This window comes from Zingiber officinale, chromosome 4A, assembly GCF_018446385.1.
Source record: "Zingiber officinale cultivar Zhangliang chromosome 4A, Zo_v1.1, whole genome shotgun sequence".
Taxonomy (NCBI): domain Eukaryota; kingdom Viridiplantae; phylum Streptophyta; class Magnoliopsida; order Zingiberales; family Zingiberaceae; genus Zingiber; species Zingiber officinale.
The window spans coordinates 13,624,138-13,695,994 of record NC_055992.1 but is presented as its reverse complement, the minus strand read 5'-3'; the positions used below and the strand labels follow the sequence as shown (position 1 = coordinate 13,695,994).

General features: G+C 39.1%; 5 protein-coding genes across 6 annotated transcripts in view; 2 read left to right on the top strand and 3 right to left on the bottom strand.

Annotated features, from left to right (window-relative positions):
• Positions 1-147, bottom strand: part of LOC121969581 (FT-interacting protein 7-like) — a 4,446-nt gene extending 4,299 nt beyond the window's left edge. Inside the window, exon 1 of the mRNA XM_042519749.1 lies at positions 1-147. This exon is cut by the window's left edge and continues 103 nt beyond it. The gene's annotated coding sequence lies outside the window, so the exon portion shown is untranslated.
• Positions 148-40,467: 40,320 nt separating this feature from the next.
• On the top strand, positions 40,468-42,659 carry LOC121969579 (probable CoA ligase CCL9). Its single transcript, XM_042519746.1, has 4 exons — positions 40,468-40,774; positions 40,888-41,947; positions 42,036-42,139; positions 42,226-42,659. Exons 1-4 carry the CDS (start codon positions 40,565-40,567, stop codon positions 42,433-42,435), a joined length of 1,584 nt encoding a protein of 527 aa, XP_042375680.1. The 5' UTR covers positions 40,468-40,564; the 3' UTR covers positions 42,436-42,659.
• Positions 42,660-43,412: 753 nt separating this feature from the next.
• On the top strand, positions 43,413-56,315 carry LOC121969580. 2 transcript variants are annotated; one of them, XM_042519747.1, is made up of 7 exons: positions 43,413-43,624; positions 44,329-44,481; positions 44,573-44,671; positions 45,085-45,234; positions 45,351-45,458; positions 47,583-47,729; positions 55,959-56,315. In XM_042519747.1, the coding sequence occupies exons 1-7, from the start codon at positions 43,538-43,540 to the stop codon at positions 56,001-56,003; spliced, it is 789 nt and encodes a 262-aa protein (XP_042375681.1). In that variant the 5' UTR covers positions 43,413-43,537; the 3' UTR covers positions 56,004-56,315. The 2 variants fall into 2 exon arrangements, with proteins under 2 accessions (XP_042375681.1, XP_042375682.1); XM_042519748.1 differs by lacking the exon at positions 44,329-44,481.
• Positions 56,316-56,579: 264 nt separating this feature from the next.
• LOC121969577 (pyruvate kinase, cytosolic isozyme) lies at positions 56,580-60,692 on the bottom strand. The gene is made up of 4 exons (XM_042519743.1): positions 60,532-60,692; positions 60,001-60,258; positions 58,365-58,826; positions 56,580-57,648 (listed from the first exon to the last, which is right to left on the bottom strand). Exons 2-4 carry the CDS (start codon positions 60,256-60,258, stop codon positions 56,836-56,838), a joined length of 1,533 nt encoding a protein of 510 aa, XP_042375677.1. The 5' UTR covers positions 60,532-60,692; the 3' UTR covers positions 56,580-56,835.
• A 303-nt stretch (positions 60,693-60,995) lies between these two features.
• LOC121969578 lies at positions 60,996-62,321 on the bottom strand. The gene is made up of 2 exons (XM_042519745.1): positions 61,363-62,321; positions 60,996-61,156 (listed from the first exon to the last, which is right to left on the bottom strand). Exon 1 carries the CDS (start codon positions 62,177-62,179, stop codon positions 61,412-61,414), a length of 768 nt encoding a protein of 255 aa, XP_042375679.1. The 5' UTR covers positions 62,180-62,321; the 3' UTR covers positions 60,996-61,156; positions 61,363-61,411.
• Between the last annotated feature and the right edge of the window lie 9,536 nt (positions 62,322-71,857).

Here is a 71,857-nt window from a genome sequence, read left to right as displayed (position 1 = left end):
AGGGGAGCACGTCGTCGTTTCTGGAGGCTTCTTCTCGTCCGACGCCGTCGTCCTCCTATGCTTCTCTCTCTCTCTCTCTCTTTCTCTCTCTCTCTCTCTCTCTCTCTCTCTCTCTCTCTTCCCGTTGTTTGATTGTTTCAAAGTGGGACGGTCAAAACACTCGTTTTCAAACCATGAACGGTTAAAGGAAATTAACTGATTCTTAACCTTGAAGTTATCGCATAAGAAATAAAATATAATTTAATATTATTTTATTCAATATTTATCATCTTAAATAAATAATTAAGATTACCAATAATAGTCCTAAATAATATGCTATATAAATTTGCATGGAAGAATTATTTGTATATTTGATTTATTTTTTTTAAAAAAATAAGAGAATGTTTTATTTTGCTTTTATAATGTATTGTCTTTTCAAAATATGTTAAAGAGTTTTATAATTCCTATTTCAGTCTCATTAATTTTAATTATTTTTTATTTTTTTATAATAGACAGAAAAATTAAAATGAAGTGCTCGAGTAAACGGTTGCGTGCGGGGCGACGGAGTTGTTGAACCAACTATTATGACTAATATCATTAGCAAGTTTTTTCACGTTATTAGAATATTTTAGTTTTAAATAGTACAATTAATTATTGATTTAATTTTTTAATTATTATTTAATATTTTGAATATATATATATATATAAAAGCAGAGAATATGTCAAACTATGGATGTGGCTGGAAGTTTGACTGGACGAAGACTCCACGTGATCCTATAAAATAAAAGCGCCAGTGCTGGGTCGGTCGGAAAGAGATACCCGACATTGACCCTCAGACGCTCAAGTCAGTTTCCGACAATGTGGAGAATAACAAAAATGCTATAGCAAAGAACGTGTAGAATCACAAAGTTACGCATACCTTCGCCTATACATGGGAACCCATTTTATAATGTCATTGTAGTGTATGTGCACGTCTCTCAAAGCATGCACACATTTTTCCAAGTGTCCTATGAAAATACAAGTTAAAAATTGTCCCTAACACTTTTCCTTAAACGAGCATACATATCTCTAATATAACAGGGCTGGAAGCTTCCAAAGTATGATTTACATGTGGAACATATACTATTGTTAGTAGCACAAACCTTCAAAAGGATTCCACGAAATACGTAGGTGGGTCTTGCTGAAGGACGAATGGCAGTCGCTCGGCCACGCCCCCCAATTGGATATGTTGGCATCTCTCTTTCCTTGCTTCATATATATATATATATATATATATAAACAAATTAAAATATGAAAATGCTGTAGAATACACAAAATAGTTCTCTACAACAAAAGAAGATATATATTATCATATTGACTTTCTTGGAAAAGGAGATCAAATTCAGATATAATAAAATAATACTATTATAGCACTTCTTACTTCTCTCCATTATAGATTAACTTTAGTTGAAGCAAAATTTCTCAAATTAGAAACACATCTGTTTGGAAACGTTGGTTCCAGTGAATTAAAAGAAACTTTTGCTAAATTTAATAAAGATTTTAGTCAATTATCATTAGGAAAAGCCCTTCATACAAAAACAAGAACACATTTTCCAGTTTCCTTTAAGAGCACGGTTAGATATTATCCAATAATGCCTCATTGATAATGTTTGGAATATTTCTACTTCCTTAGGAATAGTCAGCTACAAAATAGCCATTAGTAATGCTCTTTCCAATTATTTTCTAACCATGACACAAAAGCCTCGGGAAAGAAGTTCTCTTGCTATGCTATTCTTGCAGGCCCTTATGTTGGACTGTACGCCACTTGGGATGAAGCCAATCCTCTCTTATCTGATGAAGCAAAGGTTTCATATAAAGGTTTTTATTCTCTTAACGAAGCATATGACTTATTAATTACACTTTGGGCCAAATTTTATCATCAGCTCACTTTTACAAACAAACATCCTAGTCCAAGAAGACAAAACTTACTTAATAGCTGCAATGATAGATATGACTCGAAAAGAAATAGACTTACTTTTTGTTCCTATGAGACCCATGAACTATCAGTCTTTAGAAATACTTCAAACTACTATGGGCAAAAACAACAATTTAGTATCAGTCAAAGCACTTCCAACAGATATTCAGACTTATATAACTTCTTTTGGGGAAAGTTCTTCTTATAAACACTTTTTAGAACTGGAAGAAACTAAATTGGTTCCATCAGAACTCTACTCCCGGTATAATAATTACTTATGGGGAAGAATATACTTATAAAATTCCTTGCAACAAAACATTTACTCAATATTCTGAAAAGAATGATTTGGATTGTAGATGTCAACTCTTATACTCTTTCAGAAGAACAAATATTCATTATGAAAAATTTAAATACAAAAATTACAGAGGAAGACTTATCACTCCTCTTACTTTAATGAACTTCGGCTTACTTCAACATCTAAAGAAGTCAGTCGACATTTTTCTTTATATTTTCCTGAAGCATACCGACATATATATAAAATTTAGAATTTAGATATAGATTTTGTCTAAATTTGATTTTTAATTCTCATGCAAAGAAGTGAGATTTTTTTTTTAAAAAAAAAAACTTAATAGCATATGTCCATGGATTGTTCATATATGAGTGAATAGGAAAATATAATTATGCTGCTCGACGCTTCCTGCACGATGTCTCCTATGCGGCCGTGGGTGATATGCTTATGTGGCATTGCCAACTTAATTTTTTTATATTATTAAATTCTTTTTATTTTCTCTCCCCTTCCGTCCTCTATTTAAAACCTGTGGCTCTACTTTTTCCTAAATCTAAATTTTCCTCGCTCTTGCTCTCACTCCTTCCTTTGCTCCTTTCTTCGCTGTAGTCTTCCACATCTACTGGCAAGCAAAGCAAAGATGTTGCAAACTAAGCATAACTTACAACTGCAAGCTTGTTCTCGAGCTCGTTGGAAGTTCCCCAAACTACCACCGAAAATAAAGTTGACGCTACTTTAATTTGTTTAGCACCTTTTTCCATTCTCGATCGTCAACCTTTTCACTCCACTGTCTATTTTTCATCTCTGTACAATATTTTTTTATTGAGATTTATGCTATAATGTACAAGTCATAGCTACTACAACATGTAGCAGCTACTTGGACAGTTAGCTGCTTCAACTTATAGCAGCTACAACGTATGAGCCCTAGCTACTATAATGTGTAGCAGCTACTTGGAAAGTCTAAAAAAACCTTTTCTTACAATGAAGTAAGAATCTTTTTTGATAAATCTTAAATTTTTTAGTTATAAAATTTATAGGAAACTTGGTAAATATCATTTCTCACATTTCATAACCAATGGTAAGTCATTTTATTTTAAGTTGTAATTCCCTCTAATCCTAATATATTCATTATATGTGATTCTAAATGATCTATTTAATAAGAAAAAAATATATGTTGTCTTTATTGGACGTTAGTCAGGTGTTTATGACACTTGGATAGAAACGTCTACACAAGTTAATCGTTTTAAGGGTGCTATTCACCAGTCCTTCGAGAGTAAACAAGATGCAATAAGAGCTTTTAAAGCCTACAATATATAATCTTACAATCTTAATAATATTTTTTGATAAAATTAAATTTTTGGTTATATAATTTATAGGGGCATTGTCAAACATCATTTCCCACAATTGATTCGATGGTAAGTTATTTCAATTTAAGTTATAATTCCCTCTAATTTTAATATATTATTATGATTTATGCTATAATGTAAAAGCCCTAGCCGCTACAACATTTAGCAGCTACTTGGAGAGTTAGCTGCTACATGTTGTAGTAGCTACTTGTACATTTAACTGCTACACGTTATAGTAGCTACTTGGACAATTAGCTGCTAAATGTATAAGTAACTGTTACAACGTGTAGCAACTACTTGGACAATTAGTTATTACAACATGCAGCAGCTATATGGACAATTAGCTATTACATATTATAGAAGCTACCTGAACAGTTAGCTGTTACACGTTATAGCAGTTACTTGGACATTTTACTACTACAGCGGGTAGCAACTACTTGGACAGTTAGCTGTTATAACGTGTAGTAGCTATTTGGATATTTCAAAACAATTTTACTTATAATTTTTTGGTTATGTAATTTGTAGGAAACTTGCCAAATATCATTTCTCACAATTGATTCGATGGTAAGTTATTTCAATTTAAGTTGTAATTCTCTCTAATCCTAATATATTTTTATACGTGATTCTAAATGATCTATTTAATAGAGGAAAAAATATATGTTGTCTTTATTGGGTGTCATTCGGAAGTTTATGACACTTGGATAGAAGGATCTACACAAATTAATCGTTTTAACCAGACCTTCGAAAGTAAACAGGATATAAATATAAGAACTGGTTTATACATGATTCTAAATGATCTATTTACGAGTTAAGGAAAACATGTTGGTGCAACATCCCTCAGGTCAAGGTTGACCTGGTTGACCCAACTTGAGTCTTGGTTTGGGTTTCGATGTTTGACAATGCAAGGTTGATTGAAGAAAAGTCGAGTAGGTCAAGGTTGACCAGTACTTGACTGGGAAGTCCTAACTGGGATGTTAGGCAGGAGGAAGTCCTGGTGAGTGAAGCCAGGTGAAAGACCTAGTGAGTGAAGCTAGGCAATTGGAAAGTTCTAGTGAGTGAAGCTAGGCAGGAGGAAAATCCTGGTGAGTGAAGCCAGGTGAAAGACCTAGTGAGTGAAGCTAGGCAGGAGGAAAATCCTGGTGAGTGAAGCCAGGTGAAAGACTTAGTGAGTGAAGCTAGGCAATTGGGAAAGTCCTGGTGAGTGAAGCCAGACAAGAGAAATCCAGATGGGTCAAGGTTGACCAGACATCTGGTGAGAGTCCAAGTAGGTCAAAGGGATTGACCGGATACTTGGCACGAGGAAGAAAAGTCCAAGTAGGTCTTAGGGAGTGACCGGATACTTGGCACGAAGAGAAAAGTCCAAGTGGGTCAAAGGGATTGACCGGACACTTGGTGGGGAGTCCTGGCAGGTCAAGGGAGTGACCAGATGCTAGACATGATATACCAATAGGTCAAGGTTGACCGAATGTTGGATTGAGAGGCTTGGGACTTGGTTTTGGGTAAAAACCAAGAGCTGGATCAATCAGTGGATCGATCCAGGAGCTGGATCGATCAGTGGATCGATCCAGGAGCTGGATCGATCAGTGGATCGATCCAGGCCTTTCCCAGCGAACAGAGAGCCTCTGGATCGATCCATGGATCGATCCAGAGGTCCCAATCGATCAGCCGATCGATTGGGACGCTGCTGGTTCGCGTGATAAGCGCTGGATCGATCCAGGCGTTTTCTCCAGAGTACAGAGGCGCTCTGGATCGATCCGTGGATCGATCCAAAGCCTCCCCGATCGATTGGGAGTTTTCGAATCGATCGGGATCCGACCGTTGTGTCGTATTTGAGCTGCAGGCGTGCGATGGCTGCGGTATCTCTTCACCGATTCATTTCAGATCTTCACCAGCTTCTCACAGCTCTTCTCAAGCTCGAGATTGCCAGTTCTTGAAGGCTCTTGGAGGTTCGTCCAAGTCAAGAGGCGGATCAAAGCAAGAAGAAGAAACTAGGGTTAGGGTTTTTGCTCTCATTGTAAGCTTGTAAGCTTGTATTTCATTACCTTTCCCTTTCTTCTTGTATTGAGTCTTGTAGGGCTTCTCCGCCCTTGGTAGTTACCATAAAGGAGAGTTTTATTAGTGGAAGGTGTGTGTGTAGGTGTGGATCCTTGGACTAGTCACCTCTTGTGAGGTGGATACCAAGTAAACCAACCTTGTTAGCGTTGTGTGGTTTGTTTCTGTATTTTCCGCTGCGCATCTTTGAAGAAACAAGCAACGCCGAGCAAGGAGCACGCGACGAGCTATTCACCCCCCTCCCCCCCCCCCTCTAGCTACTTTTCGGTCCCAACAAAACATATATATATTGGGTCAAAATAATATTTGAGGATATTTATATAATCAGGAGAATTAGACGAACACATATATGTTGGCCCCTTGGCGACCGGCTAAAGGGGGTGAATAGTCTGCACAATAAAAACAAACTAAATCCCTTCTCAAACTTTACAGCTTTAATAAAACAAACACTTGCATAATAAGAAATTAATTAATTAAAGAAAGAAAAGAAGTACAAAAGAAGTTACTTGGCTTGCAATTAGGGGATTGCTAATCTAAGAAAATTGAAACTCACTAAACAATTTTCTTCAGGCGGAGAAGCATCTTACAGCAATTGAAGCACTCAATTACAGAACAAAACTAATGAGGATTCAATTACAAATGTTGTTTCGACCTTTTGGAGTCAGGGTTGTATTTATAACCCTGGTCAAGGCGCCTGAGAGGGGTCTAGGTGCCTGGAGGGGGATAAACTTTTATCTCCGATGCAACAGGACGCGTCATGTCGCGTTTGAATAGTTTTTCTGGTCCAAGCGCCTGGACCAATTTCGGGAGCCCGGACCTTGTTGAACCCACATCCGCGTCGATGCTGAAACAAGGTGCCCCCAAGTTGTCCTGGTGGTCAGGGTGCTCGAATGAGGTCCGGGCGCACGGACCAAAAAGTCAACATTTTGTTGACTTTTTGGTTCTTGTCTTCTGCTTCGGTTCCGCTCGCATTTGTCTGGGTCTTCTGCTCTGATTCTACTTGCTTGAGTGATTTCGGCTATCCAGAATAAGGCTCACCCAAATTTATTTTTTGGCCTTCTTGAGCAACCTTCCGCTCCAGCTTTTCGTCCATTAGAAACGCCACGCGCCTCCTTCTTGTCTACCCGCGTACTCTTCAACAACACCTCATACCTCGACCGCACCAAGCCTATCGGCTCTCTCCTGTGTCGTCCTTCTCGCTAGCTGCGTCTTTTGCTTGACTTCCTGTACTCCTAAGTTCCTGAATACTTAGACACAGAGGTTAAATACCAACAGGACCTAACCTGACTTGGTTGATCACATCAAAACTACCTTAGGATACTAACAATCTCCCCCTTTTGATGTGAACAACTCAAGTTAAGTTAGAAAAAAAAATTACAAACAAATAACAGTTACAAATATTTACAAGTTCAAAAATTATAAAAAAAATTTGCACTACCCTCCCCCTAGACTTAATATTCACTACTCCCCCATTTATCACATTAAAAATGGAGTACTTTAAATACTTGGAAAGTCTAAGGGAACACTCCAAAAAAAAAATTTGATCTATAAAGTTTTTTTCGAAAAAAACTTTGAAAAATTTGCTTAAAAAAATTGGATAGAGAGAAATGACTCTCGAGATAATTTCTAAATTTAAAAATATAAAAAAAATAGAGTAATAATGAGGTAAGGACAATTTCCTTTAACAAATATGATATACTTTCAGAGAAAAATAAATTTTGCTGAATAATTAAAAATTTAACATTTAGAAAAATTTGAAAATTTCCCTACAGATAAGTGATAAAGTTATCTTTCTTGGAAAAAAATTTATCTTTTAATTAATTTCTAATAGACATTTTGACAAACAATTGAAAGTATTAGTTAACAATTAAATGCTTCACAATTAGTAATTAAATATTTATTTTAGTAATTGACTTCCAAGCTGTGGCGAGACACTAGGTCTTCTTGGTTATTGGAATAACAACCACTTTTAGACAAAGCCTTTTAATGAAAGTAAATATTTAATTTTCTCTTTGAAAGTCCTCGAAAACATAATTAATCTAAATATAATTTTGGAACCCAAAATAGATTCCTTCCTACAGGATTAATAAAAAATTTCTTAGGAATATATTTATGTGATATGTTCCTAATTTGACCCTTATGGTATTTAAAATGTCAATTTAAACCATTATATCTTTTAACATTTTGATATGTGAGCATGCACGATCTTTCAAATATTCTATTTCTATTTCTAATTTTTTATTTTTTATTTTTTATTTTTTATTTTTATTTTATCGAGATCTTCTAATCGACAAGATATAGCTAAGGTTGATTTTAACTCTTTATTTTCTTTTTCTAACTTACAGTAATTTTTCGCTAATATTTTTACGAACTAAAATAACTTGTCAAGAGGAAGATACTGTACCTGACTTACCTTATTGATCCCGTAATCTGAAGCTCCCCCTGAAGTGTTGCTTTCTTTTGATGTCGCTTACCCTCATCGATGCTCTCATTGCTTATTTCGAGTGAGCTTGCTTCATCTTCGTCTTCTTGGTGACTTGCTACTAGCGTAAGTCCGGCGAGGGCTTCTATCTCCGATTCAGATGACATTTCGTCCTATGTCGCCTTTAGATTTCTATACTTGTCGGTTTGAGCTGGCTTCTTTTTTTTTCCTTGTCCTTGCCCTTACTCTTCAATTTTGGACAGTTATCTTTCACATGTCCTTCTTCATTGCAGTGGTAGTTGTTACTGCAATATCCCTTGGGTTAGGTTGACTAGGTTGACTATGTTTGAGTTGGCTCAAGCTTGAGTTTTGATGTTTAAGTTTCGATGTTTGACAACATATGGAGATTGTAGGAGCAATCATCTGATTGGGTAGATTGTTGGAGCAATTTCCCTCTGATTAAGGTTTGACCAGTCTGATGTGAAGAAGAGTCAAGTAGGTCAAAGGGTTGACCGAAAACTTGACTGGGAAAGTCCTAACTGGATGTTAGGAAAGGGGAAGTCCTGGTGAGTGAAGCTAGGCAGTTGGGAAATCCTGGTGAGTAAAGCCAGGTGAAAGACCTAGTGAGTGAAGCTAGACAGTTGAGAAATCCTAGTGAGTGAAGCTAGGTAAAAAACCTAGTGAGTGAAGATAGACAGTTGGAAAATCCTGGTGAGTGATGCCATGTGAAAGACCTAGTGAGTGAAACTAGGCAGGTGAAAGTCCCATTGAGTGAAGTCGGGCAGTGGAAAAATCCTAGTGAGTGAAGCTAGGTGAAAGTCTTGGTGAGTGAAGTCAGACAGATGAAAAGTCCTAGTGAGTGAAGCTAGACAGATGGAAAGACTTTGTGAGTAAAGCCAGGCACATGGAGATCTAGGTGGGTCAAGGTTGATCAGACACCTGGTGTTCGGAAGCCCAAGTAGGTCAAAGGATTGACCAAATACTTGTCACGAGGAAATCCAGATGGGTCAAGGGTGACCGGACATCTGGTGAAAGTCCAAGTGGGTCATGGAGGACCGGACACTTGGCACGAGACGGTAAGTCCAAGTGGGTCAAGGTTGACCAGACACTTGGCACGAAGAGAAAAGTCCAAGTGGGTTAAAGGATTGACCGAACACTTCCCAGTAGGTCAAGGTTGACCGGATGCTAGGTATGAGGAGTTCCAATAGGTCAGGGTTGACTAGATGTTGGATTTAGGGACCCTTGAGCTTGAGTTAAGCAAGTCAATGGTGGTCAATCAATCAACCGATCGATTGGACCAAAGCCCAATCAATCAACCGATTGATTGGGAGAATGCTGCGATAAACAACAACCCAATTGGGAGACGATTTTAAACTTGACGCTTCCTTCACAACGGTCACATCCCAATCGATTGACCAATCGATTGAGGAGGCTTGAATCGATCAGCTGATCAATTCAGGCCTTTTCCAGTATAGCACAGAGGCGCTCTGAATTGATCGACCAATCGAGATTGGGATGTGGCCGTTGCGAAGGAAGCGTCGAGTTTAAAGTCGTCTTCCTCGCAGCGACTCGATAGATCTCCACGTTGTCGTCTCTCATGATTCTCATAGGTTTACGCCTGTTCTTGAAGCTTCTTAGAGAAAGGTGTAGCTGCACTTCCAAGGTCAAGAGGCGTTTCACATAAGAAGGAGAAGCAAGCTAGGGTTTCCTCATTGTAAATCTTATAAGATTTGTTACTGTATAAGCTTGTTTTTCTTTCTACTTGTATTGAAAGGTTGTGTTGAATCCTGTGGTTATTTTGATGTGATCAACCAAGTTAAGTTGGTGTTGGTGCAACATCCCTCAGGTCAAGGTTGACCTGTTTGACCAAGCTGAGTCTTGGTTTGAGTTTAGATGTTTGACAATAAGATGTTAATTGAAGAAGAGTCAAGTAGGTCAAGGTTGACCGGATATTTGACTGGGAAGTCCTAACTGGGATGTTAGGCAGAATGAAAGTCCTGGTGAGTGAAGCCAGGCAGAAGGAAAGTCCTAGTGAGTGAAGCTAGGCAGAATGAAAGTCCTGGTGAGTGAAGCCAGGCAGAAGGAAAATCCTGGTGAGTGAAGCCAGGTGAAAGTCCTAGTGAGTGAAGCTAGGCAGTATGAAAGTCCTAGTGAGTGAAGCTAGGCAAAATGAAAGTCCTGGTGAGTGAAGCCAGGCAGAAGGAAAATCCTGGTGAGTGAAGCCAGGTGAAAGTCCTAGTGAGTGAAGCTAGGCAGTTGAAAGTCTGGTGAGTGAAGCCAGGCAGAAGGAAAATCGGTGAGTGAAGCGGTGAAAGTCCTAGTGAGTGAAGCTAGGCAGTGAGAAAGTCCCGGTGAGTGAAGCCAGGCGGATGGAAAACCCTAGTGAATGAAGCTGGGTGGAAGCCACGTGAGTGAAGCCGAGGAAAATCCAGATGGATCGGGATTGACGGACATCAGTGGAAGTCCAAGTAGGTCAAGAAGTGACCGGATACTTGGCACGACGAGAAAAGTCCAAGTCGGTCAAAGGTTGACCGGACACTGGTGGAAGTCTGGCAGGTCAAGGGTGACCGATGCTGGCATGATGTACCAACAGGTCAAGGTTGACCGGATGTTGGTTTGGGAGTCTTGGAACTTGGTTTTGGGCAAAAACCAAGTCTGGATCGATCGGGGATCGATCCAGGAGCTGAATCGATCTCGATCGATCCAGTTGTTAGGACCAAAAGTAGCTAGAGGGGTGAATAGCTCGTCGCGTTCTCGTTGCTCGTTGTTGCTTGTTTCTTCTTGGATGTGCAGTGGAAATACGAAAACAAACACAAAACGCTAACACTAGGTTTACTTGGTATCCACCTCACAAGAGGTGACTAATCCAAGGATCCACACCGCAGCACCCTCCACTATGAATAACACTCCTTTATGGTAACTACCAAAGGCGGAGAAGCCCTACAACACTCTCAATACAAGAAGAAGAAAGGAAATACAAGAGAAAGCTTACAAGATGTGCGGAAGAAACCCTAACCCTAACTTCTTCCTCTTGCAATAGATCCGCCTCTTGACTTGGAAAAGCCTCCAAGAACCTTCAAGAACTGGCGATCACGTGCTTGTAGAGAGTGTGGAGGAGCTGGAATGAATCGAGAAGAGCTCGTAAAGAGATGCCGAAGACCACGCTCGCTTGCGGCTTTACGCCAGCGGTCGGATCCCGATCGATTCGAATGTTCCGAATCGATCGGGAGGCTGAATCGATCACGGATCGATTGAGCGCCTCGTGCTCGAAGCGCGCTGGATCGATCCACGGATCGATCCGGCGCTTATCACGCGGGATCGTCCGATCGATCGGCCGATCGATCGGGACCTGAATCGATCCACGGATCGATCTAGAAGCTTTCTGTTCGGAAGAATGGATCGATCCACGATCGATCCAGCGCTGAATCGATCCACGGATCGATCCGACTCAATTTTGCCCAAAACCAAGTCCCAAACCTCTAACCAACAACCGGTCAACCTTGACTGTTGGTACATCATGCCTCGCATCTGGTCACTCCCTGACCTGCCAGACTCCCCACCAAGTGTCCGGTCAATCCTGACCCACTTGGACTTTTACTCGTCGTGCCAAGTATCCGGTCACTCCATTGACCTACTTGGACTTCCACCAGATGTCCGGTCAACCTTGACCCATCTGGACTTCCTCCTGCCAAGTATCCGATCAATCCTTTGACCTACTTGGACTTCCCAACACCAGATGTCCGATCATCCTTGATCCATCTGGATTTCCTTCCTTGCCAAGTATCCAGTCAATCCTTTGACCTACTTGGACTTCCCAACACCAGATGTCCGATCATCCTTGATCCATCTGGATTTCCTTCCTTGCCTGGCTTCACTCACCAGGACTTTCACCTAGCTTCACTCACTAGGGTTTTCCATCTGCCTAGCTTCACTCACTAGGACTTTCCATCTGCCTAGCTTCACTCACTAGGACTTTCACCTGGCTTCACTCACCAGGATTTCCATCTGCCTAGCTTCACTCACTAGGACTTCCTTCTGCCTGGCTTCACTCACCAGGACTTTTCTTCTGCCTGGCTTCACTCACCAGGACTTTCCTTCTGCCTGGCTTCACTCACCAGGACTTTCATTTTGCCTAACATCCCAGTTAGGACTTCCCAGTCAACCTTGACCTACTTGACTCTTCTTCAATCAATATCTTATTGTCAAACATCTAAACCCAAACCAAGACTCAGCTTGGTTACCCAGGTCAACCTTGACCTGAGGGATATTGCACCAACAATCTCCCCCTTTTTGATGTTTGACAATACCACAATAACACTTACAATCCCATATGTAAGTTAGGCTAATCCCATAGCCTCCTTCTTCATGCCACTAGGTAATGAAAGTATAAATTAAGCTCTTCATTCTCCTCCTAAGAGGGCAAACTCCCTCTAGGTAATGAAAGCCTAACTTACTCCCTTTCATGAGTCCTTTCATTCTCCCCTTATGACCTTCCCATAGGTAATGAAGGACTAAGCTTAACCATACATTCTCCCCCTATTGGCACACATCAACCCATCGTTGGACACACATCAACCTATGCTCCAATTCTGGGCACACTTCAACAAATCCATTTGTTGAAGACTCTCCCCCTGAAGAGTTGCTCATCGTTGTTCACAACATCACTCGTTGTGATCAACACGATAATGAAGGTCCCATACCCTTCATTTATCCTTAACTTCTCCCTCAATGTAGACAACTACCCAACCTTGAGCATTATCTACCACTTGAGTGTCCACTTGAAATAATGAGGATATCCACTCCCCATTTCTCCCCATTTCAAGTTTAAATGCTCAACCTTGAGCAAGTCCACAACAGAAGGTTAACCACCTTCCAAGGTTCATGAAAAGTAATTTTATGTCTTTAAAGAGTCCCTCCCCCTAAAGACATGGTGGTAACTTCTGTCATTGCACCAACAATGACTTGGAATCCCTAAACCTTTAGGAAACCCAAATATAGAAGTTTTGAGGTTCAAATATTCAAAATTTGAAACAACCTCAACCTAAACTTCTACTTAGTCTTCGTTAACCAATCCATCCTTGTTTTCAACATGAAAACACCCTTTGTATGTATACAAATATATTTAAGGGGTTTGGAATGGTTACCTAGACTCGAAGAGGTTCAAAGATGCTGAAATCAGGCCTTCCCAGCCAAAATCAGCAACTTGGATCGATTGAAGTTGGGTTCCAATCGATTGAACCTTTCTGAATCGATCCACGGATCGATTCAGACTCCCTGGATCGATCGGCTGATCGATCCAGCGAACGGGAATTTCCGTTTGAATCGATCCATGGATCGATTCATGGAACTCCAATCGATCCATGGATCGATCGGAGCTCTGATAGTTGCTGAAATTCCTTTTCAGTCAACTTCAGAAACCCCTAGAAAATTCTACAAAAATCCAAAAATTATGAAATTTCGTGTAGACATTATTTAGGGCATACTTAATCATGGAAAAATAGTTTTCTATGAAAATACATCATATTTTCAAAGATTGACACAAACTTGAAAACTTGCAAAAACTTTAGTGTTTTTCTTCAAGTTTGTGTCTAACTATTCAATGGTGATTACTATCAAAAGATAGCCTTCACCAAGGTTTTCCAAAATCATTTTAAAAACATTTTCAAAACCAATATCCCATCATGTTCCTTGGGCATAATGCACATGACTTGTACATTAGCTTTCCCAATGATGGGAAAACACATAACTATGTGTTTTGCTGAACTTAAAACTCAAAAGAATGCACTAAATCAACATCTTGAGTTTTGTTCATCATCCTAACATCTCACTTGTATCTAATGTGCACTGAAACACATACAAGTCATCTTATAGGTCTTTGTGAGATGTAAGATTTTGGTTTTGCCCTATTCTAGGGATCATGCATATCTATCTAGGCATTTTGAGAGGTAGACATCCACAAAGGATGTTACTTGTTGATTTACTTGTTTAACAAATGTCACTTATTTAACTAATGCCATATGTCCTTAATTTTTAAGGAAATAAACATAATGCATGATAATGTTATGGCATACATCAAAATAAAATAGCTTTCAAAAGAAAGATTTCTATAACTACATGATGTATGTATGGCATGACATGGTATTTTTGTATTTTTCATGATAAGTCATGAATGCAAAATACAAATAAGATAAAATATGATGTCATGGCATATTATGAGCAAACAATCATGGCAAGATTTAGCATAAATAAAATATACCTAGATTACCTATCTAAGTATCGTTAATCTTAGCTAATCCTAAAACTTAAACCCTAGATTGCCCAAAGTGCTTCAAGAGAGTGCCAAAACCTAAATGGGCATTTCTAATTCTCTTGATTAATTTATGCTAATTGAAATTAAGCTTATCCTCAAATGTTGGCATATTCCATTTTTCCACAAGAGTAGCACTTTAAAGTTAAGGCCCGGATTGCCTTAAATTTCCTAAGAACATACTAAAATCCCAACTTGGTAGCTCTTATGAATTTCCCAATATGTGCCTTTTAAGATTAAAATCAAATTTTCACCACTAGGCACATTTTACTCTTTCAAGGAGTAAATAATAGTTCCATTTCATTTTCAAAGGTTAACCAAACCTTGAAAATGCTCCTTGAGTGTCAATTTCCTCAAAGTTGGGTTAACTACCCTTCTAATTGGAGTTGACACTCTCTACCCATTTATGGGGTAGAGAAGATGCTCCTAGGAACTCAACACCTATTGGTGCTCCTTGGATGCTCTAGGTACTCACTAGGGATAACTTCCTAGATACCTTCCTAGTGACCTTGTTGGGCTTCTTAGAAGCCTTGGTCACATTTTCTAGGTCAACCCTAGGGATAGCCTCCTTGTGACCTTGTTAGTGACTTTCTTAGACTTCTTAGAAGTCTTAGTCACTTTGGTTGCAAAAATACTCTTAGGGATGACTTCCCTAGTATTCTTGACTTGACCATTAAACCTAGGGTTTGTTCCATAACTATATGGAACCCTATGATAACTAGGCACATCCTTCTTAGCCTTTGGTTTGTATCCCAAACCTCTACGGCTATTTGATGGCTTTGACTTTCCTAGCCCTAGGTTTTGCTCATTTTGCCCTTTTAGGATATTTTCCATCCTTTTTAGGGTCTTTTCCATTTTATCAAGTCTTGATCTCAAGACTTGATTTTCTATCATTAAGTCCTTAGTTTTTGGTTTTCCATTAAGTTCATGAGCATTTTTGTTTCTAGGCTTGTAGCTACAATCCTTAGAGTTCTTGCCTAGACTTTTACCTACATTCCTAGCCTTAGGGATAGTAGTTTTGGCATGTAGGGCCACATGCTTTTCCTTAAAGCCCTCATGCTTCCTATTCTTATGGTAAATCGCATTAAAATGATAAAAATTTGACCTAGCATGCTTTTTACCATTTTGCAAGGGAATAGGCTCAATGAAAGTTACCTTCCTTTTTACCTTGGAGGCTCCCCCTTGACTAGTGCCTCCTTGAGCCTTGACCACCTTTTTCCCCTTGGGGCATTGACTTCGGTAATGCCCTTTTTGTTGACACAAGAAGCACACAATGTGCTCCTTGCTCTTCTTTGTCCCGGGGGTGGTCACCTTGGGCTTCTCCTTGCCCTTTTGTGCCACTTGGCCCTTCTTCTTGGCCAAGTTGGGACACTTGCTCTTATAGTGCCCATGTTCCCTACACTCAAAACATATTATGTGATTTTTATTATTAATTGAAACATTTATACCTTTGCTTGTAGGAGTGGCATCTTTTTCTTTGGATCCGGAGGTAGAAGCTTCCTCTTGATCGGACCTTGATTCTCCTCCATTTGATTTTTCTTGACTTGTGGAGGTAGAAGCTTCTTCCTCCTCTTCTTCTCTTGACCCGGATGTAGAAGCTTCTTCTTCTTCTTGATCCGGTGTCACCAAGGATTGCTCCCCCTCAATCCTAGAGGTGGAGGTTTCATCATCTTGAATGTGAAACAAGGAGTATGCTCCCTCCTTGTTCCCTTCGTTGCATTCCCTTGAGGATGAAGCTTCTTGGATTTCCTCTTCTTCGGAGGTTGAGTATCTCTCAACCTCGGAGTCCTCCTCTTGGTCTTGCTCCAAAGAGTCACCCTCTTTGGATTCTTCATGATCTTGTACAGTGGAGGGGATCTCTTCATGAAGCTTGGCCAATTTGCTCCAAAGCTCCTTGGCATCTTCGAACTCTCCAACTCGAGCCAAGATGTGGCTAGGCAATAAGTTGACCAGAAGTTTGGTCACTTTGTCATTTGCCTCGCCCCTTTGAATTTGCTCTGAGCTCCATCTGCTTTTCTTTAGAAGCTTGCCCTTGGAGTTTGTTGGAGCTTTGAAGCCTTCCATTAGAGCAAACCATTGCTCTATCTCCATCATAAGAAAATTTTCGATTCTTGATTTCCAAGAATCGAAACTTGTAGAAGTGTATGGTGGAGCCACCCTTGTATCAAATCCAAGTCCATCTTGGAATTGCATCTTGAAGTTGAGCTTCTTGAATTCTTTGACTTTGATGAATTTGCTCCAACTTCTTCACCCTCTAGCTTTTCTTGATATGCTTGACCCTTCCGGCGATGATTCCGGTGAAGAGCAACCTTGCTCTGATACCACTTGTTAGGACCAAAAGTAGCTAGAGGGGGGGTGAATAGCTCGTCGCGTGCTCGTTGCTCGGTGTTGCTTGTTTCTTCTTGGATGTGCAGCGGAAAATACAGAAACAAACACAAAACGCTAACACTAGGATTTTACTTGGTATCCACCTCACAAGAGGTGACTAATCCAAGGATCCACACCAACGCACACACCCTCCACTATGAATAACACTCCTTTATGGTAACTACCAAAGGCGGAGAAGCCCTACAACACTCTCAATACAAGAAGAAGAAAGGGAAATACAAGTTAAGCAAAAGCTTACAAGATGTGCAGTAAAAACCCTAACCCTAACTTCTTCCTCTTGCAATAGATCCGCCTCTTGACTTGGAAAGCCTCCAAGAACCTTCAAGAACTGGCGATCACGTGCTTGTAGAGAGCTGTGGAGGAGCTGGAATGAATCTGAGAAGAGCTCGTAAAGAGATGCCGAAGACCACGCTCGCCTGCGGCTTTAAACCCGACGCAACGGTCGGATCCCGATCGATTCGAATGTTCCGAATCGAGGCTTTGAATCGATCCACGGATCGATTCAGAGCGCCTCTGTGCTCAGGAAACGCGCCTGGATCGATCCACGGATCGATCCAGCGCTTATCACGCGAAGCAGCATCGTCCCGATCGATCGGCTGATCGATCGGGACCTCTGGATCGATCCACGGATCGATCTAGAAGCTTTCTGTTCGCTGGGAAGAATCTGGATCGATCCACTGATCGATCCACAGACTGGATCGATCCACGGATCGATCCAGCACTTGGTTTTTGCCCAAAACCAAGTCCCAAACCTCCCTAACCAACAACCGGTCAACCTTGACCTGTTGGTACATCATGCCTCGCATCTGGTCACTCCCTTGACCTGCCAGGACTCCCCACCAAGTGTCCGGTCAATCCCTTTGACCCACTTGGACTTTTACTCGTCGTGCCAAGTATCCGGTCACTCCATTGACCTACTTGGACTTCCACCAGATGTCTGGTCAACCTTGACCCATCTGGACTTCCTTCCTTGCCAAGTATCCAGTCAATCCTTTGACCTACTTGGACTTCCCAACACAAGATGTCCGATCATCCTTGATCCATCTGGATTTCCTTCCTTGCCAAGTATCCAGTCAATCCTTTGACCTACTTGGACTTCCCAACACCAGATGTCCGATCATCCTTGATCCATCTGGATTTCCTTCCTTGCCTGGCTTCACTCACCAGGACTTTCACCTAGCTTCACTCACTAGGATTTTCCATCTGCCTAGCTTCACTCACTAGGACTTTCCATCTGCCTAGCTTCACTCACTAGGACTTTCACCTGGCTTCACTCACCAGGATTTCCATCTGCCTAGCTTCACTCACTAGGACTTCCTTCTGCCTGGCTTCACTCACCAGGACTTTTCTTCTGCCTGGCTTCACTCACCAGGACTTTTCTTCTGCCTGGCTTCACTTACCAGGACTTTCATTTTGCCTAACATCCCAGTTAGGACTTCCCAGTCAAGTATCCAGTCAACCTTGACCTACTTGACTTTTCTTCAATCAATATCTTATTGTCAAACATCTAAACCCAAACCAAGACTCAGCTTGGTTACCCAGGTCAACCTTGACCTGAGGGATATTGCACCAACAGCTGGATCGATCAGTGGATCGATCCAGGCTTCTCTCAGCGAACAGAAAGCCTCTGGATCGATCCGTGGATCGATCCAGATGGCCCAATCGATCAGTGGATCGATTGGGACGCGGCTGCTTCGTGCGATAAGCGCTGGATCGATCCGTGGATCGATCTAGGCGTTTTTCCCATAGCACAGAGGCGCTCTGGATCGATCCATGGATCGATCCAAAGCCTCCCCGATAGATTGGGAACATTCGAATCGATCGGGATCCGACCGTTGGCGTCGTTTATAGCTGCAGGCGTGCGATGGCTGCGGCATCACTTCTCCGATTCACTCCAGATTTCTCGCCAGCTCCTCCACAGCACTTACAAAGCTCAGATCGCCAGTTCTTGAAGGATCTTGGAAGTTTTCCAAGTCAAGAGGCGGATCAAAGCCAAGAAGAGAAGCTAGGGTTAGGGTTTATACTCATTGTAAGCTTGTAAGCTTGTATTTCTTGTATCCTTTCCCTCTCTTCTTGTATTGAGTCTTGTAGGGCTTCTCCGCCCTTGGTAGTTACCATAAAGGAGAGTTTTATTTAGTGGAGGGTGTGTGTGTTGGTGTGGATCCTTGGATTAGTCACCTCTTGTGAGGTGGATACCAAGTAAACCAACCGTGTTAGCGTTGTGTGATTGTTTCGTTGTATTTCCGCTGCACATCTTTGAAGGAACAAGCAACGCCGAGCACCGAGCGAACGCGACGAGCTATTCACCTCCCCTCTAGATACTTTTGGTCCTAACAAGTGGTATCAGAGCGAGACCGCTCTTCAACGGAATCATCGCCGGAAGGGTCAAGCATAACAAGAAAAGCTAGAGGGTGAAGAAGTTGAAGCAAATTCTTCAAGTTCAAGACTTTATCAAGCTCAACTTCAAGATGCAATTCCAAGATGGACTTGGATTTGACACAAGGGTGGCTCCACCATACACATCGGCAAGCTTCGATTCTTGGAGATCAAGAATCGAAAACTTTCTTATGATGGAGATAGAGCAATGGTTTGCTCTAATGGAAGGCTTCAAAGCTCCAACGAACTCTAAGGGCAAGCTTCTAAAGAAAAGCAGATGGAGCTCGGAGCAAATTCAAAGGGGCGAGGCCAATGACAAAGTGACCAAGCTTTTGGTCAATTTATTGCCAAGCACCATCCTTTGCAAAATTGGAGAATTTGAAGATGCCAAGGAGCTTTGGAGCAAATTGGCCAAGCTTCATGAAGAGATCCCCTCCACTGTACAAGATCATGAAGAATCCGGAGAGGGTGACTCTTTGGAGCAAGATCAAGAGGAGGACTCCAAGGTTGAGAGATGCTCAACCTCCGAAGAAGAAGAAATCCAAGAAGCTTCATCCTCAAGGGAATGCAACGAAGGGAACAAGGAGGGAGCATACTCCTTGTTTCATATTCAAGATGATGAAGCCTCCACCTCTAGGATTGAGGGGGAGCAATCCTTGGTGACGCCGGATCAAGAAGAAGGAGAAGCTTCTACATCCGGGTCAAGAGATGAAGAGATTGAAGAAGCTTCTACCTCCACGAGTCAAGAAAAATCAAATGGAGGAGAATCAAGATCGGATCAAGAGGAAGCTTCTACTTCCGGATCCAAAGGGAAAGATGCCACCCCTACAAGCAAAGGTATAAATATTTCAATTAAAAATAAAAATCATATTATATGCTTTGAGTGTAGGGAACATGGGCACTACAAGAGCAAGTGCCCTAAATTGGTCAAGAAGAAGGGCCAAGTGGCACAAAAGGGCAAGGCGAAGCCCAAGGAGACCATCCCCGGAATAAAAAGGAGCAAGGAGCACATTGTGTGCTTTTCTTGCAACCAAAAAGGGCATTACCGAAGTCAATGCCTCAAGGGGAAGAAGGTGGTCACGGCTCAAGGAGGCACCAGTCAAGGGGGAGCCTCTAAGGTAAAAAGGAAGGTAACTTTCATTGAGCCTACTCCTTTAAATTATGGTAAAAAGCATGATAGTTCTAAGTTTTATCATTTTAATGCAATTTACCATAAGAATAGAAAGCATGAGGGCTTTAAGAAAAAGCATGTGGCCCTACATGCCAAAACTACACCTAAGGCTAGGAATGTAAGTAAAAGTCTAGGCAAGAACTCTAAGGATTGTATCTACAAGCCTAGGCACAAAAATGCTCATGAACTTAATGGAAAACCAAAAACTAAGGACTTAGTGATGGAAAATCAAGTCTTGAGGTCAAGACTTGATAAAATGGAAAAGACCCTAAAAAGGATGGAAAATATCCTATTAGGGCAAAATGAGCATAACCTAGGTTTAGGGGTACAAAAGCCATCCAATGGCCATAGAGGTTTGGGATACAAACCAAAGGCTAAGAAGGATGTGCTCTCTTACCATAGAGTTCCATATAGTTATGGAACAAACCCTAGGTCTAGTGGTCAAGCCAAAAATACTAGGGAAGTCATCCCTAAGAGTATTTTTGCAACAAATGTGACTAAGACTTCTAAGAAGTCTAAGAAAGTCACAAACAAGGTCACAAGGGAGGTTATCCCTAGAGTTGACCTAGAAAATGTGACCAAGGCTTCTAAGAAGCCCAACAAGGTCAATAGGAAGGTATCTAGGGAAGTTATCCCTAGTGAATACCTAGAGCATCCAAGGAACACCAATAGGTGTTGGGTTCCTAGGAGCATCTTCTCTACCCCATAGATGGGTTAGAGAGTGTCAACTCCGATTAGAAGGGTAGTTAACCCAACTTTGAGGAAATTGACACTCAAGGAGCATTTTCAAGGTTTTAGTTAACCTTTGAAAATGAAATGGACCTATTGATTCCTCCTTGAAAGAGTAAAATGTGTCAAATGGTGAAAAATTGATTTTATCTTAAAATGACACAAATTGGGAAAATCTTGAGAAATACCAAGTTGGGATTTTGGTATTCTCTTGGAAATTTAAGGCAATCCGGGCCTTGATTTATGAAATCACTCTTGAGGAAAAATGGAATATGCCAACATTTGAGGACATGTTTATTTTCAATTGGCATACATTAAATCAAGGAAATTAGAAATGCCAATTTAGGTTTTGGCATTCTCTTGAAGCACTTTAGGGCAATATAGGTTTAAGTTGTAAGTTTAGCTAAGACTTTAAGGATACTTAGATAGTTAATCTAGGTATATTTTATTAATGCTAAATTTTGTCATGATTGTTTGCCTATCACATGCCATGACATCATGTCTATTTTTGCATTCATGTTTTACTATGAAAAACTCAAAAATACCATGTCATGACATTCATACATCATGTAGTTATAGGAATCTTTCTTTTGAAAGTTATTTTATTTTGATGTATGCCATAACATTATCATGCATTAGTTTAATTCCTTTTAATTAAGGACAAATGACATTTAACAACACTTATTAACAAGTGACATCTTAGGTGGATGTCTAATATCTCTAAAATGCCTAGATAGATATGCATGATCCCTAGATTAGGGCAAAACCAAAATCTACATCTCACAAAGACTATAAGGTGACTTGTATGTGTTTTAGTGCACATTAGATACAAGTGAGATGTTAGGATGATGAACAAAACTCAAGATGTTGATTTAGTGCATTACTTTGAGTTTTAAATTCATCAAAACACATAGTTATGTGTTTCCCCATCATTGGGAAAGCTAATGTACAAGTCATGTGCATTATGTCCAAGGAACATGATGGGATATTGGTTTTAAAAATGTTTTCAAAATGATTTTGGAAAACCTTGGTGAAGACTATCTTTTGATAGTACTCACCATTGAATAGTTAGACACAAACTTGAAGAAAACACTAAAGTTTTTACAAGTTTTCAAGTTTGTGTCAATCTTTGAAAATATGAAGTATTTTTATAGAAAACTATTTTTCCGTGATAGTAAATGCCCTAAATAATGTCTACACGAAATTTCATAATTTTTAGATTTTTGTAGAATTTTCTAGGGGTTTCTGAAGTTGACTGAAATGGAATTTCAGCAACTATCAGAGCTCCGATCGATCCATGGATCGATTGGAGTGCCTGAATCGATCCGTGGATCGATTCAGAAGGTAATTCCGCGAGCAGAAGCTCACTGGATTGATCGGTAGTCTGAATCGATCAGTGGATCGATTCAGAAAGGTTCAATCGATTGGAACCCAACTCCAATCGATCCAAGTTACTGATTTTGGCTGGGAAGGCCTGATTTCAGCATCTTTGAACCATGGTTAGTCCTTGTAACCATTCCAAACCCTTAAAAATACATTTGTATACACAAACCGAGTGTTTTCGTGTTGAAAACAAGGATGGAATGGTTAAGGAAGACTTCGTTGAAGTTTAGGTTGAGGTTTGTTTCAAATTTTGAATATTTGAACCTCCAAAACTTCTAAATTTGGGTTTCCTAAAGGTTTAGGGATTCCAAGTCATTGTTGGTGCAATGACAGAAGTTACCACCATGTCTTTAGGGGGAGGGACTCTTTAAAGACATGAAAATTATTTTTCATGAACCTTGGAAAGTGGTCAACCTTCCGTTAAGAACATGCTCAAGGTTGAGCGTTTGAAATTTAATGGGGAGTGGATATCCTCATTGTTCAAGTGGCTTCAAGTGGATAATGCTCAAGGATGGGCATTTGCCTACATTGGGGGAGAATGTAGGGTTAAGGTTAATGAAGGGTATGAGATCTTCATTATAGTGTTGGTCACAACGAGTGAAGTTGTGTACAACGATGCGCAACTCTTCAGGGGGAGAGTTTTCAACAATGGGGCTTTTGTTGAAGAGTGTCCAAAATTGAGGCACGGGTTGATGTGTGCTCAAATATGGTTTGATGTGTGCCAATAGGGGGAAAATGAAAGGGAGTAAGTTAGGCTTTCATTACCTAGAGGGAGTTTGCCCTCTTAGGGGGAAAATGAAAGGCTTAACTTATGTATTCATTACCTAGTGGCATGAAGAAGGTTTAGGCTATGGGATTAGCCTAACTTACATGTGGTATTGTAAGTGATAGTGTTGGTATTGTCAAACATCAAAAAGGGGGAGATTGTTGGTGCAACATCCCTCAGGTCAAGGTTGACCTGTTTGACCAAGCTGAGTCTTGGTTTGGGTTTAGATGTTTGACAATAAGATGTTAATTGAAGAAGAGTCAAGTAGGTCAAGGTTGACCGGATATTTGACTGGAAAGTCCTAACTGGGATGTTAGGCAGAATGAAAGTCCTGGTGAGTGAAGCCAGGCAGAAGGAAAGTCCTAGTGAGTGAAGCTAGGCAGAATGAAAGTCCTGGTGAGTGAAGCCAGGCAGAAGGAAAATCCTGGTGAGTGAAGCCAGGTGAAAGTCCTAGTGAGTGAAGCTAGGCAGTATGAAAGTCCTAGTGAGTGAAGCTAGGCAGAATGAAAGTCCTGGTGAGTGAAGCCAGGCAGAAGGAAAATCCTGGTGAGTGAAGCCAGGTGAAAGTCCTAGTGAGTGAAGCTAGACAGTATGAAAGTCCTGGTGAGTGAAGCCAGGTGAAAATCACGGTGAGTGAAGCCAGGTGAAAGTCCTAGTGAGTGAAGCTAGGCAGTATGAAAGTCCTGGTGAGTGAAGCCAGGCAGATGGAAAACCCTAGTGAATGAAGCTAGGTGGAAGCCCTGGTGAGTGAAGCCAGGCAAGGGAAAATCCAGATGGATCAGGGATTGACCAGACATCTGGTGGAAGTCCAAGTAGGTCAAGGAAGTGACCGGATACTTGGCACGACGAGAAAAGTCCAAGTGGGTCAAAGGGATTGACCGGACACTTGGTGGGAAGTCCTGGCAGGTCAAGGGAGTGACCAGATGCTAGGCATGATGTACCAACAGGTCAAGGTTGACCGGATGTTGGTTTGGGAGTCTTGGAACTTGGTTTTGGGCAAAAACCAAGTGCTGGATCGATCAGGGGATCGATCCAGGAGCTGGATCGATCGGTGGATCAATCCAGGGCTTCTCTTCGAAAGCTCGGATCGATCCGTGGATCGATCAGATGTCCCAATCGATCGGTGGATCGATTGGGACGCTGCTCGCGCGATAAGCGCCGGATCGATCCGTGGATCGATCCAGCGTTCCCATAGGCGCTGGATCGATCCATGGATCGATCCAAAGCCTCCGATCGATTGGGAACATTCGAATCGATCGGGATCCGGCCGTTGGCGTCGTTTATAGCCGCAGCGATGGCGCGGCATCACTTCTCGATTCACTCCAGTTTCGCCACTCCTCCACGACTTACAAAGCTCGGATCGCCAGGTTCTTGAAGGATCTTGGAAGTTTTCCAAGTCAAGAGGCGGATCAAAGCCAAGAAGAGAAGCTAGGGTTAGGGTTTATACTCATTGTAAGCTTGTAAGCTTGTATTTCTTGTATCCTTTCCCTCTCTTCTTGTATTGAGTCTTGTAGGGCTTCTCTGCCCTTGGTAGTTACCATAAAGGAGAGTTTTATTTAGTGGAGGGTGTGTGTGTTGGTGTGGATCCTTGGATTAGTCACCTCTTGTGAGGTGGATACCAAGTAAACCAACCGTGTTAGCGTTGTGTGATTGTTTCGTTGTATTTCCGCTGCACATCTTTGAAGGAACAAGCAACGCCGAGCACCGAGCGAACGCGATGAGCTATTCACCCCCCCCCCCCCTCTAGCTACTTTTGGTCCTAACAGTTGGGTCCTGTTAGAAACACAGGAAGTCGAGCGGAAGACACAACTGGCGAGAAGGACGACACGGGAAGGGAGCCGACGAGCTCGGTGCATCCGAGGGACGAAAGAGCTGTGGAAGAGTACACCGGTGGATGAGAAGAATGTACGTGACATTCGAGGGATGAGAAGTCAGAGCGGAAGCTTGCTCGAGGAGAAGGTCAGAAATTGGGTTTGGGTGAGCCTTATTTCGGTTAGCCGCAATCACCCAAGCGATCGTAAAGGAGTTGGAAAAACAAGCTGAATGCGCCCTCAATGCAGTATTGATGGCGCCTCCACCTTCTTCAGGGGGAAGGCACCCTCCATGTCTTGGAGGCGCCCTCAATGCCATTGAGGGCGCCCTCAAACCAGTCAACTTGACCCTTTGCGAGTGGATAAAAGTTTATCTACTCATCTTGCCTTGGAGGTACCCTCCACCCCTTGGGAGGCGCCCTCAAGCCTTTAGATATAATTTCTAAGAGCTATAAAAAGACCCCTGGAGTTAGGAAATAATCAATCAACTCTTGTACTAACTTCCTAGCAACTCTTAGAGCTTTCAGTGTGTAAAAGTCTTCTCCGCCTTCAAAGAAGGAGATTCTTAGTGAGTTGTTCAACCGTCTTGGATTAACAACCACCCAGGTTGTAACCAAGTCAACTGCGGAGTCTTCTTTAGTTCTGTTATTTTATTATTGTTGCATTTTTAGAGTTGAAAGAACGAGGAGAGTATTTTTTTTATTTCAGGCAATTCACCCCTCCCCTCTTGCCGGCCCGCTGCGCCAACAAGTGGTATCAGAGTCCAATCGCCTCAGAATGACTAAGCGTCGTCTGAAGCAACTAGATCAAGACGATGGTCGGACCAACAATATTTCCATCTAAATTCGAGGCATATTTTGCGTCGTGGAAGAAACGAATGGAGGTATTTTTTTAAAACTGATTTTGAAATATTATTAATAATTAAATATGATTTTGTAGCTCCCAAAAATCTCCAAGGAGAAGAAAAAGAAGAGTATCACTGGACCAAGAAGGAACAAGTAGACTTCGTAGCGAACGGATGAGCCGAGTTCCACCTGCTTAGTGTGCTGCCACCTCAAGAAGTAAATCGGATAGGAAATTATAACTCCGCGAAGGAGCTTTGGGAAAAGTTCTTGGAGTTACATGAAGGGGCTTCCGAAACAAAGCTTGCGAGACGGGATGTTCTCCAGAATCAACTGACGAACCTCCAGTTGAAAGAAGGAGAGCCAGTAGCACAACTACACAGAAGAATCAAGGAGCTGATCACCGGACTAACAAACCTCGGAGAAACGGTAACGAATCGGGATGCACAAAGGTATGCGTTAAATGCGTTCCCAAGAACATTCGAATGGACAACTATAGTAGATTCCTATTATATATCCAAGGATCTCGAGGTAAGTACTTTAGAAAGTCTTTTTTCTATTTTCGAATTACACGAATCTTGGTGCATAGGAAAAAGAAAAGGACCGAGTTAGAACGTTGCCCTGAAGGCAAGAACCAACGATTCAGACTCCGACGAATCAATTGATGAAAATGAAGCAGCTCTTCTGGTAAGAAAACTCAATAAATTTGTTCGGTCTAATAAGTTTATATCGTAAATAAAGAGAGATTATCGAAACAAAAGGAAGGTTCGATGCTACAACTAAAATGAGGAAGGACACATCAAGGATGACCGCCCAAAATTAAAGAAAAGGGATAAGGAGAAAGAAAAGTCTCAAAGACCGACATCCTCTAATTTAAAATCGAAGTCTACGTCGGACTTGCTCTAACAACAATCCACCAAGATGAAGATGAGACCTACTCAGAAATGAGCATAGATGAAGGGGGAGGATCATCAAAAGAAGAAAGTAGCGATGATGGGGGAGCATAAAAAATTGAGGTAAGTGAGGTACGTGCTCTATCTCCCAAATTGTCCTTTAAATTTATTAAAAGTCTTGCTAAAGATCTAGTTAAACTAGAAAAGGAAAAATGATGAATTAAAATTGAATTTAGCAAAAACATGCCCTCTACAATTAAAAATAGAAATTGAAAAATTAAAAAATGACCATGCATGCATGAATAACTTTCAAAATAAAAAATTAGAATTTATGGTAAGTTAAATTGGTATATTAGACATCATCAAGATCAACTTAGAAAAATTCCCAAAGAATATATACCTCCTAAATTTTTTATTAACCTAATAGGAAGGAACTTATATTGGGTTTCAAAATCTTGTTTAGATTAAAACATGTTTTTATTAAGGCTTTCAGAAAGAGTTAAATATTTAAATTTCTTAAAATGTTTTCTCTAGAAGTGGTTGACAATCTAATAACCAAGAAGCCCTAGTGTCTCGCCACAGCCTGGAAGTCGATTATCGAATTAAATGTTTAATTGACAAACTGATAAATAATTAAGATAATGCTTTTAAATTCTTATCAACTATTTAAACATTTCAATTTTTTTTTTGGAAATTTCTAACTTGGAAATTGCTTCAAATTTTGTTTAAGTTGAAAATTTGAAGATTTGTAACTTGAAAATTTTTATTCAATTTTTTTTTTGAAAATTTGTACCTTGTTTTTTTATGTGATCAAAGAGGAAGAAATAGGTACAAGTTTAGGGGGAGTAAAATATTTTTATTTTAACTTAGAATTTCTTTTAAAAAAATATTATAATTTCTTTTATTACAATTTTTATGCTTAAATTGTTAGTATGGTAATTTCTTTAAATTACTACTTGTTTGTTTTACCCTAACTTGAACTTGGGTGGATGCACATCAAAAAATGGGAGATTGTTGGACTCCGTGGTTGTTTTGATCTGATCGACCAAGTTAGGTTGGGTCCTGTATTATTTTAATCCCTGTGTCTAAGTGTGCAGAACGTTAGGAACGCAGGAAGTCGAGCGGAAGACGCAGTTGGTGAGAAGGATGACACAGGAAAGGAGCCGATAGGCTCGGTGCGTCCGAGGGACGAAAGAGCTGCGGAAGAGTACACCGATGGATGAGAAAAACGTACGTGACGTTCGAGGGATGAGAAGTCAGAGCGAAAGCCTGCTCGAGGAGAAGACCGAAAATTGGGTTCAGATGAGCCATATTTCGGTTGGTCGCAATCTCTCAAGCGATCGGAGCTTCCGAAAGTCTAAAGGAGCTGGAAAAGCAAGCTGAAGGCGCCCTCAATGTAGTGTTGAAGGCGCCTCCGCTTTCTTCAGGCGGGAACACACTCTCCATGTCTTGGAGGCGCCCTTAATGACATTAAGGGTGCCCTCAAACCAGACAACTTGACCGTTTGCGAGTGGATAAAAGTTTATCCACTCATCTTGCCTTGGAGGCGCCCTCCATCCCTTGGGAGGTGTCTTCAAGCCTTTAGATAGAATTTTCAGGAGCTATAAAAAGACCGCTAGAGCTAGGAAATAATCAATCAACTCTTGTACTAACTTCCTAGCAAGTCTTAGAGCTTTTAGTGTGTAAAAGGTTTCTCTGCCTTCAAAGAAGGAGATTCTTAGCGAGTTGTTCAACCGTCTTGGATTAACAACCACCCAGGTTGTAACCAAGTCAACTGTTGAGTCTTCTTTAGTTTTGTTATTTTATTGTTGTTACATTTTTAGAGTTGAAAGAACGAGAAGAGTATTTTTTTTATTTCAGGTAATTCACCCTCCCCTTTGCTGGCCCGCTGCGCCAACAGGTTGTACAAGGCTTCTCCGCCTTCGGTAGTTACTGAGGAGTATTTTTATTAGTGGAGTATGTGTCGTGTGTGGATCCTTAGATTAGTCACCTCTTCTTAAGGTGGATATCAAGTAAATCTACGTGTTAGCTTGTTTTGAGTTCTTTCTGCTATATATCAACAATATCGAAGCAAGCCAACGGAGCACGACGAGTTATTCACCCCCTAGCATTAATCGACCTTATCAGTAGCATCTTACTTTTCTTTTTCTTCTTGTACCCTGCACTTCATTAAATTTTTTAGTTTTAGATAACTTTTTAAATTTTATTACCATGAGTGTTGTTTCATCATCATCGAGAGAAGATTCAGAATCTCGTTCGTTCATTTTTACGTTTAAGACAATATTGTGCTTTGAGTCCTTCTTCAGATCTGCACATCTTGTTTCATAGACTTCAAATGTTGAAAATATTTTTTCTAAAGTACTTAATTCTAAATCCTTAGATATATAATAAACATCTACTAATGATGCTCATTTAGTAGTCCTAGGAAATGCGTTAAACGCGTACCTCACCGAATCTCGGTTGCTTACCTTTTCTTTGAGATTCGTGAGTCCGGTGATGAGTTCCTTTATTATTGAGTGAAGGTGTGCAATGACTTCTCCTTCTTCTAATTTGATGTTGCTGATCTAGTTCCTAAGCAGATCCTGTCTCGCAAGTTTTACCTTAGAGGTTCCTTCATGTAGTTCCCAGAATTTCGCCCAGAGCTCCTTAGCAGATTCATAGGTTCCGATCTAGTTGACTTCTTGTGACGGTAAGACGCTCAGCAGATGAAACTCTGCTTTGTCGTTTTCCATGGAGTCGACTTGTTTCTTCTTTATCCATTGGTATTCTTCTTTACCCTCAGGTACTATAAAACCAAATTTCATTATTTAAAGTAAATTGAAATCTGTCTTAAAGAATACCTCCATGTTTTTCTTCTAGCTCGTGAATTCCCCCTCGAACTTTGGTGGCTTGATGCTCGGTCCATCCATCTCTTGTGCTTCATTCAGCAGTTAGTCCTCTTGAAGCTGTTGGGCTCTGATACCACTTTTGGCCCCTGTAGGATCGGAAAGAACGCTAGAGGTGTTAGGATGTATACTAAAAGTCTAGCTTTTGGTATAAACATTTATCTAGAAATAAGAATCACATTGGTCAAATGTCCACATTTATGATAAATGTAGTTGTTCAATTAATTTATATTATAGATAACATAGTATGTGGTGTCACATACAAAAGATAATGTTATCAGTACCTTATAAATTATAAACAGTAGCTCACTATCAAAATGGAAAGGAACAAACCATTGGAAGGTCGTAGTGTAATTAGGAATTAGTTTATCTTAACTAAATAATTACACTAGTACACTTAGAGTGTATTGAGTAGGACCATTAGAGGTCGTTTCTTTTATACTGACTTTATAAAGGAACAAAGACCTCAGTTATTATGGAAGTGTGTGCTCTTAATCCTAATATAATAACAAGCACATATATTTGATATTTATTTCTTTAATTTATCAATGGGTGAGATTTAGTTCGATAAATCAATAAGCCCGATAGGTTGGGAAATGATATCACTTATAGTGTGTGTTGTTGATTATAGAAAGAAACTGTGTCCTTGTAATCTAGGTTGATAATGTCCCTAAGATGAGCTCATAAAGATTGTCATGTTAAACCCTGCAGGTGGACTTAGTCTGACATGATGATAAGGTTGAGTGGTACTATTCTTGGATTAAGATATTAATTAAATGAGTTGTCAGTAACTCACTTAATTAGTGGACATCCGACATCTTAAACATAGGGAGACTAACACACTCATAATAAGAAGGAGCCCAAAAATGTAATTTGGGATTGGTGCGGTAGTTCAATAATAGTTCTCTAGTGGAATGAATTATTATTGATAAAATTAAGTTGTGTGTTCGGGGCGAACACGAGATACTTAATTTTATCGGGAGACCAAAACCAATTCCTCCTCTCGGTCCCTATCGTAGCCTCTTATTTATAGAGTACTATACCCACCTATACCCACCTTCTATACCCACCTAAAGGGGGCCGGCCAAGCTAGCTTGGGAATCAAGCTAGGGTCGGCCTAAGCTTGGTTTATGGGTGGCCAACCCTAGCTTGAACCCAAGCTAGAGGGGGTCGGCCATAATGAAATTAAAAAGAATTTTAATTTTAATTTTTATTATGTGGAAGATATAATTTATTAAAGAGAATTAAAATTAAAATATCTCTCTTAAAAGGATCTACAAAAGATTAAAGAAAGAGATTAGATCTCTTTCCTTATTTGTAGATTGGAAAGATATTTTATTTTCTCTTTGAAAATTATTCACATGTTAAAAAATTAAAATTATAGAAATTTCTTTTTATCAACCATGAAGGGATTTTTGAAGAGAAATTTTATTTTTAAAATTTCTGGAAACAAATTAGGAAGTTTTAATTTGTTGATTGAAACTTGTCTAATTTATCTCTCTATGATGTGGCCGGCCATTATAAGTTTAATTGGGAAAATTTATTTTATTTTTCTCAATTAATTCATGTCAAGGAAAATTAAGAAAATTTTATTGTAATTAAATTTCCTAATTTACCAAGGCAAAGGAATATAAAAGAGGGGGTTGGGGTGCCTTCAAGAGACACAACCTCTATTATTTTTCTCCCTCTCTTATTCCTTGGTGTGGCCGGCCATCCTCTCTTCCCCTCTTCCTCTTTGTGGTGGCCGAAACTCTCCTTGGCTTGGAGCTCTTGTGGTGGCCGAATACTACTTGGAGAAGAAGAAGAAGAAGGAGAGAAAGCTTGTATCCCTTGGAGTTTGGTTGGTGGTTTTCTTCATCCTTGGTAAAGCTCTTGTTTTGGCCGAACCTAGCTAGGAGGAGAAGAAGGTGCTTTGGTGGTTTCTCATCTCGGAAGATCGTTGCCCACACAACGTCCGAGGTTAGAAGAGGAATACGGTAGAAGATCAAGAGGTTTTTCTAAAAGGTATAACTAGTAATTTTTCCTTTCCGCATCATACTAGTTATTTTTGGAAATAATACCAAATACAAGAGGCTTACGATTCTAGTGTTTCGAATTTATTTTCGATGTAGTGTTCTTATGTTTATTTCTTTTCCTTGTGATTTGATTGTTCTTTTCGGTTAACCTAAAGTTATTTTAGGAAATTAAATATTAACTTTTCATAAAAAGTTTTGTCTAGTCGGTGGTGGTTGCTCCCATATCCAAGAAGGCCATGTGCCTCGCCACGTCAGTACTGGGAACCAATTATGGAAATTAATATTTAATGGAATTAATAACTTAAGGTGATTTGGGTCGAACGTGTTAAGTTCCGCAGGAGATCCAAGTCAAAACCTAAAAGAACAAATAAATTAAGTTTTGGATCAAACGTGTTAAGTTCCGCAGGCGATCCAAAATTTAATTTAAAAAAATACATGGTAGCTAGGAAAAGGTTCAGACCTTTGTACAAAATTTTTGTACAGTGGAACCTCTAGGTTTTCCGAGTAGCAACCAACAAGAGGAGGGGTGAATAGTGATCATTAAAAATTGAGTGCGAATTAAATCGAAGTACGCAGCGGAAGAAAAATAAACCAATGCTAACAAACCGACTTTTACTTAGTTCGGAGCCTTTGACGACTCCTACTCCAAGGCACGTACTCGTCGAGTGCTTTCGTTGGGCAATCCACTAACAGTTTGTAAAATGTTTACATGAGTTAAGTACAAGAACTGGAAATAAAAGTTACCAACAACAACAAAATGGGAAAGTCTTGGTCACCGGTTGTTGGAGGAGCTTGACAATGTCGCAGGAGCATTTTCGGAGCACCGAGCAAGAGAGAAACTTGTCATAGTTGTTGTTCTGAAACTCTGCATCGAAGACTTTTAAATAGGTCCATTTCAGGTGCTTGGAACCCCTTCAGGCGCCTGGACCACGTGGCTCGATCAATCGACGCGATTCACATTAGCTTGTGGATGATTTTTCGATTCTGGACGCTTGAACCGAGTCCGGGCGCCCGGATCACCTAGGCACCCTCGGCACCTGCTGGGCCAGCCTGCTCCAGGCACCCGGACCCTTTTCTTCAGCATCTTCCACCTGCAAGAAAAGGTTAGTCCAGGTAATCGAAAAATATATTTTACCACTGAAAAACAAAGGTTGTACAACATAGCAGATAGGGTAGTAATTCGATCCTATCTCCTCGAGACCAGGATCTAGTCAAAGTTTCAACTTAAACTTCCCAAATGGACTTAAGTTGGATCGAGACCTACAGTTCCCTCAACAGAGAATGCGTCCTCACTGGATATCTCTTCCAGTTGCTTACCTTTACTTACTAACTGCAGTGACTTGACTTACCTCTGATCCACCAGGTCTTTCCGTCACTTGTCAGGTCCACTGACCCAAATGGACTTCGGCCGGTTGTCAGGTCCCGTGGACTTAACTGAACTTCCTTCCAGATATCAGGCCCCGCGGACCTATCTGGACTTCCCACCAGCTATCAAGCTCGCAGACCTAGCTGGATTTTAGCCTTGTGTCAGGTCCCTCAGATCAGTCAACTTCTGCACACTTGGTAGTATAGTTTGACAAACAACACATCTAACTTTAACATATTTGTCATACATGAAAATCATATTATTAGTGCAACCTGCACTGACAACCCCTTGGCGACCGACTAGAGGGGGGTGAATAGCCTACACAATAAAAACAAACAAAATTCCTTCTCGAACTTTACAACTTTAATAAAACAATCACTTGCATAAAAAGAAAGTGATTAATTTAAAAAAAAAGAAAAGAGACACAAAAGAAGTTACTTGATTTGCAATCAGGGGATTGCTAATTCAAGGAAGTTAAACCTCACTAAACAATCTCCTTCAGGCAGAGAAGCTTTTTACAGTAGTTGAAGCACTTAATTACAGAACAAAACTAACCAGGAATCAATTACAAGTGTTGTTCCGAACTTCTGGGATTAGAGCTGTATTTATAGCCCTGGTCGGGGCACCTGGAAGGAGTCCAGGTGCCTAGAGGGGGATAAACTTTTATCCCTATTACAATGGGACACACCATGTCGCGTTTGGATATTTTTTTCTAGTTCGAGCGCCTGGACCAGTTCAGGGCGCTCGAACCGTGTTGAACCCGCATCCGTGTTGATGCTGAAACAAGGCACCCTAGGGGTGTCCAAGGGGTCAGGGTGCCCGGATCGAGTCAGGGTGCCCGGATCGGGTCCGACCGCCTAGATCAGGTTCGGGCTCCCAGACCAAAAAGTCAACATTCGTTGACTTTTTAGTTCCAATCTTCCACTCTGGTTCCGCTCGCATTTGTCCAGGTCTTCCACTCCGATTCCACTCTCATTTGTCTGAGTCTTCCGCTCCAGTTCCACTTGCTTGGGTGATTTCGACTATCTGAAATATGGCTCACCCGAACCCATTTTTCGGCCTTCTTGAGCAACCTTCCGCTTCGGCTTCTCGTCCCTCGGAAACGTCGCGCACCTCCTTCTCGTCCACCCACATACTCTTCCGCAGCACCTCGTACCTCGGACGCACCGAGCCTATCGGCTCTCTCCCGTGCTGTCATTCTCGCTGGCTGCGTCTTTCATTCGACTTCTTGTGCTCCTAAGTTCCTGCACACTTAGACACAGGGGTTAAATACCAATATGACCTAACCTGACTTAGTTGATCACATCAAAACTACCTTGGGGTACTAACAATATGAACTGATTTCATCTCATTCTGAGTTCTCTAAGTCCATTAACCGGCTTCGGGTAATTTTTTTAAAAAATACCCAATTTGCAACGAATTTAGTATTCATTGCAAAATTTCCAACAAATTCATGCATCGCAAAATTTGTGATGAATTCATGGATTCGTTGGAAAATTTACAACGAATACTAAATTTGTCGCAAATTGGGTATCTTTTTTAAAAAAGAATTACCCAAAGCTGGTTAATGGAATTAGACAGCTCAAAATGAGACGAAATCAATTCCTATGTATTCAACTAATTCTCCTAATTATATAAATGTTCTCAAACATAAATTTGATCAAATGTTTTTGATCAGTGATTTTTCAAACACCAATGTATCTAAGAAATATAATTCATATTTAAAAAATTATAGATCCAAATATATTGGGTTAAATTGATTTTTGAAAATATGGATATAATTAGAAGAACTATACGAACACATAGAAATTGATTTCGTATCGTTCTGAGCTCTCTAATATTAATTTGTAACTCTAAAGTTCAACTAATTAAATTTACTTTATAACTCAACATGTTCAACTTACATTTGAAATTCATCTAATTGATTTAGCTATGGGAAAAAAATATATTAGGCCAAAATAATATTTGAGGATATTTATATAATCAATAGAACTAGACAAACATATAGGAACTAATTTCATCTCAATCTGAACTCTCTAGGTCCATTAACCGACTTCAAGCAATTTTTTTAAATAAAAAACTCATTTTGCGTTGAAATTTGTGATGAATCCATAGATTCATTGGAAAGTTTGCTGGTATTATTTTTTAAAAAAATTTGCCTGAAGCCACTTAATGGACCTAGAGAGCTCGGAATAAGATGAAATCAGTTCCTGTGTGTTCCTCTAGTTCTCTTAGTTATATAAATGCCCTCAAACATAAATTTGACCAAATATTTTTTGATCAGTAATTTTTTGAAAACTAATATATTTGAGAAATATAATTCATGTTTAAAAAATCACAGATCCAAATATATTAGTTAAATTAATTTTTGAAGACATGGATATAATCAGGAGAACTATATGAATACATAAAAACTAATTTCGTCTCGTTCTAAGCTCTCTAACATTAATTTGTAACTCTAATAAGTTCAACTAATTAAATTTGGTTAGTAACTCTAACATGTTTAACTTACATTTGAAATTCATCTAATTGACTTAGCTATGAAAAATAAAATATATTTGGTAAAAATAATATTTGAGTATATTTATATAATTAGAAGAACTAGAGAAATATATAGGAACTGATCTCATCTCATTCTGAGCTCTTTATGTCTATTAACATGTTTTGGATAATTTTTTTAAAAAAAAATCCAATTGCGACGAATTTAGTAATCATTGCAAAATTTCCAACGAATCCATGGTTTTGTCACAAAATTTCCAACGAATCCATGGATTCATTGGAAATTTTGCAATGAATTAGTATTAGTCGCAAATTCTTAGTAATAATTCATAAAAAGTATTTGCAACAAATTCAATATTGGTTGCAAAATCTGTGATGAATTCCGGATTCATTCCAAAATCTGCAACGAATAATGTTTTTGTCCCAAAAATTATGACGAATTATTCGTTGTTGATTTTGCAACAAATATTTATTTTCATCGCCAAATTATAACAAATTTAGCGACGAACTAGTTTTTGTTGTCGATCTGCTACAAAAATTTTTTGTTGCTAATTTTCGACAAAATGTTTCCATTGCTAAATTAATTGCTAAGTAGCAACATTTTATATTTTTGTCATAAAACTAGTCGTAAGTTTGGGATGAAAAAAATTTGTTGCAAATGTTCGTCCCTAAATGATTGGTTTTTTTTTTTTGTTGTGTTTTAACTTTCGGATCTAGGGGTTAGAATTTAGAATCACAAGTCTAAAAAAATTACATTAGGTCAATTTCAACCCCTTCCGTTTTTGTGAATCAACCTCCTAATCGATTGATGGTTGGCGCTGCTTCAATCGATTAGGTCAATCGATTGGAGTAGCAAAATCCGAAATTTCAGATTTAGAGTTTGTCAATCGATTGATACATCACCCCAATCAATTGTAAGCCTAAATTCAACCTTTCCAAGGCTGAATTCGCATCTTGCCTAGTACCCGGTTGACCTCAACTTACCAAGACTATTTTTGTCCATATACATATATATAAATATATGAGAGTTAGGGTGCTCCAACGTGATTCAGGCCCCCCGACTCACTTGGGGCACCTAGATTACTTTCAGGTGCCCTGACTCATTCAGCCACACAGCATACACACACGCACACACATTCATTATGTTGGGCACCGTGCAACGTGACTATGTTGTGCACCGATTGCGTAGCGCTCAACATATTTTTTTATATTTTTTTTTGAACTTCGGGTTTAACCAATTAATGTTTTGGCTTTAGGATTTTGGGGTTAGAGTACAATATTAAGCAAATAAAAAAATTATGTTAGGTACTTATAGGTTTTGTGGCGTAGGGTAAGTGACGTAACATTCCTCTCTCTATATATAAGCATAAAAAAAATTTGATATTCACGGGGTGCGCAAGGTAAGATATGTAGGATAACATTTCTCATATATAACTTTTTCCCCTACAGACGGTGTGTACAAACTTCATTCGTCATAGCGTGTTTTCTGTTTTTTTTAAGTTTGTGGATATGTCATTTAAGATTTTACCTTTAGAATTTAAAGGTTGAATTATAGAATTAAAAAAAAAATCAAACTGAAAAAAAATGAGTTCACGGTGTGTAGTATAAGGTTTGCAGCATATAAACCTATAATTATGGTTAAAAGAATATTAAATGAAAAAAATTAGAGACAATGGTAGTAAAAAAGGTGGAATATGCCACTCAATGATCTCACACGGTTGGTCCTATGACCATTTGTAAGGATAGTGCGGAGGACTTTTTTTCCTCAATTTTATCGAGATTCGAACTCTTATCTTATGATAATAACTCTATTCCATATTAACCAACCTAACTTTACTCAAAGGGTTGAGTTGGGTCACACTCATCATCGACGGGCCAACTAAATCCAATCGACCACACAAACAAATTTCGAAAGTAATTGACACAAATACCAACAAGTGGACTTGTGAAAAGCAAAGGATTATGATTAAGTTCCAAAGTGCCACCATAGTTATGTTATTGAAACCTCGAACAGGTATGAATGCATGATTTGCATGTAGAAATGATGCGTGGAGTGACATAATTGATCATCATCTTTATTTTTTTTTATTGTAAAATTAAAGTAAATTAGATGGTGGAATTGAAGTCTAAATATAATTAAATAGTGACTTGTGACTTGGGTGCCTCAAAGACTGTTGCTTATAGGACTTCTAGGCTTTTGGGCCGTCAATAATTATAATTATTATTATTATTATTATTATTATTATTATTATTATTATTATTGGAGTCGTAATTTTTCAAGTGTTGGATTTACCACACAATTAATTTTTTATATATAAAATACAAACACGTAATTTGTTCCTAGAAACCATTCAACTGCTTAATTATAATAACATAATTGCAGTATTAGGGGGTTATGCTCATCATATCTCCTATTATGTAATGAGAATAAATCACTAAATTAATTTATAGCGGGCCGTCTTAGACTAACATAATGGTTTATAATTAACTATATGTCACTTAATTAACCAATAATGTGGCAAATTTTACAAAATATTATAACTAGCAATGATTCTTAGTTCATATTTTTTAAAAAAAAAACTTCATAGTCGTGCGGATTTAATTTTTTGGGAACATTTTAATAATTTTTAAAATCTTGGAAGTTTGAAAGCAATGAAAATCTGGCAAACATTATATATTGGCTACTTTTATGAAGTAGTCGTTTCTTGTAAATCTACCAATCATCTTAATTCCATCAAAAGCAACTTTAGTTTTTGTACTGATTCTATAGTGCAAAGGAAGATTATGGGTAACTTTATATATCAAACGGATATTGGAGGAGGAACCATGCATGTAATGGGAAGCAATTAGAAAAGTTGAGTTTACAATAATTTATTGGTAAAAAGACTGATCATCTCTTTCTTTTTCATGCGGATGGTAAGGACTCTGGTAAAAGGTGAAGTAATTGTCCCAATATTTCTTTCAATCTTTTTTAGGATGAATATAGAGATAAATCACGATGACTAAAGAGATAAATAAATGTTAGACAATATGAAATACAGTGATTTACGTTTCGTCAGCCTCAAAGTTCGGCTCCTCGACCTTAATGGTAGATTTCTATCTACTTACCATCTCGACTATACCAATGGATGAAGATGGTACACTTATTTTATGATCAATTTTCTATAAGTAATAAACATCATAGATTTTTTTTAAAAAAAAAGAAATGGATAAACAATAGTAGGTACCAATGAGGGAAAAGTGGGGGAAAATATCTTAGACAATCTCCCATGATAAAGATTATTTTCATGTGGATAATTGCTGAATTGAAATATATTCAAAATTTAACTTCAGATTTGAGACTAAGGGCAAGTCAACTAAGTTTCGAGAACGGATGCATACCATAGAGAGATGGAATGAAGATGGAGGAGTTTATTTTCTTCTACATCACAACATCTTGTTTAGGCACGTTCAATGTGTATAAGTCATATTCACATGTAAATAATCTTTGAGTCAGTACAATTTAGACCCTAAATTTATATAGAGAGTTTTTCTTCATATATTTGTTCATAATATTAATACTTATGAATTAATATAAATCAACCAATTTGGAATTCTCAATATGAATTTTTTTTTTCTATTTTTTTCTCATTCACATGTACCCGACGGAATATAATTATTAATTACATGGCCCTTATCTCTTAGTCATCAAGCCGTATCCTTTCAACAAATTCTATTTGAGAGTTGTTGTCCTCATCGTAACTTTCAACTCAGCAAATTTGATTGCAAAGAAAGTAAGCACGCAGAGAACTTGATCTTAAGCAAAAGATCAAGTTCCGTATATAATACATTAATGGATGCTTACTGATAAGATTTTCACAACAACTATAACCCTAAGAATAAAGAAAACATGCACGTTCAGCTCTACAGTGCAGCAAAAGGGTGATAAGTGCGATGTATTTATAAGGATGTTTCCTTTAAATAGGCTAATTCATCATTATTATTTTTAATTCTCATTAAATTACTAGCTAGCCAATTCAATTTGCAATTTCCCTATTACCATGTTAATATATCAACTGGCAGCCAGTTGACCAGTGCCTGCTTTATAATTCCTTTCCACCAATATCACACTGCTGCATCTCCCTTGTTACACTAAAAAACAAAAAATATATATATATATTTTATTTTTAAAATATAGTGTTGAATCGGAAATAAAAGAAATGATGTTTTAAAAATAATGTAAGAGAAGGAAAGGATATCCCTTGGTATCGTTATTTAAATTTGATATTTAGAGGAGGAAGTGGACTAGAAACTTGCACTGTCTTTTAAGCAACTATCTTCTTCTTCTCCACAAGATAAACGGGATATTTTTATTAAAAACAAAATTAAAATAGAAAAATATCCTTAATTGGACAATGATGTGGCCCCCACATCTTGCTACAGTTGTTGGCTCTTGCGGCATCAGGGAGCCAATTTTGTGTGTCACAGACCAAACTCCTTCCCGGGGCCAATTCTTAGTATCTTGGACCGTTGACCCGACGGCGGATCGACGCGGTCGGTCCTCGTGCAGCCGGACTGGCTCAGTCGAATGGCTTCTCGTCGGCTGCGAACGTCGACGTCGTCGATTGTATACTCACGCGCACGAACAGCGCGAAGCCGGAGGACCACGTGTCCGAATTCGATTGAAGCGAGTCCACGATCTGCCCGACGGCTGGTGCGACCCAGGTAATGAAGACCGAGCAGGCGCATCCGGTGGAGGTTATGATAATTGGACGGTCCCACGGTCCAGAAGCTTCCCCTCAAAGCCAGCATTCATGTCGACGGTCGGATCTCGACCGCGTTGCCGGACGGAATGCCTCCTTACGTCCACGTGTCTGTTGCGTAGCGGATTCCAGGAACAAACACGGGCTCGCGACATCCGTCTCGTTTTAATCGAGACGCGTGCGATAGTACGTCAGCAGGCGCGTTCCCCTGCGATCCTGCCTATTTATGCTGCGCCTCCGTGCAACTCACCTCACATCTATCGTCTGATTCCAGTTTCGATTTGTGTCAAGAGTTGTGGTGTGTATTTGTGTTGGACGGTTTGTGTTCCTTGATCGCTTGATTTGAGAGGTGATGTCGACGATGGGGAGCCTTACTCTCACCGGAGCCGTGAAGAGGGCCGCCTCCGATTTCCCCTCCCGCCGCGCCATATCCGTCCCCGGCCGCCTCGAGCTCTCCCACGCCCGCCTTCAACAGATCGTGGATGGCGCCGCCGCTCGACTCGTCGCCGCCGGCCTACGCCCTGGCGATGTCGTCGCCCTTGCTTTCCCTAACACTGTCGAGGTTTGTCCTTTTTTTTTTCTTTCTCTCTTCTCTCCCTTTTCGATGCGTCGATTGATCTATTTATACCCTAATTTTGCTGCTAACGCGCGGGTGGTTGTCTGCTTGTCTCGCAGCTTTTGATCTCCTTTTTGGCTGTGATCCGCGCTCGTTGCGTGGCGGCTCCTCTCAATCCTGCGTACACCCGCGAGGAGTTTGTGTTTTACATCTCTGATTCGGAGTCGAAACTCCTGTTGACCAACGACGCAGGCAACGCGGCGGCGGAGGCTGCGGCGGCGGAGATCGGGATTCCTCGTGCTCGGGCCTCGCTCCCTGACCCTTCTGGTCCGCTGCAGATATCTCTTCCCGTCGGACCGACGGAGGGCGATTTTGCTGCTTCTGCTCTCGCAGGATGCGTCAACGACCCCTCCGACGTTGCTTTGTTCCTTCATACTTCGGGCACCACGAGCCGACCTAAGGGTGTGCCGCTAACCCAGCTCAACCTGGCTGCTTCGGTCAAGAACATCCGGTCTGTCTACCGGCTCACAGAGACCGATTCCACCGTGATCGTCCTTCCCCTGTTCCACGTCCACGGCCTGGTAGCCGCCCTGCTCTCGTCCCTCTCCGCCGGTGCTTCCGTGACCCTTCCCGCCGCTGGCCGCTTCTCGGCCTCCACCTTCTGGGCTGATATGCGGGCCTCCGGAGCCACCTGGTACACCGCAGTCCCAACCATCCACCAGATCCTTCTCGACCGCCACGCCTCCCGGCCGGAGCCGGCTTACCCCCAGCTCCGCTTCATCCGGAGTTGCAGCGCATCGCTTGCCCCGGCCATCCTTGAGCACTTGGAGACAGCCTTCGGCGCACCGGTGCTAGAAGCCTACGCGATGACAGAAGCCTCTCACCAGATGGCCTCCAACCCGTTGCCGGAGGACGCACCCAGGAAGCCCGGCGCTGTGGGGCGACCGACGGGGCTGGAGATGGCGATCCTGGACGAGGAGGGCGCTTGCCGCCCGCCTAACGTGCCCGGCGAGGTTTGCATCCGGGGGCTCAACGTCACCAAGGGCTACAAGAACAACCCCGAGGCCAACAAGGCGGCCTTCGCTTTCGGTTGGTTCCACACCGGCGACGTCGGCTTCCTCGATGAGGAGGGCTACCTCCACCTCGTCGGCCGCATCAAGGAGCTCATCAACCGCGGAGGTAATTTTCAACCCGTCCAATCCGATCTCCGCCAATTCATTACCCGATCTAATCTAGATCCAATCTGATCCCCTTTTCTCCATCGCAGGCGAGAAAATATCCCCAATCGAGGTCGACTCGGTACTGCTCGACCACCCGGACATCGCGGACGCGGTGGCGTTCGGCGTGCCGGACGACAAGTACGGCGAGGAGGTAAGCCCCGGAAATACTTCTCATCTGAACCGTTGCTTGGCCAACGGACCGTGCGCGATGATGACCTCTTGCGTGCTTAATTGCAGATAAACTGCGCGGTGATTTCGAGGGAAGGGGCGGAAATCGACGAGGACGAGGTGGTAAGACATTGCCGGAAGAACCTGGCGGCGTTCAAGGTGCCGAAGAAGGTGTTCATCACGGATTCTCTGCCGAAGACGGCGACAGGGAAGATCCAACGGCGGGTAGTGGCCGAGTTCTTCGTATCTCCCGCCAAGGCTCCAAGGGCCGGCGCCTAATTAAGCGCACCGGAACGCACTTAAAAGTTAAGAAAACGCTACACATTACGTCACTGAAAAAAAAAATAGAGAAAAAAGGGCGGCTATTTTTGTCCTTTATCTATAATAGTATTTATCAGCGTAAGAAATAAGAAAAATATTTTTATTTTTATGTAAAGCGAGGCTGAATGGAAGGGAGTCTCGTGTTAGCCTTAATTATTAATTAATTTTGAAGTTTGCCTGTTTGTTTGTTTGTTTGTTTTTAAAATAAATTGTGCGGTGGATCGTGACATTTACCGGCCATTCTAAAAAAAGTTCTTCTTACAAACTTCAAACGTTTAATTTTTTAAAAAATTTTTATAAACCTCTCATGAGCTACATTGGGCATGCTCCGAGAGTTGGAAATAATATACATATTAAATCTGTCTTTAAATTTTCTATGTAGTTTTTAATATGCCATATTAAAATTGAAAAAAAAATATTATTCTTGTTTTAAAAATGTCCATATAACTTTTTTATGCAATTTATTCTTGTTTTAAAATTTTTTGTTTTGTTGAACCTTTTTAATTTTACCAATGTTTTAAAAATCGTACATTGAAGATGCTCTTCGTGATTATTGCAACATAAACACCCAACCAGCTAAACTCCTAATTATTATTAAATGAGTTAGTGACTTGCAACGATACATTAAATCAAATGGTTCACAGGAAGAATGCAAGTCCATACAAAAATAGTGGCGTGGCGTGGCCTCGAATGCGAGTTCCGTGGCAGCCACCACTCAATTAAGTAACCCATCCAATTGCACGATTAAATATTATAAAATTTTAATTAATTTAATTTTAAAAAATTCAGTCTCTATTTTTTTTGTAAATTAAAATAATAAAGTTTGTGTTTTGAACATAATCTAACTTAAATAAATAAATATTTTCATAAATTAAAAAAAAAATGGCAAGTAGCTACAGATGATGTTAAATTTCCCTTGAGCGAATCTAAGCCCCAGGAGCTCAGATCTCAGTTACTCCGATGTCAGAGCGGGCGATCCTCGAGCGAGAGTCAGAGAGCTAGCGAGGTTCCCTGGGCCGCCGGAACCGGGCCGGTTAGAAGAAGGGGATACCTCTGCAGGATGTCGGAGGCGGTGGAACCGCCGGACTGGCTGCCGGATGGATGGATCATGGAGGTCAGGAAGGGGAAAATGGGGCGCGTCTATCGGGTAATCGACCTGAGTCTTCTTCGCCTTCTTAACTGATCCTTCCCTTTATCCTGGGTCGATCGGTTCTGCGTCTGATCAATGAAAGAACTATGACAGGAGACCATCGACTTCCCTTATTTTGACAAAGCAGACCAACCTTCTGCCTTGTGGATTTTGTTTATGCCTTTTTTTGTTTTGACGAGCAATGCCCTAATAGAAGTCGCGATTTTTCGCACATTTTGAAGCTAGGGAGCCCATTGGCAGCACATCGATCACCTAAGATTTTTCGCGATTTTTACTCGAGTAACTGCTGCACGAGGATTTCACTTTCAGTAACACATTGTATCCACTGTGGTTTCAGTTTCTGCTGCTTAACTTCTCGCAAGTTTACTTGGTCGGGAAAAATTTTTGTAAATTGGGCTCTTTGATAATAACTTCAACTTTTGAGATAAGTGGTAATTCAATCGAATCCTTGCATTGCATCGATTTATAGTAGTGTTGGTGAAGATTTGAATACTCTTCTTTGATTTTGTCTGTATTGTTTATATTGCGCCTTTTTGGTTTATTTTAAAATCTATAATAGTAGGAGCTTTTGCTAGAATACAAGTTCATGGCAGTTGGTACCGGTAAAAAAATCTGGATTTTTAAGTATTATTATTCATCCTAAAATATCATAAAACAATGGTAGAGATCCCCTTTACTTACATTATCCATTGATATTGCAGTATTACACATGTCCTATATCTGAATTCACGTTCTGCTCAAGGGAAGAAGCTATCCGCTATCTTATGAATGCAAGATCTGAGAAGCTCGTCAATGTTAAACCTGAGACGGATTCATCTAAAATTAAAAAATGTTTAAAAATGACAAACCACAAAGTAGGTTTATTATTATTTTTTTTAATTTTATGTTACTTTATTTCCTTATTTAGTTTTGTTTATATGTTTTTCTCATGTGGTCCATCATTAGAATGAGAATGAAGTAAAACATTCACCTGTGTGGCCTCGAGGATGGGTAGTAGAGCTTAGAGTTCGAAAAGTTGGTGGAAAAGATGAAGAGAAATACAAGGTATTATATTCTGTGTTTTTAGCCATAGTCCTCCCTCCCTCTAAAGCTATTTCAGATTTTCTAACTCCATGTTTATTGTATTGATTGAATAAGTAGATGGACACTAGCAGAACTTAGGGCCAAGTTAAGCAGAGAGTGTGAATATAACCTGTGAATTCATTAAAATTATCACAAAATAACTCCTGCTCAGCTGTCTGGAAACTCTATTGTTTTTCATAGGGTATTTACTAATTGCAATCTCACATACCCACAAGTGCATGCTTTGAAGGTTCCTGTTGAGAGAATAAAATTGCAAATGAAAGGATATATGCAGCAATAGTTTTCTGAAGATCTGTTTCTATATAAACTTTTTGTGAACCCTCATTGGTTGCTAGAAGGGTATTAACAAGAATTATATTCTTTGATGATTACAGCGCTATATACATCGTTCTACTGGATCTATTTTCTATTCCAAGGAAGAAGTACTTCAGTTTCTTGAGGTGGAGAATATATGTGACAACTTGATCTCCACTTACAACGGGTACCTTAAGACAGAAAACTACAAGACAGAATCCAATGACCTTGTATGCATTTTCTTGAAGCTCTTGTATCTCTTATTCTGCTCTCTGTCTCATATTTTATCTAACAACTATATACATTGATGACTCAAAAAAATCTGATGGGTCTTTATTTCAAATAGATCCTATCACGAGTTGAATATTCTCCTACCCAGTTACCTGATGGATGGATTAAGGAAGTCAAATTCAGAAGGAACCCAGAAAGCAAAAAGAAATTTAGGCAGGACCCAGTATGTACAGAAGGAATCAACTTTGTTTTTTTTTTTCCTTTTTTTTTGTCTTTCAATTTTCAACTACGAGATATATTTTTGGTATGTGATGTTTGTTTGATTCTATAATCTATTTTGAGATTTCCCAGGCATGTTGTAGATGCTTATGGCTTAAAGAGATAGTCTGGTATCTCGTTGACCCTTTGATTTTTCACATTTTCGTGCCCAACTTAGATGGGTGATAAATGCAGATAATTGCAATACATGCTATTTTAAGCGAACGTGAACTCAATTATCAAGTATAATCAAGTATCTGAATCCTACTTAAATAGGTCAGATGCCTATAGATACTGGATTATTGGGTATCTGATACCATCCCTATGAATAGAGGGTTACCCAAAGAAATCCCTAGGAACATAAGTTACTTAAATGATGAAGACATTACAAGCAATATGGCCTTACAAAGTACAATGATGGATAAAATGCATGTAACATCCTACAAATAATGAGTTATTGCTAGCAACATATACTTACACAATGTTCAGTGGAGGGATAAAATCCATGTTGCCGGCATCAAATAGTTGTAATCATGACTTTTTGGTTTTTCTACATCTTAGACTCGAGAATTATGAATGAAGACATTTGGTATTGCCTGTTTGATAGTTTTGGATTTGCATAGGATAAATGCATATCTGATTGCACGATCAATCATTTGCGACAAAACAATTTAAGGAAACTGAATTTAAAGTAAGAAACTTATATAAATTTGATACAGCACAGCAAGGGATGCTGTAAATCATGGATCTATGATTATTGCAAAAAAAAAAAAAAATCAAGAACGTAGACATCTTAGAAGATTATCTTTTAGATGTGTTACTAGAATTAGCCCTAGGCTTTACTTGCTGTTATCTAAATGTAAGAATAAATAATCAAAATGTAAAACATGTTGCTTATCTATAGAGAGACACTTGTGAATAGTGAAGGGATTAAGACTTTGGGTATTATGATTAAGGTGTCCATTACAGTTTTCATTGTGGAGCAGCTATGTGATTACTGCAAATTGTCAATTTACACCATCTGACCTGATCTGATTTACCCATGGTTGCCAAATGGAATCCTCATTTACTGGGCTGGATGGATTTTTCTCCAATTTTTTGGAAATTTTGAGACTGGATCAGAACTGTCCTGACTGAACTAGTTCATCAATTTTCAACTGAATGAAGAAGGCTGTTAATGTTATGGTGTTTCCAGTGTCCAAGATTTGGAAGTGAGCAGTGCATAATTGTTATGTTTGTCTGAATATTTATTGCTTTTCAATGACATAACTTGCTGGAATTATGAACTCTTGGCAATTGTATCCAATTACTCTTTATGAACCAAAGTAATATAAACATCTAAACTTAAACACTGTACACTTAATATAATAGATGAACTTCTGAAATAACAAGGTATATATCTCTTCATGGATGGATAAAATGCAGAAATGTTGAGTCTCTATGTTTAAATTGCTGACCATAATTTATGCATGCAAAGTAGCACACAAGTCACGTTTGAGATCTTTATTGAATTTTAAGGCTTGGGTTTGGATTTTAGCTTCCTGGTAGCTATCAAATTAGTTTTGGCAGCCTCGAGTTAGAATTGGTGATTTTGAATCAAGTTATAAAGGAAATCAAGTATGTGTGAACACAAATAGCACTTGTGAGGAAAGTAGTATTTCTCAGGCATTATATGCTATTTTTGCTGCTCGTGATTGTGTTTGGCATTCGTCAATATGAACATGTCATTATAATTGATCACGCAAGCTGTAGCAGTAAGTACAATTATCAAAAGGAACAATTGATGCTAGAAACTGTAAGTGATTGATCTTCAAAAGAACATGCTGTTAGGTTGGAAGCAATATTAACTAATCATATTTTTACTCAAACTTATGGCTGATATTTTATTTTGGCAGTGGTTCTATCAATTTGTTACTTGGACAATGAGATATAAATTTTGTTATCAATTTGTACCTTCTTTATGCTAACTGAGTTTGCATAATGGTAGCAGTCTTAAGGTGTCTTTAGTAAGTCCATTACACTGTTAATGAATACCTAGTGTATTTTTCATTTTATATGTTGCTGAAGAGGAATGATCTCTCTGTTGCAGTATTACACTGATCCTCAAAGTGGTTATGTGTTTCGAACATGTAAGGATTGCTTCCTCTTTCATGAGCATGGTGTACTAAGTAGATATGCATTCAAGCCAAGAAGAAATAATGTCTACGGCATGCTTGGGTTTGAAGGGCCTTCTACTGTAAGTACCCTGGCCTGGGAGTTGCTGTACTTGCATACTATGTTTTCCTATTTCCTTGTTGTCAGATTTAATTTGCTTGTATTTTGTCATTTTTATGTGTTGTTTGACAGTTACACAATTTGAGATTGGAGTAACATATTGTAGATGTTGCTCTAGATGCTAAATTGTGGTAGATGACTAACATTTGCTGTAGTTCAAACCTTCAGAAATATAATACTCAAAACGAAAATATCATTCGTCTGACATCATAAGCTATTAGTTATCCTTCATAAAGTTTATGCAAATGTATGATATGGTACATCAGGAAAGGTGCTTTGCTTAAGCCTCACTGACTAGGCATTAAGCTTTTAATATCTAAATTGTAGAGATCTAGTTCATACCTTCATGATTGATTTGGAGCCTGCTGATTTTTCTTAAAGGTGATTGGAGAAATAAAGATCAAAGCACACTGCATAAGATCAATCTGAAAGAATATAGGCCGTTGTTATCATAGGATAGGATTGCTTATTGTTTAATTTCGCTTATTTTGTTGCATTTTATCAAATATTTAAAGCTTGACATCTATTGTTTTCCTCAAAACATTAGGATCTCAAATCTCTAATCTCTATCTCTAATTCTTATTACGATGTAAAATATGCTTAACCTCAAAAAGTCCCAACAGTTTGAGGTTGGCTATATGAACTTATCTCTTTATGCTAGACTATATAACTAATATCCACTTTAATTAATATATTTACTAATATATTATTTGGTCTTACTCTATTTTTACCCTATCCACTCTAATAAACTTCATTATTTTAATTATAAAATCTCTGTCCCCATTGAAAATGTCCATACCATTTTAGCTTGTTTGTTTTATTTTTGTTTTTGTTTTTTTTCCATTTTACCATCTATTAGAATTACACCTAATTGCTATATGATTTGGCTATACTTTTCCTAAGTTCTGATATGTTGCTCGGCTCCCCGTACACAACTCCGTCTACCACTGACTCACACTCCGGGCGCCCCCACACACTCAGGCATGGGATGTTAGGACCGATGATCTCGGCTAGAGAGGGGGGGGTGTGAATAGCCGCCCCAAATCCTTCGCGTTTCTTCCTACGATTAGGGTTAGCGCAGCGGAAATGAAACGTAGAAACGAAAAGGAAGAAAACAAACCTCAAACTCGATGGATGTAACGAGGTTCGGAGGTGATACTCCTACTCCTCGACGTGTCCGTAAGGTGGACGAGCCCTATCAATCCGTCGGTGGATGAGTCCCCGGAGAACTGGCTAATAAGTACTCCTTGTGGGTGGAGAAATCTCGCCACAATAACTTGCAACAGCAATATGGAAATACAAAGAAGAGCAAGAACAAAATACACAATGAATGTACAAATACTCGCTTGCCTTCTCGTCGACTGAAGTCCCGGATGAAGCACCAACTTCACGGACGAATGCCAACAAGCAACTCAGTCGAAGAAGCTCACCCGAAGCTTCGGAGCTCAGCAAAGCTCAAGAGCACAGCAGTGAAGAAGCAGAAGCTTCGGACCAGAAGAAGAGTGAGAGAGTTTCCGCACTGTAGAAGCCCTCTTATACCTGCATCCACCTGCGAAGAAGAAGCCAGAAGACAGAAGACCGTTGGCTCACAACGGATAGTTCTGGAAGCCTGATCGGTCCAGGATACCTCTGATCGGTCCAGGGACCGATCAGCATGCATTCTTTTCCTTTTCTCCCGAACTTTTTGCCTTCTGATCGTTGTTTCCTGATCGGTCTGCAGACCGATCAGATAACACTCAGTAGGCTACTGTTTGGTTACTGATCGGTCACCAGACCGATCCAGATACCCAGTGTATCACTGGATCGATCCACTGATCGATCCAGAGCTTGGTTTTTGCCCAAACCAAGTCTCAAACCTTCCAAACCAACATCCGGTCAACCTTGACCTATTGGTACATCATGCTTAGCATCCGGTCACTCCCTTGACCTGCTAAGACTCCCCACCAAGTGTCCGGTCAATCCCTTTGACCCACTTGGACTTTTCTCTTCGTGCCAAGTATCCGGTCACTCCCTTGACCTACTTGACCTTCACAATACCAGATGTCTGATCACCCTTGATCCATCTGGATTTTCCTGCCGGCTTCACTCACGGGACTTTCACCTAGCTTCACTCACTAGGGTTTTCACCGGCTTCACTCACCAGGTTTCCAACTGCCCGGCTTCACTCACGGGACTTTCCATGGCTTCACTCACCAGACTTTCCCACTGCACCCGGACTTTCCGAACTGCCTGGTTTCACTCACCAGGACTTTCCGAACTTCCTGGCTTCACTCACCAGGACTTTTCCAACTGCCTGGCTTCACTCACCAGGACTTTCCCTTTCACCTAGCTTCACTCACTAGGATTTTCATTCTGCCTAACATCCCAGTTAGGACTTCCCAGTCAAGTATCCGGTCAACCTTGACCTACTTGACTCTTCTTCATTCAACCTGATCAGACCTTGATCAGTATCTCTCCGTATGGACAACTGCACCTGCATTGTCCATGTCTACATGTATTTCTGTATTGTCAAACATCGAAAGTCGAAACCATGACCAAGGTTTACGCTTGGTCAACTAGGTCAACCTTGACCTACTGGAAATTGCACTAACAATCTCCCCCTTTTTGATGTTTGACAATACCTTTAAGTTAGGCTAATCCAATAGCCTCAACTTTCCTCATGCCACTAGGTAATGAAACATAAGTTACAACCTTACATTCTCCTTCTAAGAAGGCAACCTCCTTCTTAGATAATGAAGGCCTAACTTAAACCCTTCATTCTCCCCCTATTGGCACACATCAACAAACTCTCCCCCTGAAGAGTAAGTTATCGTTGTTCACAATTTCACTCGTTGTGATCAACAAACTCTCCCACTAATTCCAATGTTCTTCCTTGAACATTCTCTAGACATTCTCCATTCTCCCCCTTTTTGACACACATCAAAAAGAGTGAATCAAGGTCAAGAGTTTCTTCCTAATGAAAGTCTCATACCTTTCATTGAAACTCTTAATTTCCCCCTTGATACTAAGGTCAACAATTAACTTAGTGATAATCCCATATCACTTAAGTCTTTTAGGAGTAAAAACTCCCCCTAAAAGTCAACTCCTCCTTGACTAATAGGTAAAACTCCCCCTTGACCATTGCACCAACAATGTCTTGGAGAGTTTCAACCCTTTAGAAATCCAAAACACCAACTTCATTGCTGAAATTTCAGAAATTTCAGACAGCCCAGTCGAAACTGGCACGCCCTGATCGGTCACCAGACCGATCAGGTCTTCCCTGGATCGGTCACAGTGACCGATCCACACAGACCTGGACCGATCAGGGAACCTCCTGATCTGTCCACGACCTCTGATTTCTGATTTCTGAATTTTTCTTCTCCCGAAATTCAGAAACCTCTAGAAAATCACAGAAAATTTCAAAAATTGTAAAATTTTGAGGATACATTCCTCATAACATGTACTATCATGGAAAAATAGTTTTCTATGAAAATAGCTTCCATTTTTCAATCTTGATACAAAGTTCAAAAGTCTTTGAAATAGCTCAAAGTTAACTCATCTTTGTATCACTTTGCTCAATGATGAGAGCTATCACTAGAAAAGCTTTATCAAGGTTTTTCAAATCAATTTTAAAATGATTTTAAACTCTTTAATTTGGGACCACAATCTTAGGGCTAAATGTACATGACTTGTACACAAGCTTTCCCTATGATCCCCAATTAGAATTAGGCTCATCTAGGTACAAGAACTATGCACCTTGATCCTAACTCACAATCCTAATATCTCACACACATCTAAGGTGTATCAAACACATCCAAGTCAATTTTGATGTGAGATATGGGTTTAGGTTAGCTTAATCTAAGTTCTCATGCATTTTTCTAAATAACAATTTGATCTCCATATCAAATTGTGTTTTAGTTCTTAAATCAATCTCATTGATCATTAATGCACAAGATGATGACATGACATATAATTGTATCATAAATGGAAACATGTGCCAATGTCATGATGTCATGGCATAAAGTATGAAACTTAAATAAAGCATAACATTTAACTAACCTAAGCATTATCATGACATTTTAAATGATCATAAAATAAATATGATGTCATGACATGGCATATGGCAAATAATATATGGCAAATAGCACATAGAGGTATAGAAAATACCTAATTCTAGCCTTAGTTGCCATTTTTGATAATTTTGATCATTTTGCCATAGGTTCTATATTCCTAAGTGTAATAGACCTAGCATCTTATACCAAAGATTTTTAGATCACTATGTGCCAATTAGATTGACTCTAGAAAACTCCTCAAATTTGATTGGCACATTCTAATCACCTTAGGAATAATTCTTAATTTCATTTTCAAGGCTTGATTATACCTTGAAAAATCCTAAAGTGCCACCTTTTGCCATGATTAGGTTAACTACCTATTCAAGTAAGGTTGGCACACCCTAACTAATCTAGCGTGATGAAATCACGCTCCTAGGAACCCAATACCTATTGGAGCTCCTTGGGTTCACTAAGTATTCACTAGGGATGACTTCTCTAGCAACCCTTCTAATGACCCTCCTAGGCTTTGAAGCCTTGGTCATTTGGGACTCATCAAGATCAACTCTAGGGGTGACCCCCCTTGTGACCTTGGTGATGGTCTTTCTAGCCCTAAGTCTTGTTCCATAATCGAATGGAACATTGTGATAAGTGGGCTTGACCACTTGGGACTTAGGTTTGTGACCCAAACCTTTCTTGTCCTTGGGCTTTGGTTTTTGCCCCTTAGACCCTATATTTGATTTTTCCAAATTTTTAAGGGTCTTTTCTAACATGTCAAGTCTTGACCTCAAGACTTGATTTTCCTTCTTTAATACCTCAAGACTTGATTTGTCATTTTTCTTTGAGGCATTCCTAGGCATGTGTCTAGTTGATTTGGGATTCCTACCTAGGTTTTCCTTAGCCTTAGATGGGTTAATTCTAGGGTTGACTTTCCTAGTGTTATCCTTATCTAGGCTCACATGTTTGGCACCTAAGCATGTATATTGATTCCTATAATTAACATGCTTATCATTCTTGACAATAGCAATAAGGCTACTAGCATGCATCCTACTAGAATTGCAAGAATGTGCCTTAGAGATTACCTTTGGGTTTGCCCTAGCTCCCCCTATACATGTGCTCGATCTCTTGTCCTTGTGAGATTGCCTCCCCCTCGGACATTGACTCCTATAGTGTCCCCTTCGCTTGCATTGGAAGCACACCACGTGCTCCTTGCTCTTGCATATCGGGACTCCGGCTTCCTTGACTTTTGGTGCCGGTGGAGTCTTCCTAATCCTCCTTGGACACTTACTCTTGTAATGTCCATACTCCCTACACTCAAAGCACATTATGTGTAATTTATTTGAAAATGAAATGCTTGAGTTACCTAGGGTTGAGTATGGATGAAGACTTTCTTCTTCATCTCTTCCGGAGGTAGAAGCTTCTTCCTCTTGCTCCATTCTTGAAGAAGAACTCTCCTCCTCTTCTTCCTTAGATGTTGAGTAGCCCTCAACTTCTAATTCCTCTCCTCCATGATGTGAGCTACTTGGCTCACTTGACTCCTCTTCATGGCTTGAAGTGGAGTTCCCCTCATGGAACTTAGCCAAGTTGTTCCACAACTCCTTGGCATTGTTGTATCCACCTATCTTACATAGAATGTCATTAGGTAATGGGAATTTAAAAACTTTCATTACCTCATCGTTGATTGTGGAATGGCGGATTTGTTCCCTTGTCCACTTCTTCTTTTCGAGTGGTTTTCCTTCCTTATCCATTGGAGGCTTGAAACCTAATTGAACACAACTCCAATTTTCAAGGTTAGTCATAAGAAAATACCTCATTCTTACCTTCCAATACGCGAAGTCGTCGCGGTCATAGAAAGGTGGAATGGTGATGTCTTCTCCGAGTTGATCCATCTCTAGCTTGTGCTCCCTCGGGTGTTAATCCGGCGAAGAGCGACCTCGCTCTGATACCACTTGTTAGGACCGATGATCTCGGCTAGAGGGGGGGGGGGTGTGAATAGCCGCCCCAAATCCTTCGCGTTTTTTCCTACGATTAGGGTTAGCGCAGCGGAAATGAAACGTAGAAACGAAAAGGAAGAAAACAAACCTCAAACTCGATGGATGTAACGAGGTTCGGAGGTGATACTTCTACTCCTCGGCGTGTCCGTAAGGTGGACGAGCCCTATCAATCCGTCGGTGGATGAGTCCCCGGAGAACCGGCTAATAAGTACTCCTTGTGGGTGGAGAAACCTCGCCACAATAACTTGCAACAGCAATATGGAAATACAAAGAAGAGCAAGAACAAAATACACAATGAATGTACAAATACTCGCTTGCCTTCTCGTCGACTGAAGTCCCGGATGAAGCACCAACTTCACGGACGAATGCCAACAAGCAACTCAGTCGAAGAAGCTCACCCGAAGCTTCGGAGCTCAGCAAAGCTCAAGAGCACAGCAGTGAAGAAGCAGAAGCTTCGGACCAGAAGAAGAGTGAGAGAGTTTCCGCATTGTAGAAGCCCTCTTATACCTGCATCCACCTGCGAAGAAGAAGCCAGAAGACAGAAGACCGTTGGCTCACAATGAAGCCTGATCGGTCCAGGATACCTCTGATCGGTCCTGGGGACCGATCAGAGCTTCCTCTGATCGGTCCAGGGACCGATCAGCATGTATTCCCTTCCTTTTCTCCCGAACTTTTTGCCTTCTGATCGTTGTTTCCTGATCGGTCTGCAGACCGATCAGATAACACTCAGTAGGCTACTGTTTGGTTACTGATCGGTCACCAAACCGATCCAGATACCCAGTGTATCACTGGATCGATCCACTGATCGATCCAGAGCTTGGTTTTTGCCCAAACCAAGTCCCAAACCTTCCAAACCAACATCCGGTCAACCTTGACCTATTGGTACATTCATGCTTAGCATTCGGTCACTCCCTTGACCTGCTAAGACTCCCCACCAAGTGTCCGGTCAATCCCTTTGACCCACTTGGACTTTTCTCTTCGTGCCAAGTATCCGGTCACTCCCTTGACCTACTTGACCTTCACAATACCGGATGTCGATCACCCTGATCCATCCGGATTTTCCTGCCGCTTCACTCACGGGACTTTCACCTAGCTTCACTCACTAGGGTTTCACCGGCTTCACTCACGTTTCCATCTGCCCGGCTTCACTCACGGGACTTTCCAATGCTGGCTTCACTCACGGGACTTTCCGAATGGTTTCACTCACCAGGACTTTCCTGGTTTCACTCACTAGGATTTTCCAACCGCTGGCTTCACTCACCAGGACTTTCCCTTTCACCTAGCTTCACTCACTAGGATTTTCATTCTGCCTAACATCCCAGTTAGGGCTTCCCAGTCAAGTATCCGGTCAACCTTGACCTACTTGACTCTTATTCATTCAACCTGATCAGACCTTGATCAGTATCTCTCCGTATGGACAACTGCACCTGCATTGTCCATGTCTACATGTATTTCTGTATTGTCAAACATTGAAACCATGACCAAGGTTTACGCTTGGTCAACTAGGTCAACCTTGACCTACTGGAAATTGCACCAACATGGGAGTCGGGAATGAAAATCCGTCAACATATCAAAACAGTACTTTTCCTTTCTATTAACTTTACAAATTTATCTCATCGTTCTCATCTCTCCTACGATAAGTTTGTGTATGTGTTGCTTTCTAATAGCTCAACACTCATCAATAAAGTATGACATATGTCTTACCAGTCTTAGAATACTTTCCTTTTAGTCCAAGTGGTGCATGACAATCACACAATGTTCCCAAAACTCGTCTTGATTTCAACAACCAACATCTTCATTGATTTCTCTCTTTAAATAAGCTTCTTATGTTCAAGAAATTCTGATTTTGACTGCATGATATGAGTGAAGTTAAGCAAGAAATTAAAAAACATTCAATAATTTGATGTAAAGAATGCCTAAACCTCTAAAATAGTCAGGCACTCCTTATAATGCAGATACAGGCATGGAACAGATCAGTTCGAGGGTCTTCTTATGTATGGTTTATTCACAGTTTATTTCAAGCAAACCTTTGAATCAATTGATGCAATTTGTCTCACTAAAGATTGGATCGATAAGTTGCAGGATCAACTGATTATGAGTCAATGCTAAGCCTTACCTGTTTGCCATACTGATTCTGTAAAAACTTAAGTAATTCTTTTGGGACCACAGGATTCAGCTTCACCCAAGAGACTAAAATTCGAGGAAGATAGTTGACAGGGAGAGATGCTGATCAACACATCAAATTTGTGAGTTCCAGGTTTGAGTAGAAAACTGAGGAACTCTAGAACAGAATGAACTTTCAGTACCGAGGGATACACGTTAATTGATTTCAGTATAAGAGCTCCATTTGTACAAGATTTTGCTAATTGCTTATTGTTATTGCAGTACTGCGTGACTAGATGCCTGGATTGATTGTGTTGTATCTGCTCATTCTCATTGTAAGTTATATTTATTTGGGAACAAATAGTGAATTGGCATGAACTGTTTTTCATACTATTCTAATAAACGCGTATTTATTTTTTTAAAGATTTTGTTGACCTACAATTTTCTTATCTAGAGAAGATAAGTGACAAGAATTGAATTGAATGGTTTATTTTTAAGAATAGTTTAATTAATTTTATGCTCTAATTTTTTAAAATAAAAACAACTCACACAATCAAATAGGATTAATATGACAAAACGCATGGAGATTCAATCACGTTCAGTTTGATGAAGTTGAAGCGACCAATTCAATCCTCTAGTAGGATTAGTTTCTTTTCTTTGTTTCTGTATTTGTTTTTTCATTTTTGATTAAAGAGGATAATACTTGTATCGTCAAGTTTAAATTCAAAAGCCATACAAACAAGCAACAATCTAAGCATACTCAGCATCAGATGCCATGAAGCCACGTCAAAGCATGGTTTTCAGATACGCTATTACGAAGAACAACTTATCGAAATGGAGTCTCTCTGAAGAGTATCTCAGTATGTTATGAAAATCTTGCCTACAACCGGCAGGGTAGACTTCGGAAACAAAATGCAGAACCAGGGGCCGGTCAATTTGTCGATCATTTGACGATGCATATCTTTATGACGGAAGCAATGCCGATACGATGGAGTACGACTACAGCATCACCTGGTTCACAGAGCTTCCTCTCTACTGCTGATTTAAGTGCTGCCACAAGGATCACCTCTGTTGACTCAGAATCTGTAGCCTTGACAGAACCCTCGGCCAGTACCGGAATTAGCCCCCTGTAGATGAGGCTTTGCCTTGCAGGTGACTCGTCGCTGATAGTCCAATCCAATGAGTCTGTGGTCAGCACAGGAACCACAACGGAAAGGATTGGGACACTGGGTCGATATTTGGCAACCAACTTGGCTGTAGTCCCGCCGCGGGTCAAGACTATGACTAATTTGGCCTTGGCCTTGTTGGCTGTCCGAACTGCAGATGAGGCAAGGCTCTCCAAGGGGCTCATGGGCAGAGGAGTAGATCTTATCATCTCTTTAAAGATTGCTGTGTAGTCCAAGGACGACTCAGCTTCAATGCAGATCCGAGACATGATCTTCACTGCCAGCTCAGGATAGGCGCCAGCTGCGCTTTCTCCGCTCAGCATGACACAGTCTGTGCCGTCTAGAACGGCATTTGCCACATCGGTAGCCTCAGCACGTGTTGGGCGAGGGGTTTTGATCATTGACTCGAGCATTTGGGTAGCAGTTACTACAGGTTTGCCGACAAGGTTGCATTTGTAAATCATCATCTTTTGTGCGAGAAAAATCTTCTCGACAGGTATCTCCATTCCAAGATCACCTCGAGCGACCATGAAAGAATCTGTCTCCCTGAGGATTTCGTCAAAGTTTATGACGCCTTCTTGGTTCTCAACCTTTGTAGGGAAACAAGAAAACAAATAATTAGAAAGTCTGACGGTCTGTCAATGACAATTGTGTACGAAGAAAAACTATGCCATAAAGTTTTCACATTGAACTTAAAGTATCATTAGCATCAGTTTTAAGGACCCTCCGTTGCTCAAGGAGTTCAAAGCACAAGGAACCTAATGAACACAATATAAATATACACATCCAGACATATGTCATACTAGGCAACATCTATGATTTTAACTATAGCAAAAAACAACAATAACTCAGAAAACAATCCTTTAGTGCTAAATAATTACTGACACCACAGGAAATCACAAGACAAAAATTTCCACCAAACCAATCATGGTCATTGATGAAATTTAGTAGACAAATAATAAAAGACTTATGAATTGGGAATTGGTCATGTGAACATAATGGCACACCAATGCACTCCTCAAACATGAATCCTAATTTATTATATGGCTGAGTTCCTATATTGTCTATGGTAACATTTCGTAGAGATGTAATAAGATAGTTATTAACATGTTTATTGGTTTCTGTTCATAAATAATGCATCATATACCAACACAACAGCCAAAACATTCACCCGGTCTTCACATAAAATCAAATAGTAGGAAGGCACAACCATCATGAAATTGGTAATAGATGATCTGGACAAGTTTCCTGAGCACATCATTGTGCTTATGGAATTTAAATATGGTAGCTCTAAAGAAATACTGACCTTAGACATAAGCTTTATGCTCTTTGCATGTGGCCCGAGAAATTGCCGAACGGTGACAAGATCTGAACCTTTGCGCACAAATGACACAGCAATCATATCAATGTTGTTTGGCACACCCCATCCCATGATGTCTTCCTTATCTTTGTCTGTTAAGGTTGGGAGATCAACAACCACACCTGGAAGATTGACGTTTTTCCTCTCACCTAAAGTTGCAGTATTCTGACAGCAGCATTTCACAGTTCCAGCTTCTGGATCACATGATAGGACAGTCAAGGTTATGGTACCATCAGAGCACAAGATAATATTTCCGGGTTTTAGATCGACAGGAAGCTTTTTGTAACTCATAGATATCATGTTTTCATCGCCCTTGATGCTGTAATCAGTAGTGATGGTAATTTCCTGACCCTCCTTTAGTTTGATTGGTTTTCCATCCTTAAGGAAACCTGTGCGGATCTCAGGGCCCTATGATTACACAATAACATAAAAGGTGATTATAACATGGGGAAAAAAAACAATTCTGCAGAATAGAGTTAACAAAATCTTCCAAACAATGCTAAAAGAAACAGTAGTGGTCTGATAGTTTAGTCACTGACAGTGAGATAAAAGATGCAAGCAAAGCTCTCATAAAAGTGCCTAACATCAATGACCCATGAAAATCTAATTTATAAATGACGTCTCAGAAAGGATGTACTACTAATAATATCTCAATCATAGTGGCATATGTGGAGTAAACACTGAATAATCTGCTATCCTCTAATAATTATTGGTACTATATGCCAATAGATGCTAATTTGTATACGCTCAAAGGGTTATGTTTGCACATGAATGATTGACTATTTCACCTCATGCGGTGGCAACAAGTCTCAAACACTCCATGGAATCCATCAAACCAGTGTCGCCAGCAAATGAGGAAACTCATATCTGCAATACTATGCCAACCGGTGTTCCAGTGTTCCATACCAATAGGTACTTCAACGTGGCTTCCTTGCATCTGCTTTAGTCTCTGCCATGTTTCTCCCTTCAGTTGGTTAATAACCAACCTAAACTCGTCATAGCAATTCTAGAATACTACAGGCTTGACAGACTGGCTGGAGGTTTCTTTCCCAAGAAAACAGGAAGAGGACTTAGCTTTATTTGTAGTTTACGCAGTTACCATGAAAGTTCTCTATAAGATTTTCCTCCATGAAGGATTTATGCAATCTCTATAAGATTTATAGAAGCAAAGTCAAAAACAAAACCTACAGAGTAGGAAAATAAGATCCCAAAACAAGCATTCACACATCACATCAAAAATGAGCAGTTCGAACTTGAGAAAGAAGTTATACTAAAAAACACCCATGGCTCAAGGAAGCAGATACAAGTTTGAACTTTAATTTAGCAAAAGCTAGGCAACTTAACCTTAAGTTCTCATCCCTGTGAGAGACACAAATAGTTTGGAAAACCTGATTGTGGTTGTTATAGTGGAAAAACAAACAGCTAGCATATGCAACAACAACGATCTGATGCTAAAGATGAGTCTTCGTAGAAGCAACATCAATAGAGACAATTCCTTAAAATACTATAGTTCTGTTCTTCATACGAACTCAATAAATAAACAACAAACCAACACCAAAACATTGCCAAAGCAGATAGCGACCTTGGTATCCAGCATGACGGCAGAGAGGATCTGTGTGTTCTGCATGGCAATCTTGAGGTTGTCTAGGGTCTCCTGGTGGTACTCATGTGTCCCATGGGAGAAGTTGAACCTGGCTACGTTCATGCCCGCTCTCAGCAGCTTCTCCAACATCGGCACCGACCTCGACGATGGCCCCAGCGTGCACACTATCTTCGTCTTCGGTACGCGCCCATCGTTAGGCAACTCCTTCAAAAGCCCCTCGATGTCGATGTTCGCCATCTGTCCAGCCAGACACAATACAACAACCAACAGACCTAATGAAAGATCAAGACCACAATGTGCGAAAAGCAAACACGCGTTCGAAATCATCAAATTGGATCATTTTTCTAAAAACAAAAAGGCTCCAGACAACAAATGAAGGATCTTCGCCTTCAAGAGATCAAACGGATTAAGCTTCAGATCTTCCTGTTATCAAGGGTATTCTCACGCAAACTCCGACGCCATCCTACTGAAAACTAGAAGAAAACAGCAAGAAGAGATTCGAAATGTAACCTAACTTTCCGCCGCCTTCGCCGCTCTTTCAACTCCGAGTTCAACGAAGCGGAGGAATGCACACCAACCCGTAAATAGACTCTCCTCGTTGCTTTTTGGAAACGCACCCTTGAGAAACGACAAGTAGGACACAGTCTCTCCCACAAGTCGTTTCCCCACTGAACTCGCTTCCCGGCGGAGGAAAGAATCAATTTGGATTTTGAACGAGTTAATTTGGAAAGATAATTAATTTATTCCAAATTACACTTTTACTATTTATTTCTTTCCTAATGATATGTATAATAAGGGAATTTAACTGAAGAATTCAATTGACCGATAGTGGATTCATAATCAAAAGGTTAGAGCAAAAGCTCTAATATTCTGTGTCGATGAACCATCCATTTTTTTTGGAATAATCTTTTAAAGGATCCGAAGTATGCTAAATGCTAAATAAGTCTTGTGATTTACTACGAGACCATACAAACTAGACCTTAATAAATAAATATATGATATGATGTTCTTGTTGACAAACAGTGAACAAATAAATATACAAAGACTGTATCCACGTGAACTGTAAAGCACTATCAGAAGCGAGCCTTATCATCAACACCAAATCAAAAGGGAGGGCCAGCATTTGAAGAAGCACCTGTAAATGGAATGCCACCACAATGCATAAGTAAACAAACAGAAGCAGAAGCAGAAGCAGAAAGATAAACTATGAAAGAGGCAATCGATTTGAAATTTGAATGCTTAGAATTCAAATGAAAGCTAGCGGAGAGGAAAACAGTAGGCATGCAATTGATTGTGAAGGTTCAGCAGCGGAAGGAGGAAAGACGGGCAGTCTGTGATTACCTTAAAAAACGGATTTTTAGCATCAGAGATTAGTGCTCGCACTGTCGAATTACAGCCTGAGTCGGATCTGCTCGTAGTTTTTCTTGATGAAATCGTCGAATCGCTGGGTTAAATCGTCCTGACCTAGCGAAGAAGACGGCGGCGGCGGCGGCGGCGGCGAGGGAGATGCTAGAGATGATTTCTGCATTATCGCCTTCCAAGTCATCTCCATCGAGATGTTTTCTATTCCTGCCGTCGCCAGCGCCGCCGCCAACTCTTCGTCTTCCTCCTCCGTAATGCATTTCTCGAAATCTGGCTCCGCGGTTTTCTTCACCGCGAACGCCGACGAGGCGGTGGACCTTTCGACGGAATCCGTCGTCAGGCAAGAAATGTCGGACGAGGAGGTGGATTCCGCGGGGTCAGGAGACGAAATCGCCTCCGTCGATGGAGAGAGAGGGATCTCGTGGAAACAGATTACCGGAGATGGATTCCGGATGAGCTCGTAAGAATGGGAACAGTCGAAAGGTTTGATCTTTTTAGGATCGCCTCCGGGCTCCTCCGCGGACCATTGCTCGCGCTGCTGCTTCTGGTTGGAGAGCTTCCAGATGACGAGGATCATGAAATGGACAGCGATGAAGAGGCACGGTGGCTGGAGCAAGTAGCGGAGGGACGCCCAGAGGCCGGGGAGGGCGGAGTACAGGGCACCTGCGGTGGCAGGGACGGCGGCTCTGGCGGCGCCGCCGAAAGAGAGGATGCTGAGGAACCAAAATGAGATTTTGATAGCCCAAATCGTGGAATCATGTCCGTCTCTCTGCAATTTCCATCGTGGATTCGCCATCGCTCGCTATGTATGATTCAATCCAACGAAGAAGGAAAAAAAAAAGGAGAATGAAAGGTTTGCTGTAACACAAAGAGCAGAGTGAGCTCTTTAATGTGGAGAATGATGACCAGTAAGTTTAAAATAAAAATGAAAAAAAAAACATTATACAAAATCATATATGATACGGGATGTATGACCAGCTTTATTATTCGTCCAACGTTAAGGCTCGTAGTGTCATTCTAAATGGATTACAAGTTGTTCGTAATACGGCAAACCGGCCCTTAAGTTAGTCGGACATAGAAGGTTTAATATTTTACTTTTGAATTGAAAAGCTAGTATATCTAGTCATTCAATAAATGACTGAGTTTAAGAAATGTTCGATCCACCTCACAACCGATTGACTATAGGTCCGAGCCTTTAGACACACGCTCGGTCGACCCTATATTACTGGTCATTCCTATGGATTTTTACATGACAATGTACTTGTGTATCCGTTCAATAATAAAAATAGACAAGATTAGGTGGCCCCATAACTCAGGCTTGAGGCACTTACACACCAAACCAGAAAAAAAATTGATCCGACCTAAGACACTTAGTTTTATATTATTTCCCAAATAGATTTCAGCACGCATAGATTATCATATTATTTTTCTAATAGACTTCTAGCATGCCTAAGACATTATATTATTCTCCGAACGGATTACTAATATCATTTAGCACATAACCAAGCAACTTAATGTGAGAAGTGTTTGACTGACATAAAGACGACCGACCTTATAGCCCGATCGAAATATACTCAGCAGATAATATAACCAAAGAATCCCAACAACCTGTCAGGATAACAATCATATGTCAGGGAATATTCTTTTGGAACCTTCCTCGGGGACTATCATCTTTCTCATCAGCCGACCACTTATGACAGCATATGTCTTTAACTACCTCATCAATGACATAAACTATAAATAATAAAAGAGATATATATTATGGGTAAGGAAAAATTTCTCAGATAATTATTGCACAGGTCATATATTTTTCATTATCCAATAACTTTTAATATTCTTTGTGGTCTTATAATTATAGAGGTTATAAAAGATGGTATATAAAGATAACCTTTCTCTTCCATGTTTAAACCGGATGAATATAATTTATACAAAATCAATTACCTTATCGTCTTACCATTCATTTTCTTCATATTTTTATTTATATTTATATATATCTGTCCTTTTAAATTTATAGTTTATGGATGATGGTTGTAAAATTAGTGTCCCACCTAGCTTGCGACAAAGTTAGGCCAAGCCTGGCCCACGTGATTGGAAAAGGCTCTTGGTGGTTCTTATCATTGCAAATATTTGAATGTTAGATATTTCTACTATAAGTTTTTTACATTATCATTTTTTACGCTATAAAATAATTTAAAATTTATAATCTTGTTAAGTTGATCTTATTTTTTAAAACATTTATCTACAAAATATTATTTTAATATTTCAGAATATTTATTTTCCAACCGCAAGCACCACCTACCCAATTGTCGTTGGACACATGTTCGACGGACATGGACCTTTTCAAGGCCATGGATTTAAAAAATTTAGGATCTTTTTTTGATGTTTATTTCATAAAACGAATGTATTACACTCTAATTGTTAACTTTGTTCGGCTTGATAAAATTTTATTTATATATATATATATATATATATATATATATATATAAAAGATTAATTAAATAAATAAATTTAAATAATTTATTAAATTAAATAAATAAATTTGAATATATATGTATTTAATTTATTAATATTTATGAATCACGTTAATGAACAATATTTATGAATCGTGTTCATTAATAAAATTTTTATCAATATACTAAATAAATAAAATATATAATAAATAAATAAATTTAAATTATAAAACTCAATATCTAATCAAATAAGTAAAAGTTTCAGATAATCAAATAAACTTTAGTTGAGAGTTCAATAATATCTAAACGAATCAAATTCGAACAAAATTCAAGTTAAGTTTACATTGAGAGCTTGATAACATTTAAACAAATCAAGCTTAAGCTAAGTTTCAAACAAGCTCAAGCTCCTAAAAAATAAACTAAGCCAAGTTTAAATAATCATATTAAAAGCTTTGTTCATTTTAAGTTTGGTTCGATTTAACTCAATTATCTTATCAAATAAGTTTGAACACTCCAAAACTTTGCTCGACTCGTTTATAGTCTTCTGTATTACTCATTTCATTCGTTTAAATTGAACAGAAAGCAACTTTCTTTCCTTACATCTCTATTTTCTTTGTTGTGCTCTCAATCGTATAATCCATGGACACCCTAGAGCGGCTCATGAACATGGCCCCTCGCGCAACACAGGGAATAATTGGTTAATATGAGCCTATTGGAAATAATTCAGTCAAATATAATATGATTAGAGCTGATTCATTTCTTAGCTCATTCCTAAATTTATTGGGTGATAATATTTATCTCAGTCGGTCCAGTATTATCTTCTCTCGATTAGATACAGACAGATAAATTACGAAAAATATTTTTATCTTAATACAATGATCTTTTATATAAGAAAAATCAGACACCAATAAATCATTTTATATCCGTTAAAAATTAATCCCAACTCTACTAAAAAACCATCGACGTAATTACTAACTACATTAATCGGTAGGGGTTGCCCATGCCTAACCTAGAATGGTTCATTCATCCGTAGGGGTTGCCCATGCCTAACCTAGAATGGTTCATTCATAGACATATCGATAGGTTGAGTTGCTAGCAAACTAAACAATTGTTATTGATGGACGACTTAGGTAGACTCCACTTGAATCGCCAGCCTCTCGGGAATATTTAAACAATATCCGATTTTCTGAATAATCGCTGTTAACAGTTAAAAATAATAATTAATATTACACTCTGAAGAAAATAAAGAATACGATAATATTGAATTTAAGTTGATCAATTCTATAAAAAGTTTTCATCCCTCATCGGAATAAACTAAAAAGTACACATGATGGGCGGCCTAAAAATCCAATATTACATAGTTGATTGTCTGATTTGAAAAAAAATCTCTCTAAAAATAGTACACACTCATCATCATTTTAATCGATAAATTTATCTTTTAATCATCAGAAAATTAAGGTTCCTTAAGGTTGAGGAAAAAATTTTTTAGTCCTATAATATTATATTAAAAATGATTCTTTTACTTTATTCAGATTTCGGACCATCTATGAGTTTATTTTTTAAAAAAAATAAAATGTTAATTTTAAAAAATAAATTTTTATATAAAATTTAGTTTTTTAGATTTTTTAATATAAAATTAATAATTAAAATTTTATATTTAAAATTTGATAATAAATATTTTTTAATTGATAAAATTATTAAATCATTTAAGAATATTGTTGAATTTAAAATTTAGTTTTCTAAGTTTCTTTTAGCATTCTAATTTGAGAGATATTATAAAGGAAAGAGTTGATTAATTTTATAAGGCATATAATTAAATGGGCTGCCTAATTACAAAATGAAATATGAAGAAGAAAATAACAATAATTAATTAATTAATTAAGAAATGAATTGTATATACGGTAGAATAGAATTTTATATTAAATTATAGAATATAATTAATGAGGAAAATGTGAGGTAAAAATGGGAAGTAAAATAGGCAGCATCATTATAAATTTTATATAAAATTAGGAAATATAATTATATTGATCCCGTTGAAAGCGGGAGGCAGAATGCTAGGTAGGTGTTTATTAAGTTGTCTGGGCGAAGACATCGGGGGTTGATCGGAAGACTCTTGGCTTGTGTGCTAGGATCTTTGCACACAATTAGTAAGCCCACAAACATGTCAACGTTCAAAAAATAGGAAAGGGGTCTTTGACGAAAATCCTCTGACCTTTCTATCGAAGAGACCCTGTGTTTATATTTCACCTCTATGACCTTCCTAATCATGAGATGATAGAGAATGTCAGGTGTCAGAAGTTATTGCGCAGAGCTAGAAGGCGCATAGCTAGTATGAGGAATCTTTCGCTACTCGTGTGTACCCTTTTTGTAATTGACGTCATTAATGAGGCGAGCGAAAGAATATACGATCATAATGTGTCGACTGAGGGGAAGCATAATTACTCTCAAGGAAGGTTCCTTGTATCACCACAAATGAATATTCTCTGCCAAACAATTATTATTCTTTGACAAGTCATTAAGATGCTCTGACAATGTTGTCCCCTGAGCATATTTCGGCTGGGTATTGACCTGTCCAAGCGAATAATAAAATGAAACCTTGAGTTATAAAGTTGACTTGCACTTTGCATTGCTATGATATACATGTGCGGTAACATCAGAGATCTGAGTGGAATATCGTCCGATTCTTAGAGCCGCTCAAATATATGTTGGGAGTCTAGAAATAAGAGTGAAATAATGTCCATTGATACCACTTTAGGCCACCCATTGATAGTACTTTATATTTTAAAAATAAAATATATTAATAAATGGATAACTAAATCATAGAACACGAAGTAAGGGTGCTAATTAAATTCAGATAAGGTTCGAAGTAAATCTAATGGGTAGATGCAGAGATAAGGATTACTGGTTTAATTCGGGATTGATTTGGATTTGATCAAATTATGGCCTAACCAAATTTAAAATTTAAATGAATTTATTCAATTTTAAAATATTTTTTTTAGAAATTTCTCTTCTTTTTTTTTTTGTTTTTTTCCTTTTCTCCCTACACATGCGGTAACCCTCGTAGTGTCACATGCCCGTGTCATACCTTCGCTCATCCCTTTATTTTATTTTTCTCTTCCTCTCCTTCTCCATTTCCTTCTTCTCCTTTTTTTCTCCAACAATAGTAAATCTATAGTTTTTTCCTTTTCTTTTATCAAGTATAAGAGCTTTCTTTTATTCTCATTTCTCTTCTCCAACAAGTAAGAAATGTAGCATCAGCTGCCGCTCTCTTCCAATAATAAAAGCAGCCCTCACATCTTCTTCCTCTTCTTGTATTTTTTAAAATTTTATTGTACCACAAGAAAAATCCTGTTTTACCTTACCTTGCTCTCTTTTACTTATTCCTCCCTATTTTCTTTTTTTTTTTGATTTTTTTTTTACAAAAACAACAATCTTCCTTTTATTTTTTTTCCAGCAAACAGTCCTTGACGACAAGCAACCCTTTTTTTCCTTTGTTCCAACCCCAATAATAAGAAGAGTAAATTGTTTCTTTCTACTCTACTGTAAAATATAAATTTTATTTTATTAGGTGGTTAGTTAGGTTGATTATTTAATAGAAATGAACGATAAATAATTTTTTACTTTGAATATTCGAATATTAACATATCGTTGTTTCAACTAGAACTAAAAATTAAAGTCAAAATTTTTAAATTTAAATTTATTTAGCTCCTCAATTTCAAAATTTAAACGTCTGGATTTTCAAAATCCACCTATACTAATATTTAATTTTTTTATAAAAAATTTCAAGTTATATTTTTAACCATTTTTAAATTTTTTTAATTTAATTAATTTTATTTTATATTATATTAATTTTTAAATTTATTGCATTCGCCCTCTCGTTAAAAATCCTGGCTACTGGCTGTGAACATATACATTTATTGTTTAATCAATTATTCTGTCAAAATATCATACAGTACGATATAGCCATAATATCTAAACAAAATTATTATTATTATTATTATTATAAGGACAACATTTTAATCTTAATAATAGTAGTTTGCAAATCACTGTCTACTGTAATCATAATTACTTCGGTCGTAATTTACTTTTTCTGTGTTGACTCTGGGACAAATTAATTAAGACACTAGGGACGAACATATTCATCTTTTACCAATATAATTACTCCACCCTTTATGCTCTAACCCACTTAGAGTCAGATATAAGTTATCTCATGATTTATCTTGCTGGACATAATTTGAAAATGGACTGTAAAAGACACTTAAGATGAACATAATAAACTATTAGTTACTCCACCCTTCGTCTCTTCCACTCAACAACTGCGCAATACGATTATACGAATCAAGTGACCGATACTAAAGTGAATATCAAGATATGGTCACAAAAGACTTGATTCCTTTGCCAACCTCCATCACCACCCAACCACCGTTCAATTTATTATGTTTTCCTACAGCATCCGCAAGGAACTTAAACCCAATTGGATCCATCACAACACCTGTTAAATAATAATGAGTTGTTCTTTATTCCAACGGTATGCATTCGAACACACTGGAAAAGAGTTGCGCCACATGAAAAGTGAGCAATCAATACCTCCTCACTCGAAAATCTTCGCTTTGCTCCAACGCGAAGTTCAAACACTGTGTTCATCAATAATTGGGGGCGTTTGGTTTAGGGTAATAGGAGTGGGGAATGGGAATGAGAATCATTGATTCCCATTGTTAATGTTTGGATTATAGGAATAGGAATGCAAATAAGGGAATGAATCCTTGAAATTGGGTAATAACTCATTCCCATGTACCTCCCCTTCAATGAGTCATTACCCTATTTTCATCAATCAAAATATTCCCTTATTCCAAAAATACCCTTGACTTAAAACTAAAATTTTCTCCATTAATATCAAATATCAAAATATATTTATTTATTTTTTCTTTCATATCACTTATCTCTCCTTATTCTCTCTCATTATATTTTCTCTCTCATCATAGTTTCTCTCTCATCATAGTTTCTCTCTCATCATTTTATCACACACTTTCTCTCTCCTCAATCTCTTCCATTGCACTCTCTTCCTTCTTTTTTTTCCTCATCACACTTTCTCTCTCATCACACTTTCTCTCTCCTCAATCTCTCTCATCACACTCTCTTTTCTCTTTTTTCTTATCACACTTTTTCTCTCATCACACTTTCTCTCTCCTCAATCTCTCTTATCACACTTCCTCCTTTTTTCCTCAACACACTTTCTCTCTCATCACACTTTCTCTCTCCTCAATCTCTCCCATCATATTCACTATTCTCTTTTTCTCTCACCATACTTTCTCTCTCCTCAATCTCTCTCATCACACTCTCTCTCCTAATTTTTTTCTCACTATATTTTCTCTCTCTTCATCCTCTCCTATCATACTTTCTCTCACATCATATTTTCTCTCATCATGCTCTCTCCAATCATACTCTCTTTTTTCATTTTCTCTCATCACACTTTCTCTCTCTTCATTCTTTTTTATCACACTTTCTCTCTCATAATACTTTCTCTCTCATCATTCTCTTTCATCATATTTTTCTCTCACATTCATCTTTCTCTCACATATAATTTTTTCTCTTATTTTCCTTTAAGGGTAAAAAAGGAAACTTTGATTTATTCCGATAGAAGATATACAACTAACCAAACATTGCTTTTAAGAGTGATATCCATGCTCATACCCATTCCCATTCCACAATACAATGATTCCCATTCCGATTCCTATTCCTAGGAAAGAACCAAACACCCCCTTAGTTACTCCACCCTTCGTCTCTTCCACTCAACAACTGCGCAATACGATTATACGAATCAAGTGACCGATACTAAAGTGAATATCAAGATATGGTCACAAAAGACTTGATTCCTTTGCCAACCTCCATCACCACCCAACCACCGTTCAATTTATTATGTTTTCCTACAGCATCCGCAAGGAACTTAAACCCAATTGGATCCATCACAACACCTGTTAAATAATAATGAGTTGTTCTTTATTCCAACGGTATGCATTCGAACACACTGGAAAAGAGTTGCGCCACATGAAAAGTGAGCAATCAATACCTCCTCACTCGAAAATCTTCGCTTTGCTCCAACGCGAAGTTCAAACACTGTGTTCATCAATAATTGGGGTCGCAGTCGTCGACCAGTGGTGGTGGTGGTGTGGTGGAGTGATTTTTGTAGCAGCCAGAGGATCTTTCGTTCTCGATCCATATGTCTTCTTCCTTTCACAGAGAAAAGGCACTGTTGGTTCAGAAAAACGAATTAACTCCAGTTCATGACATCACACTGATTACTCTAATTTATTGAATGACATGAAACAACTAGTATATGCTGAAACAAAACAGGGGAAACTGCTAAAAGACACCTAGATTTCACAGCGACAAGATGTCCTTAGATCATCTGTTTGTTTTTTTGGCGATTATAGACAATAATTGCTACACTATTAGCTTTCTCAATCAACTAGCGCCACATTAAAAATGAGCAATCAATACTCCTCACTGGAAAATCTTCGCTTTGCTCCACAGTGAAGTGAACATTTAATGTAGGATGATACAAATATCTTTTATACTATTTTAAATATTTTTTGAATTTTTAATATTTAAGGTATTTTTGATATTTTTTATCTTTTATAGTTTTAAATTTTAAATCAGTCTAGAGATTTCTAGTGATTTTAGGATTATGAATTTAAAATTTTTCCTTTATGTTAGGATTTTTTTCTTTATAAGTTAGAATTTTTTTGTCTATATAAATAAGCATCTAGTTAGTTGATGTTATGTGAAGTGTTTTGGTTTAATAATATTTTCGGTAGTCCCGTTAGTATTCCTCTTCGAATTAACAGGTTGTAGAAGTTTGTTTCCGATATTTGTGAGTGAATCAATGGATTCAATCGCTATCCTGTCCAACGTTAGTTGATGTTAGAATACATCAAATCCAACGGAAGATCATCGTGGTCGTGGTCCCAGTCGTAACAACAAATAAGTTCCGGCTAAGGAAACTTTGCATTGTGATCATAGCACCCAAGACGAGATACTTAAATATCTACATAGATAAGTCATGAAGTTATCCCAGTGTCTAGCAGCGCAAGATCTTGAAGATCATAAGATATGTGGTCAAGATCGTGTTAGATAGATTTCAGAAATAGTCAGCGATCTAATTTACGATGAAGTTGAGACCGAGTCAATTAACGAGCCAGTATATGACGAAGTATTTTATAGTGATGACCTTGAGATTTTAATCATTCACCAGATACTATAGATTTCTAAGGACAAATAAGGAGGTACTTCTTATCCGACTTGCACAATTTTTGGATGGTTAGAGTTTATAAATGGTGGTTGGTGTATGCATGATGAAGCCATAATGCATTATATTGATATGATTAATCAAACAACTCTGGACCATCATATGACCAAGAAACATTTTATTGAGTTTCTTATGTTGGTTGACAAATAAATCTTTTTGGTCATTCTGCTGTACATGCTAACTTGCTCGAAGTTAAGCTTGATTTTGATTTTGTACACTGAGAGAATTGATTACTTAGCAGACAAAAGCTACAAGATGATGTTGTTATATTTGATTACTATATGGAAGAATTTATGTAACATTTGATGTTTTCATATGAATCAGAATAGGAATGAGAATGAGAATTATAATATTGTGAAATGAGAATGAGTATGAGCATGAATATTACTCTTAAAAATAATATTTGATTAGTTGAATATTTTTATCGGAAGAAATTTCCTTTTTTACCCTTAGAGGAAATAAGAGAAAAAATTAAATGTGAGAGAAAATTAAATGTGTGAGAAAAAATATGATGAGAGAGAAAATGTGATAGGAACGAATGAAGAGAGGGAAAATGTGATGAGAGAAAATGAGGAAAGAGAGTGTAATGTGAAAGAACATGGTGGCACACTCGCTTCCAACACCCCCGCCAACCCGTCCCAGGGCCAACACGGAGGAGGTAAATCAGTGGTGGTTACTAGCCTTTGTAATAGTGACTAGCACACAGGCCCGGCCCGAC

What these genes read in the sequence shown, in the direction of transcription:
- LOC121969579 (XM_042519746.1), top strand. Translation starts at nt 40,565, where the DNA reads ATGTCGACGATGGGGAGCCTTACTCTCACCGGAGCCGTGAAGAGGGCC. An exon ending in GGAGCTCATCAACCGCGGAG is followed by an intron (nt 41,948 to 42,035) that starts GTAATTTTCAAC and finishes TCTCCATCGCAG; the next exon opens with GCGAGAAAATATCCCCAATC. An exon ending in ACGACAAGTACGGCGAGGAG is followed by an intron (nt 42,140 to 42,225) that starts GTAAGCCCCGGA and finishes GCTTAATTGCAG; the next exon opens with ATAAACTGCGCGGTGATTTC.
- LOC121969580 (XM_042519747.1), top strand. Translation starts at nt 43,538, where the DNA reads ATGTCGGAGGCGGTGGAACCGCCGGACTGGCTGCCGGATGGATGGATC. An exon ending in AAATGGGGCGCGTCTATCGG is followed by an intron (nt 43,625 to 44,328) that starts GTAATCGACCTG and finishes TTGATATTGCAG; the next exon opens with TATTACACATGTCCTATATC. An exon ending in GGTTTGAAGGGCCTTCTACT is followed by an intron (nt 47,730 to 55,958) that starts GTAAGTACCCTG and finishes TTGGGACCACAG; the next exon opens with GATTCAGCTTCACCCAAGAG.
- LOC121969577 (XM_042519743.1), bottom strand. Translation starts at nt 60,258, where the DNA reads ATGGCGAACATCGACATCGAGGGGCTTTTGAAGGAGTTGCCTAACGAT. An exon ending in CCGTCATGCTGGATACCAAG is followed by an intron (nt 58,827 to 60,000) that starts GTCGCTATCTGC and finishes GTGTAATCATAG; the next exon opens with GGCCCTGAGATCCGCACAGG. An exon ending in GCATAAAGCTTATGTCTAAG is followed by an intron (nt 57,649 to 58,364) that starts GTCAGTATTTCT and finishes TTCCCTACAAAG; the next exon opens with GTTGAGAACCAAGAAGGCGT.
- LOC121969578 (XM_042519745.1), bottom strand. Translation starts at nt 62,179, where the DNA reads ATGGCGAATCCACGATGGAAATTGCAGAGAGACGGACATGATTCCACG.